General features: G+C 34.0%; 4 protein-coding genes and 1 pseudogene across 14 annotated transcripts; 1 reads left to right on the top strand and 4 right to left on the bottom strand.

The window, feature by feature from the left end:
• Positions 1-12,848: 12,848 nt before the first annotated feature.
• On the top strand, positions 12,849-25,968 carry LOC114291304 (uncharacterized). Its single transcript, XM_028235364.2, has 8 exons — positions 12,849-13,627; positions 18,281-18,430; positions 18,705-18,881; positions 19,435-19,523; positions 24,304-24,368; positions 24,944-25,046; positions 25,404-25,514; positions 25,613-25,968. Exons 1-8 carry the CDS (start codon positions 13,531-13,533, stop codon positions 25,733-25,735), a joined length of 915 nt encoding a protein of 304 aa, XP_028091165.1. The 5' UTR covers positions 12,849-13,530; the 3' UTR covers positions 25,736-25,968.
• Positions 25,969-27,044: 1,076 nt separating this feature from the next.
• On the bottom strand, positions 27,045-35,049 carry LOC114291305 (translocator assembly/maintenance protein). 8 transcript variants are annotated; one of them, XM_082888518.1, is made up of 11 exons: positions 33,459-35,049; positions 32,187-32,302; positions 31,981-32,037; positions 31,777-31,888; positions 31,593-31,661; positions 31,407-31,499; positions 29,439-29,543; positions 29,274-29,351; positions 28,643-28,771; positions 27,736-27,841; positions 27,045-27,494 (listed from the first exon to the last, which is right to left on the bottom strand). In XM_082888518.1, exons 4-11 carry the CDS (start codon positions 31,828-31,830, stop codon positions 27,304-27,306), a joined length of 825 nt encoding a protein of 274 aa, XP_082744644.1. In that variant the 5' UTR covers positions 31,831-31,888; positions 31,981-32,037; positions 32,187-32,302; positions 33,459-35,049; the 3' UTR covers positions 27,045-27,303. The 8 variants fall into 8 exon arrangements, with proteins under 8 accessions (XP_082744644.1, XP_028091168.2, XP_082744642.1 ...); XM_028235367.2 differs by having other exon boundaries at positions 29,274-29,360; positions 31,777-31,839; positions 33,459-34,955; XM_082888516.1 differs by having other exon boundaries at positions 31,777-31,839; positions 33,459-34,955.
• A 3,098-nt stretch (positions 35,050-38,147) lies between these two features.
• LOC114291306 (Haloacid dehalogenase-like hydrolase (HAD) superfamily protein) lies at positions 38,148-42,089 on the bottom strand. 2 transcript variants are annotated; one of them, XM_028235370.2, is made up of 4 exons: positions 41,294-42,089; positions 39,532-39,896; positions 39,073-39,279; positions 38,148-38,606 (listed from the first exon to the last, which is right to left on the bottom strand). In XM_028235370.2, the coding sequence occupies exons 2-4, from the start codon at positions 39,787-39,789 to the stop codon at positions 38,319-38,321; spliced, it is 753 nt and encodes a 250-aa protein (XP_028091171.1). In that variant the 5' UTR covers positions 39,790-39,896; positions 41,294-42,089; the 3' UTR covers positions 38,148-38,318. The 2 variants fall into 2 exon arrangements, with proteins under 2 accessions (XP_028091171.1, XP_028091172.1); XM_028235371.2 differs by having other exon boundaries at positions 39,532-39,891; positions 41,294-41,528.
• A 1,016-nt stretch (positions 42,090-43,105) lies between these two features.
• LOC114291312 (proteasome subunit alpha type-4-like) lies at positions 43,106-47,424 on the bottom strand. 2 transcript variants are annotated; one of them, XM_028235375.2, is made up of 3 exons: positions 47,039-47,424; positions 46,902-46,948; positions 43,106-44,313 (listed from the first exon to the last, which is right to left on the bottom strand). In XM_028235375.2, exon 3 carries the CDS (start codon positions 44,239-44,241, stop codon positions 43,564-43,566), a length of 678 nt encoding a protein of 225 aa, XP_028091176.2. In that variant the 5' UTR covers positions 44,242-44,313; positions 46,902-46,948; positions 47,039-47,424; the 3' UTR covers positions 43,106-43,563. The 2 variants fall into 2 exon arrangements, with proteins under 2 accessions (XP_028091176.2, XP_082744640.1); XM_082888514.1 differs by having other exon boundaries at positions 43,106-44,267; positions 47,039-47,169.
• Positions 47,425-60,009: 12,585 nt separating this feature from the next.
• LOC145789257 (DNA polymerase eta-like) lies at positions 60,010-70,112 on the bottom strand (annotated as a pseudogene). The gene is made up of 13 exons (XR_014340918.1): positions 69,950-70,112; positions 68,730-68,850; positions 68,529-68,640; positions 68,261-68,428; positions 67,020-67,213; positions 66,496-66,615; positions 65,836-65,959; positions 64,391-64,504; positions 64,041-64,256; positions 62,684-62,797; position 62,315; positions 61,887-61,925; positions 60,010-60,421 (listed from the first exon to the last, which is right to left on the bottom strand). The product of XR_014340918.1 is annotated as a DNA polymerase eta-like (transcript).
• Positions 70,113-71,916: the final 1,804 nt, after the last annotated feature.

The raw sequence follows: 71,916 nt of genomic DNA, 5'->3' as shown, positions 1-71,916 counted from the left end.
GTCTCTCCACAAATTTCGTTTTCATTGACCTTCGAGTGAATCACATTGATTTACTCGAGGTTCACCTCCTTGTGGTTGCGGTGCTGGGAGTGGCGGTGTTGCCGGTGCATGAGGCAGTCTTGCTTGCTCTTCGCTTGTCCTGGTCTCGTCTACCGGGTGCCTTAGATGACCTTGTCTTACCAGGTCTTCTAGATATGTCTTTAGGGCTCTACACCCCTGAGTCAGATGCTCATTCTCATTATGGTAGGCGCAGTATTTTCCCAGGCTTCGTCCCATAAACTCACCAGGAGCCTTCGCTAGTGCCCTATAATATGGTTGATTTCTGATTCTTTCTAGGACTTTGTAGATCAGAATCCGGAATACGGTAGTGACTGCTTGTGTGGCCCTCAGTCCTGTCTCTTGCTTGTTATATCCTCTATCACCTCGGACTCACTTCGGCGAGCCGTTTTTCTTCTCTTGTTTTGACGCCTTTGTCCCTGGCGTGTCCTCCTCGGCCCTGGCATATTTTTCTATTCTGGCCATAAGTTCCTCCATACTTTTTGGCAATGTCTTTGCCAATGACTTTCGAAGCAGGCAGTCATCCTTCATGCCGTTCTTAAAAAATACGACCGCTACCTCCTAGTTGCATATTGGTATTCGATTGAATACCTCGTAATATCTTTTGGCATAGGCTCTCAGGCTTTCGTCCTCGCCAATTCTCAGAGCCATCAGGGCGTCCACCCTTAATGGCTGTAGTTTGTTTACCACGAACCTGGCCACAAACATCTCGGCCAGGCCTTCCCAGGTTTTCACAGTTCATTTCGGCAACTTATGAAACCAATCTGATGCAATTTTTCCGAAGGATGAGGGGAACACCTTGCACCTTGCAGAGCAACGGCTCGTTCCCAGTGTACAATGCCATCAAGTTTAGGTACAAGCTGACATGAAAGTTAGGGTCTGACTTACCGTCGTATATTTGTAACTTCGGCATATTGAACCTTTTCGGGGCCTCAAATTTTTCCAACTCCACCGAGAACGGTGTTCTTGGCTTAACCGGAGAGATTACCTCGACATCTTGTTGTTTCCTTTGGATGTAATCCCTCAGATCCTCCTTGGTCCGTCTAGGAGCTCGACTTTCAATGGATTTCAGCCTTTTTGGTGTGCTACTCCTAGTATCATTGTGAGTCTTTTTGGACCTTTCTCCATTAGTTACGTTGAAACACAGCTCCTTCCCCTGAACATGCCGATGTTCTTTGGGATCGGCTTCCTTGGTGTGATGCGTCCTCCGTGAATCTCCCCTTCTTGATTCTTCTCGCCCGACCTCCCTTGAAGGGCGGTGAGAGTGTTTCTTGGTTCTATCCTGCGACCTCCTATCTGGGCAGCTTTTTTGGCCACTGGAATCAACGTATCTTGTAATGGAAATGGTGATAGCATAACGTTGTTCTGCATCATGAAATTGACGACCGATTGTAGGTTCGTCAATTTGTTTGCCAATTCCTTTATCTTGTCGTCCCTCCGTAGGCATTTATCTTTCCATACCTGGAGATTGTCTTCGTTATAATACCCGCCTGGGTCTGATTTCTGTGGTACGTCGCCCTCCTGGGCGACGTCATTTTCTCCGTGATTCTTATCACGAGTCTCTTTGTTGCAATTGTCTTCTTCGACGTCAAGGTCAATAGGTTTCTCACTCCCAGTAAGAGTGTCATCCCCAATCTTCTGTATCTGTCCGTTATTGGCCATCTATTCTTTTTTCTTTCCCACAGATGGTGCCAAATTGTGTGAGTCGATTTCTGACCACACTACCAAACTAGTATTTAGTTGGAGAGCACCGGCAGAATAGATTAAGCCCAAATGACTTGTCACAGAAAGAAGAGATTCCGGTGGTGGTTCGTCCACCTAGGGGCACTCCGATGATCAAGTCAGTTATCTCTCAAAGATAGTAAAAGTGCTTAACTCACTATTCAGAATATAAAAAGCGTACCTTAGACCCATGAGGGTGCCTCTCTTTTATAGCCAACACAAACCTAGTCCCAATAGAAGCCTAGTTCCAATAGACTCTGGATTACTGTTAATCTTGGACTCCCAGCAGGATTGGGATAAACTCTTTAAGAGTCTTATCTTTATCCAAACTAAAATCCTCTCCCAATCTAGGACTCTTGTCCCTTATTCGCTTATCCCGGATTTCGGTATTCTCGCAAATAACCTCGGCCTAGTCGAGATTACCTCGGAGTCGTGACTAGGACACATGGCACCTCAGCTGACACTTCGATGTCACCTTGGCCACGTACAATCATTTAAAAATTATGTCCCCACAGATTAAAAATCAAAAATTAACTTTAACCATTTTCTGAAAAAACCCTTTATCTCTTCCCAAGTTCGTCAATTTCGTTTTCATAATTAACAACAATTTTAATTATTGACACAACCATCAATAATGTTCACACACCTATCAGACAGAGAAGAAGAAAGAAAAATAAATAGAATAAGTGGCTTTGCTAACTGTAATATTAATTGGCTTTAATAAATATTCAAAAAGTATGATCAAATATATAGAAATTAAAGCCAATTATTGACCAGAATTCAAGAGCAGTTATGGATGACGATAAAAAAACCATGACAATTCTGATTCCATTTTATCTTTTGAGACCTCATATATGGTAGATGTAGATATAAAATGTTCATAATAATTCATATTCCATTGTTCCTGATACCATTTTATCTTTTGGGACCTCATATATGGTAGATGTAGATATAAAATGTTCATAAAATAATTCATATTCCATTGTTTATCCTTTTGGGGCTTATTGTTCTCCACCTTTGTGAACTGTGTGTAAGAGAGATAGGTATGCCTTTCTTGTAAAAGAATCTTCTGCTACATTTGGTAGAATTTTAGAATTATGATTTGAGAATAGAATTGTATTTTAAATTTGTGAGTTTTAGAATTATGATTTGAGTGTAGAAAATTTGTTTGGTTGAATTTTAAAAAGAGTTTGAATTGAGTGATGTGATATATAATATCAAAAAGTGTATGTTTTGAAAAGTGTTTTGAAAAGTGAGTGTGGAATTAATTTTCTAAAATTTTAACCAAACAACACACTTAAACTAAAGGGTAGAATTATATTTCAAAAACTCTACCAAACAGAGCTTTGTTTGAAAAGTACAAAGTTGATTGGACTAAAAAAAAAAAAAAAAAGAGAGTACAAAGTTGATTAGAAAGTGAAATTGAAATCCTTTTTCATTACAGCAGATAAAAATGACCAGAGAAATTATGATTGCGTTTGGTAGAGTTTTTTAAATATGATTTAATAATAGAGTTGTATTTTGAGTTTGTAAGTTTTGAAATTATTATTTGAGTATGAAAAATTTGTTTGGTGAATGAGTTTTGAAAAGAGCGGAAAATTTTTGACGTGACATATGATATTTGATATAAAAACTTACAACTCATAATTAAACACACAACTCAAAATTCTATTAAAGTTTTTAAATTTTTTTTAAAATTTAAAAAAATATTTTTTGTTGAATATATAAAAATTAACATGTGTCAATTGCAAAAAAAAAAAAAAATTACACTGTTCCGGTCAACCAGCCAGACGAGCGGTTAGTCCAAATTTTCTCACTTTTGACTGCGCTTTCAAAAGTGAATGTGGAATAAATTTTTAAAAATCGTAAACAAACATCATGTTCAAATCAAGCCCTGAAACTAACGTTACAAAGTTGCACCAAACAGAGCCTATGTGTGTCCCGATACTCTTGCATAGAGTAGCTATAGATTATCAAGTATGACCGTCATTAACTTCAAACTATTTTATATTGAGTAAAATTTACTGTGAGATGGGATTGTATGGATATAAAAATTTTAAACAATTCGAGATTGATTGGGAATTTTTTTTTTTTTAAAATACTCAAATTACTTGTTAGACTAGAAATTGGTTAGAGTTAGCTAAAAGATATCAATTTTAATTGAAATATTCAAACTACTTGTTAGACAAGAAATTGGTTAGAATTACTTCCAATTTGACATTCAGCTTTTGTGGATTCATCTCGGTAATTCAAATCATTGCTTTTGTTAAAAAAATTTAATAAATCATTTATGCAAATTTAATAAGAAAAAAAATTGAGACCCTTTTTTTTTTTTTCTTGACCCCTACCACCCCTATTGTATTGGGATTGGCAATCTTTTTATTTTTTATTTTTTCTTCCTCTTATCACTTATTAACATGTGTCTGTGGTGGTTGCGGGGGTCAAAGAAAAAAGAAGTCTCTATCATTTCTGATATAATAATTATGAAATATTTACATTAATATATTATTATTTTAAATTTCAAAGCACTCAGAGAAATATTTTAAAATTTATATAACTTAGAAATTTTAGACTATTAATTCTTATTAAAAGGAGAAATTTAGCCAAAAACCTCTTTATTGAACATTTGTTTGGTGAAATTTATTTTATTTCATAAACCCCATAAGAAGAAAACACATAATTGAGTAAGGATAAAATAAAACATTTTCTCTTTTTTTTCGTGAATAATATTGTGAGAGTAACATGTTACTGTGAAATAGAGTAATATGTTATTGTCAAATAAATAACATGTTACTGTGAGACAGAGTAACATCTTATTGTCAAATAGAGTAACATCTTATTGTTAAATAGAATAATATGTTACTATTTATATTAATTTTGACAGTAATATATATATATATATATATATATATATATATATATTAAGAATTTTATAGTCAACATGAATTTTATTTGATAGATCTTAATGAAATAATTCTAAAAATACTAATTTTATTAAAAATCAACATGTATATTAAAAATTGCCTCCGTTTGGGAAGTGGGTTGGCTCTTTGGCTTTTTAACTTTTTGGCTATTTTAGCCTAGGGCTAAAAAGCCTGGTTTGGGAAGCGCTTTTTGACTTTTTGACTTTTTGATTTTTTTGTGAGAGAAGAGTGTAATGATTATTGGTTAGATTTGATGTTTTATTTTTTGTGGCTAAAATAGCCTATTTTATTTTTTGTGGCTATTTTAGCCCCTAACCCACCAAAATTAACTTCTCAAACTATGCTATTATATTGTTTTAAAGTTTAATATTTTGATAATAATAGTGTATGTTAGATTTTTTAAAAAAATTTATTTATACTTATTCTTAATGTATAAAAATTTTATGGACCTTGCTACATCCCCTTAATTTTTGGCCCCCTAATCCCCCTAATTTTCAAACCAAGGCAAAAAAAAAAAAAAAAAAAAATGCCCAAAACGACGTCTTTTTGAGCATTAGGGGGATTAGGGGGGACTTTTTTAAGGGGACAAATCATTTTCCAAATTTTATTAGGAGAGAATTTTGACTAAAATTCCCTATTAGAAATTTATTTATCAGGAATGCTATGAATCACCATCCAAAAAAAAGATACACTAAGAATCACAAATTTTTATAGGGAATAACTTCTCTTCGATTCGGATTAGACTAGAGGGTATTATTGGTTCCCGTTTCGATAATTTGAATAGTCTAATGTGTAGAACTTGTCGAGTACTATATGTCAATAAAAAACCAAGTTGGTCAGATATCGATAGCTAGATGATCAAATCAAATTTTTGATAGTGGTTTATTTTTTACCATTCATTTTTCTCATACAAAACTGATTTGATCATACAGCTATCGATATCAGATCAATATGATTTTTTACAGCCATATAGTACTCAACAAATTCTATATTTTGATGATTCAAATTATCAAAACGAGATTCGTGATAAACTTTTACAAACCCAACAATATTCTCACTCTAATTGGATTAGAGAGAGCCAATCCCTTTTTATATCCGTGAAAAGCGTGGTACATGTTCGGGAATTGTCCTTATTTTTTTTTTTGAACAGCCGGGAATTGTCCTTATGTCCCACAGAGTTTGGGGGAACTCTTTTGGACACCACGGGAGAAACTCGTGCCTCCAAACACTAATTTTAGATCATAGACAAAAACAATTTGGGTTATCTTTGAGAGTTTAGTAAAAAAATTAATTGGTTAAATTACATTGACACTCTAGGATTTATATTTATTATAATTTTCTCTTCACTTTTTAAAAGTTATATATTTTTCTTGAGATTTAAAGTTTCATTACAAATTCTCCCATTAACAATTTAATTTTTTATGTATCAATTTTGTCCTTATTGGATAAATTATATTAACATCTCCCACATTTTAGAAATTACAATCTCCTTCCTAAGGTTTAAAGTAACATTACCAATTGCCCCCTCACTTAGTATTAGTTGGAAAAAAAATTTATTGATAAAAAAAATATATTTGAAAAAAAAATTAATTGAAAAAAAATTATTAGTAAATTTTTTAAATTTTTGTTTAAAAACCAACGTAGACTCATTTTTTGAATTTATGTTTTTTTCCTCAAATTTACAAACTGAGACAACCATTTATAAACAAAAAAAAATTATCAAATAAGTTTTTATGACAGTTTTTTTTTAATTTTTGTAAATATAAATTGAAAACTGAAAATGAAATGGTTACCAAATAGGCCTCAGCTAGTAAAAATGTTATAAAATTAACAAATAATTAAATAAGTTACCAACGTAAGTAATGATTTATCAAAAAATTCTTAAGTTATGTATGGTTTGATATTTAGAAATTTTTTTTTTAAAATTAAAAATTAATTTGGTTAAGAAATAAAAAATAAAAAATAATTATCATTTAAGGGTAAAAGATAATTATCATTTTAACTTTTGGGCAGGTTATATACATACGTATGGCTGTTTCAATTTAATTTGTAAAAAATTATTTCTAACCACTCGAAATATAAAAATTATATAAAAATGATAATTATTTTTTATTTTTTAAAAAAAATTCTAAAAATCAAATCATACATAACCTAAGAATCTTTTGATAAATCATTTCTTACGTTGGTAACTTATTTAATTATTTGTTAATTTTACGACATTTTTACCATCTGAAACATGTTTGGTAACTATTTGATTTTCAGTTTTCAATTTATATTTACAAAAGTTTTAAAAATTGTCATAAAAACTTATTTGATAATTTTTTTAGTTTATAAATGGTTGTCTCAATTTGTAAATTTGAGGAAAAAACATAAATTCAAAAAAATGAATTTATGTTAGTTTTTAAAGAGAAATTTAAAAATTTTACTAACAAATTTTTTTTTCAAATATTTTTTTCCAATTAATTTTTTTCAATAAATTTTTTTTCTAACTAATATTAACCGATGGGACAATTGGTAATGCTATTTTAAACCTTAGGGAGGGCATTGTAATTTCTAAAATGTGAGGGGTGTCAATGTAATTTACCTAATGAGGGCAAAATTGATATTTAAAAAAATTAAATTGCTGAGGGGAGAAATCAGTAATGAAACTTTAAACCTCAGGGAGGGAGATGTAATTTTCCAAAAGGTGTAGGAGAAACTATAATAAATATAAACCTCAAGAGGAATCAATGTAATTTATCCAAACTAATTTATTAGCTAAAAAAATTAAAAAAAGTTAATATTATAAAAAGAAAAATTACAAATAAATAAGACAGTTTTAAAATAATAACATTACAAGTGAATTTTTTATAATGCAAGTTTCACACACAGAGCACCCAATCAATTTATGCTCACTTCCACTAATTTTACAGTCTTAAAATTATGGATCATATGAACTTCTAATAATTTCAAATTTTAAAATATTTGACTTTCCTGATATTTGACTTTGAAACTTCTTAAATGATAAGTTCTTTAGTTGCCAAACCCTTTCTTTACATTTTTTTTTCCTCTCCAAATCTCATCTATCTAAAATCTCTTCTTTTTTTTCTTTATTAATTTTTTTATTTTATTTTTAGAGAGCATCTAAACACATCCTTAAAATATAAAATTTTAAAGAAACAAGCTTCTAATACTTTCTTCAATTTTTCATGTTCCCAAATTTTATTTTTCAACAATAATATATAATTCCGATCTAGAAAACACAATAATATATAATTTTTAAATAAAATTCAATTATAATTGTGTCCATCATTATTTTATTTTTTTAATCAATGGTTCTAAAGTTCTTTTATTAAAATTACTAAGCATTAATATTTAATTTAAATAATTCATATTCCCATTCTTGAAATTCCCAATAATTTTTCAATCATATTTTTGAGCATTGCTAATTAGGCTTAAAAAGTGATGTGTTAAGAAAATAATTGATTGATAATTAAATTTTATTTAATTCTCAACTAATCATTTTTCTAACAAATCACTAAATCTATAAAATAGATATAAAAAGTGAACTTATATACCATTTTCTATATTTTTCATTTACGTAATACACTTTTATTTCTCATATTGGCATTTATTGCATGAATAATTCATATTCCATTGTTTATCCTTTTTGTGCTTCTTGTTCTCCACCTTTGTGAACTGTGTGCAAGAGAGAAAGATATGCTTATGCCTTCTAAAGAATCTTCAGCCCTCTTTGGTAAGACTTTTTAACTATAATTTGGGAATATGAATTATATTTTGAATTTGTATATTTTGAAATTATGATTAGTGTAGAAAATTTGTTTAGTTATGATTTTTGAATAGAGTATTGAATTGAGTTTTGAAAGTTTGATTTGACATATGAATTAAGAAAATTTGTTTGGTTATGAGTTTTAAAAAGAATTTTCAAAACTTAATTCAAATTGTTATAACTCATAACAAAACACACTATTTTCACACTATTGAAAATTCTGATCAACACTCATAACCAAATTCTTTTTAAAATTCAATTAAAAAATTTATTATTAACAGAAAATAACATTAATTAATTTTTTAATTAAAAATACTACAAAGGAAATAATTTTTTTTCAAAATAAATATTAAAAAAATTTAAATCATAAATATTTAAATAATGTAAATAATCTAAAAAATTTAATAAGTAAAAAATTAAAATAAATATTCAAAAAATTTAAATCGTAAAAATTTAAATAATTTAAAATTTTAATATTTTAAATTTAAAAACAACTCTACAATCAAATCGTAATCAAACACATAAAACAAAACTCAATTAAGAAATTATTTTTAAAACTCATAACCAAACATATGGCTCGAAACTCCATACTACTTTCATAACTCTACACTCAAATCGTAACCAAATGCACAACAAAAAAATTAAAATATTTAAAAATATTTTTATAAAATAGAGTTTGAATTTATTTTTATAAAATATTTTAAAATTTAAAAAATTAAAATCGTAATATTTAAAAATTAAAATATTTAAAAATATTCAAAAAAATTTAAAAATCTTAACAAAATTAAAATATTGATTTGAATTGAGTTTTGAAAAAAGTTTTGAATTATGTGTTTGGTTATGAGTTTTGAAAAGTAATGATTATGTTTTGAATTGAGTATTGAGAAATAGGTATAGAATTATGATTTGAAAGCTTAAAACAAACACCACATTCAAATTAATAGGTGAAATTATAATTTGAGAGACTTAGGCTCCGTTTGGCAAGAGCTAAACGAGGCTTTTTTTGGCTATTTTAGCCACAAAAGACAAAATATGCTATTTTAGCCACAAAAAACAAAATATCACATCCAACCCATAATCATTACATTATTTTCTCACAAAAAATTCAAAAAAGTCAAAAAGTCCTTTCCAAACCAAACTTTTTAGCCCAAGTTAAAATAGCTAAAAAAATTAAAAAGTTAAAAAGCCAACCCACTTCTCAAACGGAGGCTTAGCAAACGAAGCCTTCATTTTTTTTTTGAAAAGTTCAAAGTTGATTGGACCCAAAAAAAAAAAAAAAAAAAAAAGGTACAAAATTGATTAGACAGTGAAATTGGAATCCTTTTGCATTTGAGGGGATAAAAATGACTTAGCGAAATTATGAGTTGGTTTGGGAGGTGGATTAGTTTTTTAATTTTTTGATTTTTTTGACTATTTTAATTTGGATTAAAAAGGTTTGATTTGGAAAGAATTTTTTGGCTTTTTTAATTTTTTTGTGAGAGAAGAGTGTAATGATTATGGGTTGAATGTGATATTTTATTTTTTGTGGTTAAAATAATATATTTTGGCTTCATTTGGGAAGTGGCTATTTTAGTAGGCTATTTGGATTTTTGGCTATTTTAGTGGCTATTTTAGTTTTTGTGTTTGGGAAGATGAGATGATTTTTTAGTTGAGTTATTGTATTGAAAAGTGTGTTGAAATGATGTTTAAATTTAAAATGACAAATTTATCCCTAACTTTTTATTTTTTAAATTAATATAAAGGGGCAAAATGGTAATTTTGCATTGATGTATAATTTTCCGGCTGTGACAACCTACACTGTCCAGCGCAGTACCTATTATTATTATTTTTTTTTTGAAAACCTGTGAACAGTGCCACTTTTTGGCTTATTTCTCAAATGAGGCTATTTTAGCCTCATTGGCAGCTTCCCAAACAGTGCCTTTGTCTTATGTGGCTAAAATAACAAAAAAAAGCCTAGTTTAGCTCTTTCAAAACGTTGAGTTCCAATACTCTTTAGCAGAGTAGTTATATGTTATTACGTGTGTGGATGAGCATTATTAACTTCAAACTATTGTATATGGAGTAGAATTTATTATGAGATGAGATTGTGTAGATATAAAGGCCTTGTTTGGTTTGTGTTTGTAGAGTAGTTTTTTAGATAAAAAATACAAAAATTTATTTGGTTTGTCTTTTTTCAGAAATGGTTTTGGAAAATTGTTTTGAGAAGAGAGTTTTAAAAAGAGTGATTGATTTGATGTGTATGAGAGAGAGTGATTTTGAAAAGTAGATAACTAAACAAAATTTTGAGATTTTTTTTGAAAACATTTGTTTGATTTGATTACTCTTGAAAATTTATTTGTAGAGAATTTTTCCTAAACTTTTTCTAAAAAATAAACCAAACAAGATCAAAAATCCTAAACAATCAGACGTTGTTTGGGAATTTTTTTTCTAAAATACTCAAATTACTTGTTAGACAAGAAATTGGTTAGAATTCCTTTCAATTTGACATACTAAGTAGAAGATTGATGTTAGCTTTGGTAGACTCATCATGATGATTCAAATCATTATTTTTATAAGATTTTTTTAATAAATCATTTAAGCAAATTTACCCTCGAGAAATATTTTAAAATTTATATCAACTTATAAATTTTAGACTATTAATTCTTATTAAAAAGGAAAATTTAGCCAAAATCTCTCTATTGAATCCTTGTTGGTGAAAATGATAGTCTAATTTATTTTATTTTATAACCTCTTAAGAAAAAAATACATAATTGAATAAAGGTAAAATAAAATATCTTTTTTTTTTCGTAGACAATATTGCGAGAGTAACATGTTACTGTGAACTAAAGTAATATGTTACTGTGAACTAAAGTAACGTACTACTGTCAAACAAATTAATACGTTACCGAGAGACAGAGTTACATCTTACTGTTAAATAGAGTAACTGTTAAATAGAATAATATGTTATTATTTACATTAATTTCGACGAAAATATATATATATTTAAGATTTCATAGTCAACATGAATTTTAGCTGATAGATCTTGATAAAAGAATTCTAAAAATATTAATTTTATTAAAAATTGACATTTATATAAAAAAAATATTATTTTAAAGTTTAATATTTTGATAATAATAATATGTATCAATTTTTTTAAGAAATACTTTTTATACTTATTTTTAAAGAATAAAAATTTATTTATGAAAGAGTTTTGAATAAATCCCCCTATTAAAAATTTATTTGTCAGCAATGCTATGAATCGCCGTCCAAAAAAAAGCAACGCCATGAATCACAAATTTTTATATCCGTGAAAAGCGTGGTACATGTCCAGGAATTGTCCTTATATGCAACAGAGTTGTGGGGGGACTCTTTCGGACACCACAGGAGAAACTCGTGCCTCCAGACACTAAGGGCTTGTTTGGTTTAACTCTTAAAACATGATTTTTAAAATCTTTTTTTAAAATTTTGTTTGATTGAAAATATTTTGAATTTTTTTTTTAAAATTAGTATCTCTCTTCTACACATCAATCAATCACCTTTTTTCTCTTTTCTCTCTTTCTTAATCACTTTTTATCTCACACACATCTACTTAACTACAATAAAATATCAAATCATCAAAAACTCTCAAATTCTAAAACTATTTTCAAAATATACAACTAAACAAACCAAAAAATTTCTAAACTTTGGCAGTGTTTGGGAACTTGGGTTTTGTTTTTGTTTTTGTTTTTTTTTTTTTCACTATAAGACAAATGTTTTTCAAAACCAAAAAAACAAATCCAAACAAAATATCACATCAAATCCCATAATCATTTCACTTTTTCTCTCATAAACATTACATCCAACTACAAAAAACTCCAACTATCTTCCCAAACACAACAATTTTTTTTCTCCAATAATATTCCACAACTAAAAAAATTTACAAAAAAATTCACTTCCCAAACACCCACTTTCTCTCCATTTTTTTAAAAAAATTTATCTCAAAACACAAACCAAACACACCATAATTTTAAAACATAGACAAAAAACAATTTGGGTTATCTTTGAGAGTAAGTAAAAAAACTAATATATTAGCAAAAAAAAAAAATTATAAAAAGTTAATATTATAAAAAGGAAAAATTACAAATAAATAAGAAAATTTTAAAATAAGTACATTGCAAGTGAATTTTTTATAATGCAAATCTCACACACAGAGCACCCAATCAATTTATGCGCATCTCGACTAATTTTACAACCTTAAAATTAAGTATGAGACAAATTTTTAATGACTTCAAAATTTAAAATATTTGACTTTCGTGATATTTCATCTTGACATTTCTTGAATGATAAGTTCTTTAGTTGTCAAACCCCTTCTTTACAATTTTTTTCCCTCCAAATCTCATCCATCTAAAATCTTTTCTTTCTTTTTTTTTTTATTTTTTGTAGAGAGAATAGAAAATTTTATAGAAACACGCTTATAACACTTTCTTCAATTTTTCATGTTCCCAAATTTTATTTTTCAACAATAATATATAATTCCGACCTAGAAAACAAAATAATATATAATTTTCAAATAAAATTCAAGTATATTTGTGTCCATCATTATTTTATTTTTTTTAATCAATGGTTCTAAAGTTCTTTTTATGAAAATTACTTAGCATTAATAGTTCATGTAAATAATTTATATTTCCAATCTTGAAATTCTCAATAATTTTTTAATTATATTTTTGAGCATTGCTAATCAGGCTTAAAAATTAGATTGTAATGATGTGTCAAGAAAATAATTAATTAATAATTAAATTTTATTTAATTCTCAACTAATTATTTTTCTAACAAATCACTAAATCTATAAAATAGATATAAAAAGTGAATTTATATATCATTTTTTATATTTTTCATTTACGTAATCCACTTTTATTCCTCATATTGGCATTTGTTGCATGAATACATCCAAGTGGAGAAATATATAATTCCCAGGTGTCAACACAAAGCACAAAAACATTTTGCCCTATAAATTTACCAAAGATGATGAACTGAGAGCATAGTGAAGTGAAATTTGAGAGAGAGTTATAAAAAACAATTTGGAGAGAAAAAGAGAGAAGAATGGGTTCAGAAGCAGCTAAGGTGAAATCAATCTTCATATACCCGATCAAATCATGCCGTGGAATCTCTGTTTCTGAAGCACCCCTCTCTTCCACTGGTAACACAACAAAACTCTCTTCTTCAATCTCTTCATTTTTTTAGGAAAATTACGAATTAATTTTAGAAATTTATTACGTATTCATGAAAAATTTTATGTTTTTAATTATTAATATTTATAAAGTTTACCCATTATTTACAATTATTTTTCAAAATTACCTGAAGTGAAATTTCTTCTTCTTCTTCTTTTTTTTTTTTTTTTTTTTTGAGTTTTAATTTTTCATGTATATATATATTGTTGGAGTTAACGTTAAGCTCTCTTGCATGATTTTATACTTGTGATTATTTATTCATTTGTTTTTTATGATTTTATTTTTTATTTTTTTTGCGGGTTTGGGGATGAATCAATGGGTTGAATCGAGTGAACACGTGCTTAGATTACAGATAGCACATAATGAAAAATAATAATAATAAATCACGGTGACCTCCTTGAAGTATGACAAAATTACAGATAGCCCCTTAGTTTTTATATAATTGCACTGACTTCCCCATTTTTCAAGAGTAATCAAACCAAACAAATTTTTCCCAAAAAAATTTCAAAATTTTGTTTGGTTATCTACTTTCCAAAATCACTCTCTCTCTCTCACACATCAAATCAATCACTTTTTTTAAAATTCTCTCCCAAAAATAATTTTCTAAAACCATTTCTGAAAAAAGACAAACCAAACAATTTTTCATACTTTTTATCTCAAAAATTACTCTATAAACACCAGTGTTGTCAAAGTCGCGCCTAGGCGCACGCCTAGGCGCAAGGCGAGTCGAGGCGCACCATCTGCGCCTGTACAGGTACCAGGCGAGGCGGCTTGAGCCAGACGAGCGCCTTAGCCGTGCCTTGAGCCAGGCGAGAGAGGCGCAAGGCCCTCGCCTAGGCGCGACTGAGCGTTTAATCTGTAGATCAGATCGAACGACTCAGATTCGACTCAGATGAAGCTTTCGAATGGCATAAAATCACAGAGGATCAGAACTCATGTACCATATCAGCTGGGTTTGAAGCTCCGACCAGTCGAGTTTGCCCTAACCAGTCGAGTTTGAAGCTTCGACAGTCGATTGACAACCTTCGAGCTTCGATCGACCTCCGACGAGCTTCGATCGACCTTCGACGAGCTCCGACGACCTCCATCGACCTTCGCCTTCGCCTTCTCTCTCTCTCACTTTGCCTGTTTCTCTCTTCTCTCTCTCTCTTCGACTCTGTTTCTATATATATGTATAGATATATGTATAGTATAAATTATAATTTATATTATATTATTATAACTTTTTATTTTTTATTTTTTATTTTTATTATATATTTTTATTTATGTTTTTATAAATTATATTTATATATATGATATGTTTTTATTTATATATTATATATATACCTTTATAAATTATATATATGTTTTAAAATAAATTATATATATGTTTCAAAATAAAAATATTTATAAAAAAAATTTTAAAATTTAAGAAATAAATAAAATACTATATATATTAAAAAAATTAATGATTTTTTTTCTTCTTCTCTTCTCTTCTTATTAAAAAAAAATTAATAATATACATATTAAATATTTACTTATGTTAAAAATTGTGCTATATTAATAAAATAAAAAAAAACCCAAAACCATTTTCCAATTTGCACAACAAACCATATTTTATTCATCTCCGGGATTCACCCCGATCCACATTTTACACCACAACCACAAAAAAAAAAAAAACAAAAAAAAAAAAACAAAAAAGACAAAAAAAAACAAAAAAGACAAAAAAAAACCACACAAGATCACCATCACCACCACAACTGATTTGTTTTCTTTTCTGCCGACGGCCACCCACCGACCTACTCTGCCGCCGGTTTCTTCTTTTTGCCTCCGTCCTGGGCGGTCCTTGACGGTGCTGCCTCTGTGCTTCCTAATCCACCAAGCACATTCACTCCCCCTTGCTCCTCCACTGCAGCATATGGCGGACCTCCAAATCGGAACATCACGGTGGCCTTCCGCTTCAGCTCCTTGTTTTCCGCCTTTAGCACACTTATCTCTGCTCGCGCATCCTTATACATGCGCTGGAGCAGAGCCAGTTGAGCGTTTAAATGCTGCACCTCATTTGTCCTACTCTGCAGCCGGTGCGACAAGTTTGTGACCGCAGTCATGGTTTCCACACATGACTTCAATGTATACTGATTGGCTTCAACATCCGTTTGCCCTGCCATATTTTGCTCCACAGACCGCATAGGAAAGTTCAACGGAGTAAAACCTGGGGCGCTTGGTTGAGGTTCACTGGCCACCACACCAGTTATCTCTCTTGTTGACTCGTTGAGGTCGGGAAAGAGAGTGAGCAGACCACGGGACGAGGAGGCCATGTTCTGGGTAGCTGGACGGGAAGAAGAGTCCATGTTATGGGTTGCAGAGTGTTTCAGAGAAAGGGTTGGTTACAGAGTATTTCCGAATGAAAGTGTTCAGCGGTTTCAGCCTGGGCAACAGAGTGTTACAGAGTATTACAAAGTTTATCTCTCAGAGATTTTTTAGCAGGTTTTGTCTCTGCCTCAGTCTCAGCATCCGTCTTGGTTAAATAACCAAGGCAGATACGCGCATCATGCGCCGCTCGGCGCTTGACGACAACATGGGCGCGCCTTTTGATGGCGCGCCTTTTGATGGCACGCCTTTTGAAAGATTGGGCACACCTTTTGAGGGTGCGACTCTTACATAAATAGATTATACTGAAATAAATAAATTAGATACATTACATTCATTATACTGAAATTGTTATAATCATAATAATTAATTATTTTTATTTTTTGAATTAATTGTATAATCATATAATCATAATAATTTTTATTTATGAATTAATTATTTTAGTCTATATTAATTTTTCTATTTTTACGAAGACTGTGCGCCTTATTTCAATAAAGCTCACGCCTCGCCTTGCGCCTAGGCCCCGAGAGACCTTCAGCGCCTTAGTGCGCCTTGAGCCTTTAAAAACACTGATAAACACAAACCAAACACGTTTTTTAAAAAAATTTAGCTTAAATGTAAAATGACGGAAATACCCTTATGACAAATAAGGGTATTTGCTGTCTACTCCTCTCTCTCTCTCTCTCTCCCTCTAACTCACTCTTTGTTTGCAGTGGGTTGAGGAAAGTGGCGGAGCCACAGCTGCTCCAGGGGGTCACGTGACCCCCCTGGTTTTGGAATTTTTTATTTTTTTTTGTTGCAAATATAAAGAAAAAATTTTAAATAAAAAAATTATAAAATATTATTTAGATTGAAATATCAATGACATTTTTAAAATTATGAGAATAATAATGGTTGTTTTTTTATTGAAAATAAAGCTATTACGATAAATTATATTATTATTAATGAAAATTTCAATATAATGGTGATGTCCATCATTATTAACATGCAATTATAATTAAAATCAATGAAAATATGAAATTTATTGAATTGTTAGTTACATCTGACATGTGGGATTCATCCTCTATGTGTTTCTTTATTATTGGTTGGTGATATCACAAGTCAATGATGACGTAGTATGACTATTATATTGAATTTTTACTGAAATTTTGTATAAAAAAATATTTTATCATTATATAATTTATTTTAAAACTTATATCCATGACTTTTTTTTTTTTTATATTGTCCATGATATATTAGTTACAAATAATATATATATATATATATATATATATATATATTTATATATATCTTTCTTGAAATAAATCATAAAAATTTATGTGAAATATTTTTGTAAAATTTTTTAATGTTGTGATTAATAAGTGCCCCATCTGATTTAATTTCTTGGCTCCGCCACTTGTTGAGGAGGGGAGGACAGGTGGGGGATGAGAAGGTTTTTTGATTTTCTATGTTTGTTTGATTTTATTGTTGCAACTTTGGGTTAATTCCTGGATTTTATCGTAATTACTTGAATGAGGGGTTGGCCGAGTGGTAAAGATTTAAGGCTTAAAGTTCGAGTCACCCAATGTCTCAATCGAGACACCCCAGGGGCCACTGTCTAATCGATATATTCAGTTACTTCAAAGGCAAAATAGGTATGCTAATACAAAATTAACAGTTCTGTCTAATTGATTAATGGCTAACTAACAGCAATTGGGGTTAAGTGCAATGCAAATTTAACAATGAGGGAGGTCGGCATAATTATGTCAGAAGTGTAGAGTGCACCTTAATTGCTCCAAAACTTAGGGGAGGTCAATACAATTTGCTCATATTTATTATTATTATTATTGCTTTCAGAAGTATGGTAATGGATTAGAAAGTTGGGTTAGCTTAGCTGCACAACCCTCAAATCCCATACCTTTCTTTAAAAACTTAGAGATACAACGACTAGAATTTTGCTCAAGTTTGAGATGCTTATGTTTATACAGTAGCAAATCAGAATCTTATAACCAATAGAATTTCTCATGGTGGTTCTTCATAAATGAAATTGGTGATTTTACTTCTTTGTTAATATATTGTTATATGATATGTGGTGTTGCCATCATAAATTGAGGAATTGAGACAAAGGTTGCCAACTGAATCAAAGAATATCTGTATTCTGTTTAAGTTATTTTTTTTTCTTTTTTAAGATTCAATTGACACGAAACACTTGGTAACTGTTATGGCCAAAAAATAACTTACAGTGTTTCCATTTGCAAACATAATTCAGTTTCTTCTATGTTTGGAAAATACAGGATTTCGGTGGGATCGACAATGGTTAGTTGTGAATTCCAAAGGTAGGGCAATTACACAACGAGTTGAACCAAAGCTTGCTCTGGTCCAAGTAGAGCTGCCAAGTGAGGCATTCTCTGAGGGTTGGCAACCTACTAAGAGCTCATATTTAGGTAAAATCATTACTCAATCTCTGCTTTCCTGTCAATTAGAGTGTCAACAAGCATAGTCATGTGACCTCCGATGCCCTGCTAGTTTTTTTTTAGGATTCTAGACAACCATATGTTTACTTCATTTTTTGGTCCATAAATGTCTTCCAATATTTGTCTTTTCAGTTTGGAAATTTAAATTTAAATTTTCTTTTTCTTTTTTTAGACATACATCTTGATTCAAAGTAGCTTCGTAGATGTGATTTTATCGTGACTAATAATTCACATTCTTTTACAGTGATAAGGGCTCCTGGTATGGATGAGCTAAAGGTTCCCTTGACTAAACCTCGTGAAATTTCTGATGGTGTCTCGGTCTGGGAGTGGTCTGGCTCTGCATTTGATGAGGGAACTGAAGCATCAAAATGGTTCTCCAATTTTCTTGCAAAGCCCAGTCGGCTAGTGCGTTTTAATGAAGGTATTGCTCAATTTAAAAATGTTCATAGAACATTATGCATTTCAGTATGTATGAAAAATCAATCTAGGTCCTATTTGTTGCTTAGAAATAGCTAGTTACTGGACAGGCTGATTTAAATCTGCAATATAGAAACTATAACGCCTTTTTTTTCTTTCTTTTAACGAAAGTTCCAAAGCATTTTTTTTTTCCCAAAAAGAAAAAATTATTATTGTAAATTCATGTAGTGGAGAAATTTTCATAAAATCTCCAGCATGAACTATTTCTGACTTTTTCCTAACTTGAAGTTTAGCATATTAGAACCTAAATTCTCTTCCTCACCCTGGAAAGTTCTCAGCCTTTATCCAGTAGTTCTACCAATCTTCAAATGTAAAAATGATCATAGCAATATTATATCAGGCTCATATCTCCTTGAGTTGGATTTCCATAGTATTTGAATTGCTATAATGGAACTCTAGTAGCTGACTTCTATCTTTTCTGATAGAATGTTCTAGTAACAAGATGCCCGAAACAGAGAAATAATAAAACTAACTTGGCTGGTTTATTCATTATGCAGTAACGGAGACCAGGCCTGTCAACCGTGAGTATGCTCACGGATACAAAGTTATGTTTTCTGACCAGTTTCCATTCCTCCTGATATCCCAGGTTAGTAAAGTTATATATTGTTAGTTTTTGAGAAGAGAAGAAAAACAGAGAAAATGAAGAATAGAAATTGAATGAAATGAAAGAATAAAAGCAGGAAATGATAAAAGCTGATATGATGCAGCAAAAAGGAATTATCTTCATTCATTCTCGTGCATTACATTTATAGTAAGAATATCTGAACTGAAAAGATAATGAATCCCAAAAATTACGGTAACAACCAAGATTTCTGATAACACTAACAATATCCTAAAGAATAGGACTTATTGACTAGAAAAACAAATTCTAGTTATTGACTGAAACTAATCAAAGAAAACTTCAACGTGGCAGTCCTGAAGCAAATTATTAACACTCCTCCTTGCTTTAGGCACTGCAAATTCCAATCATCTTCCTTAGTAACTCGAACTTGCCAACTGGAAGTGGCTTTGTGAACAAATCTGCCAGCTGATCTTCAAACTTGCAGTAAGCAAGTTTCACTTTTCCAGTTTGTTGCACTTCCCTCAAGAAGTAGAGCTTGATGTTGAAGTGTTTTGTTTTTCCGTGAAATACTGGATTTCGTGAAATTGCAATTGCTGCTTGATTATCAACAAAAATCTCAGTACCTTCATTTTGCACCATGTGTAAATCAGATAGAACTTTCCTTAGCCATAGGGCTTGGTTTGCTGCTGCAGTTGCTGCAATAAACTCTGCTTCTGCAGTGGATTGCGCTACAATCTCTTGTTTCTTTGAACACCATGAAAAAACACCTGAGCCTAGGTTGAAAGAGTATCCTGAGGTACTTTTCATGTCATCAACAGAACCACCCCAATCACTATCTGAAAAACCACTCAACTTGAAGTTCTGACTCTTCTCAAACTTGACACCACAATCAAGACTGCCCTTAATAAACCTTAAGACTCTTTTTGCTGCTCTTAAATGCACTTCACTAGCACAATACATAAAATGAGATAAGAGACTTACAGCAAATAGAATATCAGGTCTTGTTGCTGTAAGATACATCAAGCAACCAATCAAACTTCTGTAATAGCCTTCATCAACTTTACTAGCACCATCTTCTTTGCTCAGCTTCTCTTTTTGACCCATTGGTGTGTTTATTGCTTTGCACTCCTCCATCTGAAATTTCTTCAAAATTTCCTTTGCATACTTCTTCTGACAGATGAAAACTTCATTTTGGCTTTGCTGAACCTCCAAGCCAAGAAACTAAGTCATAAGACCAAGATCTGTCATCTCAAAGACCTGCATCATCTCTTGTTTAAACTCCTCAATCATCTGTGCATTATTTCCTGCTACCAAAAGGTCATCAACATAAAGAGATACAATAAGAACATAACCCTTTTGTTTAACATAAAGAGTAGCTTCAGATAAGCTTTTTGTAAAGCCTAAGCTTGGCAAATGTTCATCAATCCTGTTGTACCAAGCTTTTGGAGCTTGCTTTAGGCCGTAAAGAGCCTTTTTGAGCAAATAGACCATATCCTCTTCACCTTGCACAACAAAACCTTATGGTTGTTCCACATAAATTTCTTCTTGTAAAACACCATTTAGAAAAGCTGATTTGACATCTAGCTGAAACACATTCCAGCCTTTTTGTGCTGATAAGGCTAACAACAACCTGATAGTGTCTAGTCTAGCAACAGGATCAAATGTTTCAGAATAATCAACACCAAAAATTTGAGCATAGCCCTTGACGACGAGCCTTGCTTTGTGTTTGTTGATGGAGTTATCAGCATTTAGCTTCGTTCGGTACACCCACTTTACTCCAATGATCCTTCTGCCTTTTGGTTTGTTGACTAATTCTCAGGTTTTGTTTTTGTGAATCACTGACATCTTCTCCTCCATTGCTTTCTTCCACTTCGGGCCTTTACGAGCTTCTTCATGATCAGCAGGTTCACATAATGCTACATTACATCTTTGATAGATGTCTGAAAGTGATCTCGTTCCTCTAATTGGTGGATCATCTACCAATTTATTTTCCCACTGGTCTGTTGTCTCCTCCTCAAAAGAATTGCTTCTAAATTCTTCTGAAGGTCTGTTAGTTTCTTGTGAATTTTCCCAGTCCCATTGCTCATCCTCATTGAAGTGAACATCTCTAGTTATCACCATTTTTCTTGTTTGAGGATGATATACTTTGTAGGCTTTAGAAATTGTGCTATAGCCAACAAAGATACCTGGAATTGCTTTTTTGTCAAGCTTGTCTCTCTTAACCTGTGGAACATGGACAAAACACAAACAACCAAATACTTTAAGAAAACTTAGTGAAGGTATATACTCATACCAAGCTTCAAATGGAGTTTTGTCTTCAACGGCTACACTTGGAAGCCGATTTTGCAGAAATATTCCTGTATTGGCTGCCTCTGCCCAAAAACTTTTTGGCAACCCCTTCTCATGCAGCATGCATCTAGCCATCTCCATGACATATCTGTTCTTCCTTTCACTCACTCTATTTTGCTGTGGAGTGTAAGGAGCAGTAAGCTGATGTTCTATGCCAGCTTCATCACAAAACAGGTTACATTCTGCAGAAGTGTACTCTTTTCCATTATCAGACCTTAAGATTTGAATTTTGCAACCGCTTAAATTTTCCACCATTTTTTTAAACTTCCAGAATACTCCAGCAACTTCAGACTTGAACTTTAGGAAATAAATCCAACACATTCTTGTAAAATCATTAATGAAAAGAATGTAATACCAGCTACCTTGAAGAGATGGTGTTGTTTGAGGTCCTCCGACATCTGTATGAACTAGTTGCAACTTTTGTGTTGCTCTCCAGGATGATTTAGGAAATGGTTTCCTACTTTGTTTACCAAATTGACAAGCATGACAATTTGGCAAGTGATCAACCAGAACTGGTAATCCTCTTGTCACTTCATCTTTTTTCATCTTGAGCATTTGTTAAAGATGACAATGCCCAAGCCTTTTGTGCCAGACTTCAGTGATGTTGACATTGGTGGAATAAGCTGTGTGCTCCTCCTCCGTAGGATCAAATAAGAAGCTTTTCCCTTTCATTTTGACACGTAAAATCTCCTTTCCAGCAGCATCGTAGATGTGACAATACAAGTCTTCAAAGGACACCTTAAATCCTTTTTCAATTAACTGGCCAACACTCAGTAGATTTTGATCAATATCGGGTATATAAAGAACATCTGAAATAGTTTTTGTACCTGAACTGGTTGTCATTGCAATGGTTCCTTTTCCTTTTGCAGCGATATAACCACCATTCCCTATCCTGACTTTAGTCATTGCAGAAGCCTTTAACTCCTTAAAAAGAGTTTTGTCAAAGGTCATATGGTTTGTACAACCACTGTCAATGAGCCAACTTTATGAGGAGACCTTTGTAGAGAAACACGTTGCCACAAACATCTGATCTTCTTCATCTTGATCAGCTACATGGACTTCTTCCTCTGGTTTCTGAGATTTGCTTTTGCAAATCACAGCTTCATGTCCAAGCTGATTGCACTTGCTACACTTTGCATTAGGCCTCTTCCAACACTTGAATGGAGAATGACCCATTTTGCCACAGAGTTCACAAGGCGGGAAATTTCTCCTTGAGCTTCCACCTTTGTTTCGAGTGCGACTGCTTGAACTACTCCTAGAACTTTCCTGTTGGTGTTTGACTGACAAGGCTCCTTCTACGGTACATTCTTGTCTCATAAGTCTCCTTTGTTCTTGAGCCTGCAAAGCATTCAATAGTTCTGCCAAGGTGACCTTGGACAGATCTTTAGTATTTTCCAAGGTGGTTATTGAGGCTTCACATTTTTCAGGCACCACAACAAGAATTTTGTCAACAATTCTTGAATCATCAAATTTAGTGCCAAGAAGCCTTACCTTGTTGGCAATGCCAAGCAATCTGTCTGAATATTCTTTGAGTGTCTCAGCATCTTTCATCTTTTGCAGCTCAAATCCCCTTATTAGATTGAGCGCTTGCATTCCCCGTATTCTTTCATCTCCTGCATATTCCGTTTTCAGATGCTCCCAGATTTCTTTTGCTGATTTGAGATTCATGATCTTCGTGAGAATTGTTGTTGAAACATCAACAAACAACGCTGTTTTGGCCTTTGATTTTCTGGTCTTCTTCTCTTTGTGGCTTTTCATCTGAGCTACCGTCGGATTGTTTGGCAGTGGAGCAACTTCGTAATCTTCTTCAATGGCTTCCCATAGATCCAAAGCCTCCAGATAAGTTTCCATTCTAACAGCCCAAAGTTGGTAATTTTCTCCATCAAAAATATGTGGAGTAGCTTGAGAAAAATTGGGGAAATCAGTTTTTGCTTCCATGGATACTCACGGGTCCCGTAAAAATGATGCATTGATACCAATTGTTAGTTTTTGAGAAGAGAAGAAAAACAGAGAAAATGAAGAATAGAAATTGAATGAAATGAAAGAATAAAAGCAGAGAATGATAAAAGCTGATATGATGCAGCAAAAAGGAATTATCTTCATTCATTTTGGTGCATTACATTTATAGTAAGAATATCTGAACTGAAAAGATAATGAATCCCAAAAATTACGGTAACAACCAAGATTTCTGATAACACTAACAATATCCTAAAGAATAGGACTTATTGACTGGAAAAACAAATTCTAGTCATTGACTGAAACTAATCAAAGAAAACTTCAACGTGGCAGTCCTGAAGCAAATTATTAACATATATGAACATGTATAATGTTTTTTTTTTTCTTTTTGTGAGGAAAAAAAAAAAAAAACTTGTAAATGTTATCAAATATAACTTAAGTAATTTTGTTGTTGAGTAAAATCTCAAACTTGAATCCTGTTGTTTTATTTTTTTTACAGGGATCGTTGAATGCTCTGAATACGCTTCTCAAGGAACCTATATCAATCAACCGTTTCAGACCCAAGTATATGTTTGGACCATATCTCAATACTTTATTGAAAGCATTTTGTTTCCAACAGCATGCATAACACTTTGCTTGAATGCATTAAGTAGGCTTCTCATGAAATACAGCCAATTTCGTTCAATTGTCAGGAATACTGTACGGAAAAATGTTTCTTGAGAAAAATGGATTGAAGGAAAGGGAAGGAAAAGAAAATAGAAATGATTTATTATCCCATTAATTGTTTCATTTACTGGAAAGTTTATGTAAAAAACAATGTAAAACTTTCCCACGATGCATAATCTTGAACTTTTTAAAGGATTTGGTCAGTTATGGTGGGACTTACATTTTCTTGTAACAATTAAACACATACATAAGGAAATTTATTTTTGTTTTCCTTTCCTTTCCTTTCCTGTCAATTGAATGCATTGTAAAAGGTTGATACAACTTGTTAGCAACAAAAAGGGATACAAGAAAAGGAATTCAGGTGCATTCTGTTTGTTTTCCCTTTTCTCTCTTGGTCGTCTTCATATGCAAATATGGATCATGGACTACTTTTTATGGTCATAATTTTAAAAAATTTCACATGAATGTCACAGTATCTTTGTTGATGGTTGTGAACCATTTGCTGAAGACCTATGGAAGGAGATCATGATAAACAAGTTCACATTTCATAGTGTCAGGTTATGCAGCCGCTGCAAGGTGAAAAAGCTATCCTGATGCCCTCTGCAAGATATAACTGACATATTTTCTTTAGCATATTAGTGTATCACCATATATATATATACACATCATAAATGTTCAGTTGGATTAGTTCATACCTGGATGAATAATTTATCCATTTGTTCCATCTAGATGTGTGTGCAGCCCTTCGTTGTATGGGGACTATTTAAACACAAATTAGACAAGTTGATGATCGAATTGACACATTTTGAAGTGTCAAGGATCAAAATGACTCAATGCATACTTTGAGGACCAATAATGTATTTAATGCTAAGATTTATAAGCTTCATTGTGGTTGTATAATAAATGAGAATTTGCTGATAATTTTTTTTTTAGGTGCCCACAATTAATCAAGAAACTGCGATCGGAAGCTCTGAGCCAACTGAAACTCTTGTGAAATTCCGGTCGGATAAAGTTCTGCGTCCAACTAAGAAACAGCATGGCAAGGTGAGACTCAAATATAAAAACTTCCATATGTTTTTATTTCATTCACTTGAAAGATTTATTAAAATTTAGATTCTAAATGATTTTATTTTTTTTGGCAGGTCTACTTTGGACAAAATTTGGTGTGCATGGACTCCACTGAAGGAAAAGGAAAGATCATCAAAGTGGGAGACCCTGTCTATGTCCACAAGGTGGTTCCTTCCTGTGCTGATGCAGCTGCTTAAACTTCTTTCCTTTTCTTTTTTCCCTTTTTCTTTTTGGTCGGAGGACCGAGATACAATAACAAGTAGCAGGTGGTACAAATATGAACCTTTGAAACTTTTTACACCCAACCTCTCATATGAGAGTGTTTGGGTGATGTCATCTGAACTACAAGTCAATGGCTTGTATGCTGTGTTAACAAGAAAACATGCATCTATGTTGCAGTAAATAAAAGAACTAGTGGGTTGATTGCTAATTTGTGTTGTCATATATACTTGCATTGCTTGAAAACCAAGAGTCCTGAGGAGGCTTCTAAGACATCCAGATGCATATGGTACAAGTTTATGTTCAAGAAACTCAAGCTTCTTGCTATTTAGTAGCCTAGTGGGTGAGAGCCCTTGCAGGGTTGGTGAGCAAAAGTGGTTCCATGGAGGTGATGCGGTTTTCATTCTCCTCTGATATTTTCTTCTGCTTGCTAGGACCTGGGTCTTTGCTATTGGCTTCTGCCTGCTAGGACTGGGGTCTGGCTATGGCGCTAGCTCATCTGAAAGAGCATTTGTAGTTTCTCCATGTGCAGTACCCTAAATTTGTTGGGCCCGTTGTCTAGCTCCCCAATTGGTAGCAATTTCTTTGGTCACGCATTGCTATAGTTGGTTAGCCTGATCCCAATCCCACCATCAAAGGTCCCAATGAGCAAAAACCGAAAGCGGTTTCCATTCTTGTCTGCTATCGGCTTCTGTCTGCTAGGACTTGGGTCAGGCTATGGCACTAGCTCATCTTGAAAGAGCACCCGCAGTTCCCTCTGTGCAATACCCGAGATTTGTTGGGCTCCCCATTTAGTAGTTAATTCTTTGGTCATGCATTGCTATTGTTGGTTGCTCCAGCCTGAGTCCAATCCCACCATCAAAGGTCCCAATGAGCAAAAACTGAGAGCCAAGATGGATGAGAACCGCATCACCCCTAACTCAAACCCAAAGCCACTTGCTCATCAAACCAAGTGGGAGTGAACTCCCATCCGCTAGGCTCAAGTAAGGCTTATGCCTTTGGTAGGGAAAGTTTCCCTCTCCTTTGAAAGTTTGTACATCTGTATACATTTTTGTTCATAATAGATTCCCTTACTGAAGAATAAAAAATAGAACATTTTCTTGAAGGTTTTCTTAACATAAATATCTGTGTTTCTTCTTTCAAACCTCAATATCACTGTTGGCAATAATATCTTCTCCCTTTATAGAGAACAATGTAATAGGAAAACCATGGAGGTATCTTCAGGGATGCACTGATTATTAATCCAACATTACATCCAATTGCTCAATGAATTGAAATGACACATACTAAGAGGAAAAGGAAAAAGGTAAAAATTAAAATTAATTTATGCTCGGAATCTTAAAATCTACAAAAGAAAGAAATAAATAAAACGCAAAAGAAAAAAGAGATATACATTCCTACATCAAAGTCACAAAACTTCTTCTACAGCCTCGAGAGATCAATGTTTCATCCCCTCCTAGATTTTCTTTCATGAAACACTCGCTTTGCAAAGGAAACCCGCTCTAGTTCTACGAAAGAAGTACGTAAAAGTTAAATACTAGAAAGATCATATCCAGGATTTCCAAGCCTTGTGCATTTTATTTGAAAGATATCTAACTCCACGAACAGCACCAGCCGTCAGTAGACCAGAGACGGCTTGCCTGGCACTTGAAACCATTACCCTGTGCCTCACGATCTTCCGCATGCATTCTGCAGCTTCCTTTCTCGAACTGATTACAACTTCACGTGTAACTTGACCTGCAACACAACAATGAAATAACTGCAATCATCTCATTGCTTGAATTGGAAACAGAAACAAAGTCATTGCATCAATACTATTTTGGACTTCCACTCATGAGTTTCAAGGTATAATATTAGTAGTACAAAGACTACCAATGCATAGGATTGTGTTTTCTATTAATTCGCTCCTTATGACTTGAATACTATTCTATTCAATGCATATTTGCTGGATCAATCTTATATAGGTCAAGGATCATACCAGATTCACTCCGTTTTTTCTTTTCTCCCAACTTCAACGCCATCTCGCCTCTGACAGTCGGAGGAAGACAAGAAACAAGGGAGGAAGCTGCAGATAAACCACAATCCTGGTGTTGAGAGGTTGAAACATATCAGATATTTTGGACCCATTTTTTATAATGAACTTGATATGTCAGATACCATTTGAATGCTATAGTATGTAATTTTTCATTTAGGATAAGTCATGCCCAAGTACTAAAAAAATAATAATAAAACCATCCTAGAGGTTAAAAAAAAAGTCATCCTAGACGTAATAAAATATATTTAATTGCCAACATAATCTAGGCTTAATTAGTGTGGTCCTACCACATTAACTTGTATAATCTAGGCTTCTTTCTCATGTCCAAGACTGGTCAAAGTGGGGTAACCCAAGAGGCAAAACTGGGGCAACTTTGATGATCCCTCAACTTTAGCCACCAATCCACAAATCCCTGGTGATCCCGCACAGGGTCATGAGTTGCTGGGGCATCCATGATTGAGGCACCAACCCCAGGGGTACCTAGGCCCTGCTCCCAACCTAGGCAGTCTACGTAGCATTAGGGTGCTAGTCTTAAGTTGAATGGCGAGGGTATGATTTGTGGGGCCCAACCCCTTAGTGGATGCTGGCATGGCAAGTCATGTGGGACACATGTACCTACATCTTTATATAATAAACTAAGTGCTAGCTAAAAACATCTCCAATATAAATCATATAATACTGATGTTCATGCTAGCATTGCTTCATTATTAGTGGCAGATTGGACCGAAGGAATCAAAGGTTCTTACTTTCGTATACTTGCATTATAATTTATGGCCAATTTAATATGTCCATTAACAAGGAAATGAGAAAAGTAGCTTTGGTTTGAGAACTTGTAGGTATCCGAACAAACCTGAGAAAAATTTACTTGGTTACCAGCAGAAGAAGAGAATGTCAACAAATCCTTGGCTGCATATTCTTCTAGAAATGGCTTATACATTGTCTGGAACAATTCGAATTGTCCTTGTACAATCTTCTCCACCTGTAGTAAGTAATGTAGATGACAAACAGAAACTATAAGAACTGTAGAACTAATTATGGCCATTGGATCTCCTAAGGAGAGGTGATCATATCAGATGTTACGTCAAAATAATGCCTCTAAAACAAAGAAAGATACGAATTGAGACAAAAAATAGATGTGAAATCTAGACCTTACAACCATTTTATTGCAATTGTTAAAATTATCCAAGTTAACTTAAGAAAGGCACGTGTTTGCAATACAAACATATAATTGGTCGGCTGCCAGGCTGGAGAGTTTTCTTTATAAGCAATCTACAAGTTCAGGCCGTTCAGCCTTTTGATTTCTAGAAACGAAAGGAACCTGTCTTCCATGATATTCACCACATATATTCTAGTATCGGAAAGCATGAAACCTTACTATCTAAAGCCACAATTTATCTCCGTTCCTTAAATGTATGTATGCTGTGATAATGCTACAATTTACTTCCCCCTCCTAAGATCTATGCAAGTTGAAATAGACTCACCTTATTTTTGTCCTCTGCAAAAAGCATACGCAAGTCCCCCATGTACGAGAGACTACATATCTTGGCATATAGATTTTCCTGCATAAACTAACAAACATTATCTAAAAGTAATATATGTATATATATTGTAATTCTAAAATCATTGAGAAAGGCAAAGAAGCAAACCTCGGAGAATTTGGACGGAGAAAGCAGCAGAGCAGCAGAGGTTGCAGCCCTCAAATTAACAGAGTTTAAATTTCCCATTGCCAAGTTATCCACAAGTATATGAACCTCGAGGAAGGGAAAAGAGAAGGAAAAAAGAAGATTTGAGATGTTTATGGAGCTAGACATGAAAGCAATGAATGAAACTGCTACCACATTTGTGGATACAGGACACTATTATTAACTGGCTCAGAAACGAAGTGTTAAAGAGTATAGGTTAGGGTTTTTGTTTGGCAACAGCTAAAAACATCACATTTTTTTAGGATTTTTTTTTTGGGTCTTTAGTGATTTTTTATTCTTTTTTTAAAAAAAATTTGGGTCAAAATTTATTTTTCAAGTCCGCCTAAGAATCTAAAAAGTTTTTTTTTTTTTTAAATCCAAAAAAGTTCACTACAGACAAACTTTGTTGGTCTTCTTTTTTTTTTTTTTTTTTTTTTTTTTCCCCCTCTTGGTGGACTTTCTGCACAAAAAAATATATGCATATACTAGGTAGGTAGGCCTGTGCAAGGCATGGGCAAATCAGCCATTTATTTATTTATTTTTATTAAAAAAAATTATTTTATTTTATTTTAAGGTAGTGTTTGTTTGATGGAAGAAAAATATAGCGGAACAATCATTTGGTAGAGGTTAAAGAAGAATGATTTTATTTTAATTCAATGATAGAGGTTAAAAAATAATGATTATTTGGTGTGTACTATGGCATTATCCATATGTATACATTTATCTCCCTCCGTCTCAATTTGTTGGTCCCTTTTGGAGATTCCAACTTTGTAAGGGGGGCATGCAATCATTACACTTAAATCTAAATTTCAAAATATTTTTCCTCTAATGTCCTTATCTTTTCAAATTTTTAATATATTTATAATTACTCAAAAGGGGTAGTTTTGGAAAATCAAATGTTTTTTACTTTGAGATTTTTTTCTTAATATTTTTTTTCTCCCCCTGTGAGAGTTTGTATGATGTCACGTGTAAATAAAATTTCCCATATTTTTTCCTTTTTTTCTCTAATTGTTGGATAAAAAGGCCTCTTATTTTTCAAAAATAGCATGAAATTCTTTTAAACAATTCAAAACATATCCGATTAATTTGAATTTTTTGTTTATAAATGATATGCTCAACAAACCCTACAATATGAACGTTTGATTTGTTTAATCTTCTACTCTATTCAATTCCGAGAAGAAAAATCTTATTTTGGGATAACAATATCAAATAATACTTAATTAATTGAAATAAATGGCAAATATCATAAAATTTAGTGAAATAGAACGAAATTATTAATTTTTAAAAGTTTATATCCGAACACCATTTGTTATGTGTACTGAGAGTTTGTACAGTGTATAAATATAATTACCCAAAAATGATACCTTTGTGAAAGTTGATTTTCCAAAATAACCCTCAAAACTCCACCCAATAAAAAAAAATTTAAAAAAAAGAAAGAAAGAAAGAAACGAAAAAAAAAAAATGGCAAAATGGAGAATTAAAAAAAAAAGCCAAGGACAAAATAGGAAATTCAAAACCCTTACATAATTGACCTAAAACCCTTCATTCAAGGTCATTCCCCCAACTAATAAAGGACAAAATAGAAGATAGAAATACAAGTTAAGGGCAAAATAAGAAAAAAAAAGTACATGCCACCAAAATGAAAGAGATTCTTAAATATATTATATATAGATATACTTTTGAGGTCTATCTAATCTAGTAGAACCTAAAGTGGAAAAAAGGAAAAAAAAAGCCAACAAAAAAACTGCTATAAAAGCAATTCTCAAACCCAATAAGGAGAATTGAGCATGTTGGTGTCTGGAGACCCTTTTATGATTGATGCAAAGTTTTGTTTTGTTATCTTTAAAGATTTAGGACTAGAATAGATAAATATAAACTATAAAAAGATAATAAACGTAAAGATGAGAAAAAGCACTCATAGGGAAGACTTACAGGTTTTTGTAAACGACCACTCAAATAGAACCTCTCCCAATTCAGTACATCCCGAACCAAGTCATCCATTCGAACAACTCCGTACTTGAACATCTGTCAAACAATGCTTAAAGGTGAAAGATTTCCAAGAGATACTCCGCATTCATACATGAGCACCATGAATAGAAATGGTTAAATGCTCAGCACCTTGTCCTTCCAAGTAACAAATGGGTTGAAGTGCACTCCAACACCAATTTCATCCGCAACTTCAGTAATCTGACATAACCAACCAAATAAAAAAATATTAGCAAAACCATTTTCTTTTACAAGGGGAAAAAAATGAAAGAAAGTGAAACATCAGAGCGGGGGATGAGGAGAGAAAGAAAGGCACCAGCTTTGCCCCACCGAGGTGTACCATCCATGAGGCATAGTGATCACGGTTCATTTTCAGATTCTTGGTTGCAAAAGAAAGGAAATTAAAATCTATGAGAATCTTCTCTTCTCTGCAGAAGAGGTAAAACGTAAAACACTGAAAAAAAAATAAAACAGAAAAGTAAAGGAAAGGAAACGGAAGGGGTTGCAATTCAACACTTACCTCAGTATGCCATTGCAGAGGATTAGACACACCAAGAATGTAATCTACCATTGATGACTACAGTTTTTTTTTTTTTTTTTGAGAAAAACAAAAGAAGAAAAAAGACAACAAAATGCAAGCAGTAGAAAGATAAACAAATCAATCTAAAACCCAAAGACAAACAAATCTCAATAACAACTTTAAAAAGGGTGAAGAAAAATATCAACCTTGTCGCTATTATTTGGATGGAGGGCTGAGCCATAAACACAGCAGAACTCTACAGGGGGAAGAACTTTGAGCAGACGTACAAGCTCAGCTTTCTTTTCTGTTTCCATTGCTACACCTGCATCCAAACAGGTTATAATTACACACAGCAAAATTAGTTGGTGGAGTGAAAGTTCTGTAGCTGAAATATTTGCACACAATTAATCAACACTAGAAGCACATTTTGGACGACACCAGCACAGACAAGCAAATGTGGAACTCTAGCAACACCTTAAGATCAGAATAAATAATAACATCAAAAAATGCATAAAGTAAACAACATGTTACTTTGAAACTGAAAGTAGCAATATAGAACCTATACATCTCACCAAGAAGCATGGACGTGGAAACAGGTAGGGACACGGGAAACTGCAATTCTGAAAAATTGAAGACACAAATACAGTGGGGTGGGGATACGAAAAAAAAATATTTTTATATATTTTTAAATTTAGGGCAAAGAGATGCAAGAGGTATCAAAGTATATGTGGGTGTATTTTTTTTTTAATCCCCTTTTCCTACCTCTTTGTTTTCAAATATTTTACTTTACCCTAAATCAGCTTTCTAAAATTATAAAAAAGGAAAACTCACAAAAGTGTCCAAGATAGGTGTGTCGGTGAAGTCCCCAAAGTGTCATGCAAAGTAATGACTAAGAAAATTGACACGCGTGTCCCCTCGTGTTGGTGTCTCCGTCTCGTACATGTCCAACACGAACACGGACACGACACCCATTTTGAAGTGTTGGTGCTTCCTAGCATCTGACTATACTGAATAATATCAAAATGATTTTTTGTGTATTGAAAAAATTGTAATTAACCAAATATATCAAAGCCAGATAATCAAAAGGTTCATAGCACCACAACATTCCAGAGCTCTAAACCCAAATGGGCTTATGGGACAAACTACCATTCAAATCTTTGGTAGAAATGAACAAGCTCATCAATGATAATAAATCAAACAATATTCCAACATTAGTGTCTTCTACTTTCTCTCTTCTACAACCTTTTCCATCACTAAAATCCTTTATTCTAAGAAATTTGATAAGCCTAATCTGTAATGGGCAAAAGCAAATATGTTCCTGAATTCTATTCAAAAAAAATATATATATATATATATTAAAAAATAAAGTCTTTGATACATTTCATCAAACAACTAGTGGGCATCAAATTAATTGAAAGTTTGAAACATAAAAGAGAGTTCCAAGCAATGTGAATACTGTAAAAGCTGCTTCAAAGTACCTGAGTTATGTCTACCGTAGCCTTCAGCTTCGTTAGATAGATAGATAGATAGAGAGAGAGAGAGAGAGAGAGAGACGAGAAGGTTTTTTGTCGAGAGGATAGGCCACCGTATTAACAAAGGGTTAATTACACAATACTCCTCAATTATTCTCTCATTTATGAATTATACATATTGATGCGCATGGTAAATCGATACCAAACTACTACTTTCGCTTTTATGAAATTTAAAATCAAACTGAGTTATAAAAATTTTGGAATTAAAATGAAAATGTATTTTGGTTGGGTTTGAAATTAAAGTTTTTATAAATATTGTTATCATTCATAATATAATCACAATATACTTAAACGTCAAATAATATGTCATCATTTTATAAACAATGATGTATATTATTTAGAGAATGGTTAAAATAAGAAGTTATTGATTGATTCAGGAATAGCATCACATGACACTTTACATACATTGTGATTGGTGGAGGGAATGAGACTCACGATTTGTATTGGGTGATTGTTGATACCATATTTTGTATCGATTTTGGCCTGTTAATAAGCCAAAACTAATCTAATTAGTTATGGCCTGCCAATTATGGCGAAATCCAATTTTATTGATGGTGGCTTATTAATCATGGCCAAATCTAATCTTATTAATTGTGGCCTGTTGATTTTGGTCTGTTGATTTAGATTATAAATTATTTTTAACATAAAATTATGACCACAAATATTTATATTGTATATTATTATTTTTTGTGTGTAGGTTAATCTTATTCAAACCATCAGGTGGGTCATGGCATCACAAAAGGAGAAATAGTAATGTACATAAAAAATTGTGGCTAACATGGATTAATCGAAGTGCGTTCGGATCCTCGGCTACCTTATCCTGTGGCGGTCCTTGCGACGGTCCAAAACGACGTCGTTTTGGGGCAAAATTTAAAATAAAAAAAAAACCCGCAGAATCAGAGAAGAGAAAGAGGGGAAGAAGAAAGAACAGAGGAAGAAAAAGAGGAGAAGAAGAACCTCTTCGGGATCCATGATGTTCTTTCTTATTATTTGTCCCAACAAAAATACACACACACACATATATATAGGTAGGTTGGCAGGAATTTATACTGTATCCTTTTCACTCTCTTATTGCTTTGAAGATGGGCTATGTATTACAACAACAAAACTTTTGCATAATATATAAAGAGAGAAAGTTGTAGAGAGAGAGACAGAGAAAGTAAAAAAAAATGAAGGATTGAGATCCAATATGGAAATCAGAGGTGAATAGGGAAGGCCAATATAAAAGTGGGGGATTATTTCAGATCTGGGAATGGATTTGTGAAACACCGTAGGGGTCGCCGTCGTCGCCACTCTTGGTCGCCGGTTTCCATCTATTGCCGTCTTCTACTCTCTGTCATCATCTCTCAGATCTGGGTTTCAGATTTGGGAATAGACGGGCAAAAGAGAAATGCGAAAAGGATAAAAAAAAGAAAAAGAAAAAAACAAACAAACAAACAAAGTGCCAAAACAACTCTAGTTCTGTGTTTTTATTTCGCCGACAAAAGAGAAAGAATAGGGGCTCTGTTTGAAGAGGTGCTTTTCTTCTCCTCTCTCTCTTCCTCAGTGCTTTCTTCTTCCCTTTTTTCTCTTCTCTGATTCTGTGTTTTTTTTTTTTTGGTTGAAATTTTGCACCAAAACGACGTCGTTTTGGAGGGCAACAAGAACTGCTGCAGGATAAGGCGGCTGAGGATTTGGACTTTGATGGAAGTTACACAAGAAAGTGGTGTAGAAGTTAATGGAGGTTACACTTGATCTCCTCTCTCATGTGCCATATCACATGCATAGAAGAAGAAAATTGCCCAGGGCAGTTGTTAAACGTAAACAGTGGGTTTGGCCTATAAAAAGGTCAAGGAAATACAAGCAGAAGGGACCCAAACATCAAACTCATCAGAGTTCTTAATTTAGGAGTAGTCTACCTTAATTTAGGAGTAGATTATTTTACTTTAGGAGTAGATTAGCAGTTAGTTCTTGTAACCCTTTTGTCGATTGTGTAACAAAGATTGTGCTTGTTGTTTGATTAATACAATTGAGTGACAAATTTCAATTTTATTATCAATTTCAGTGTCTATGCTTTGTTTCTTTACATTATAACCTCCAAAAAAGTCCTTAAATTTGTCAAGGCATAAGACACCAACCACAATTACTTGATCTATTGTTGTGTGTGAAATTTTAGTTATTCTGTTGAATCTCCTTTGTTGATTTGACCCAAACCAAATTTTTGCTAATAGTGATTGAAGAACCTAAGGAGATATAATGATTTGTGATTGGTGAAGTGCAGCGCCACGTGGCACTCTAAGACGAACCAATAAATTTCCGGTTAAAATAGTTAAAAAATACTACAACTTGTCACAATATTCTCTTTATTTTTTTAAATTTCTTTTCATGAAAAGCTAAAAAAATAACTAAAATAATCAATTCCCAAACAAATAATTTCAAACTTCTTAGTTTTACTAAAAAGAAGTTAATTCTGTGAAAGTGTGTAAAACCAATTATATTTTTCCAAATCCCCAAAAAAATAAGTTTAATTTGTCGTAATATTTGTTTAGTATTTTCCAAAAGAATAAACTGTTTTTCAATAATTTCATGCTAAAAGAATTTGGGCCCTTAAGTTTATTACGAGTCAGTTAAATTTTTAGGATTTCATATGCAGATCATCATGAAAAAATTTAAATTGTTTTAATAAATGTAACCACATAATTTTATCATATTTATCTTCACCTATTTTTTTAAAGACAAATATAATTGAGTCATTAATTTGATTTTTAATAGATATTCTACAGATAAAAATTTAAATAATTAACTAATCAAATTATTGAAGTATAGCCCATTATGAACGGGAAGATCCTACTGTCGTGAGGACTTGATTGAAAACATTAACATGAATAACAAAAATAATTATCACAGAAACTTGTACGGAGGTGTAGAAAAAACATTCCATCAATCTATTAATCAACATATTAAAATATAATTTTAAAAAAAAAAAATCTATTGGCTTGAATTCAACGAATAAAAGAGCATGAAAAACCTACATAATCTATTACCACTCTCTGTTCCTCAATCAAAAAAACCTAAATATTTGTAATTGTAAAAGATTGGTATCAACGGTTGCAATGACAATTAACTTCCCTTGGGACATTCAATCTTCTCAGACCCTTTGGGACTATTTTCATTCATCGCTCCCCTTCTATTCAGTACATGTTTTTTCTCTAGTAATTTTTTAAATAACACGTCCACCGTTAAATTTGTAGCATTCTTTTCTTTACCTACTTTTTCATGCTCACCTTCGTCTACATCAAAATCAGAGATAAGAGCATAAAGCTCCATCCCTATACATTGAGCCGGTGTCATTGAGAAACCTAGATCACGAATGAAATCTTCACTTGGTACCCACTTAGAAGCCATGAAAATTAAGTTCAATATTTTGTTAGAAACAGTTTTGTAACTCTCTATATGAAATATATTTAATATATAGTAGAAATCAATTTACCTACTAACACTTCCATAGGATTTGGAGATCTAATCCAAGTTGAACAGGAATTAGATTTAATCAAATTTTTTATTTTTAATTTAACCACACAAAAAAAAAAAAAAAAGGAAAAAAAAAAAAGAGTAGGACATTAGGAATTGTATTTTGTTTGGAATAGTATTGGAGAAAGATTTAATAAAAACATTTTTTGTTTGGGGTTGAATTGAGGACTCCCACTTCAAAACAAAAAGTCCTTCAACATGGTTCTTAATTACAAAAAATAAAATAAATCATCATATTATTATAAGAAAATAAATTCCATATATTTTGTAAGATTACAATGTTCCTTTAATTCGCTAGTTTAGAATTTTTTTGTCATATTTTTAATTTTTAAAAATTGAGTAATAAATTTCTATTAAAATAAATATTGTAAGATTTTGACTTGCACCCACTCAAAGTTAGGATATTTAATTTTTGATCATTTGTTTGTTTGGTATTTATCTCATCATGAATATTGTCTTTGTAAAAAATATTTCAACCAGTGTTGGATTTATTTTTAGCATCATCCAGACTTAATTTTGTTATTTTAGAGTGCGTTAAGTTTTTTATTTTTTATTTTTTAGGTGATTTTCTTGTTTGATTTTGTCTTACTTAAAAGGAATTTGTAATAAAATCTCACTTTGATCATTTTATTTTTAATTTTCATCAGTCTCATTAATAATAGATAAATGAAATAATGACATTATAAAAACTTGAAGTATAGTGCCTTAATAACAGTAGATAAACGAAAAGATGACATTATAACTTGAATTAAAATGTTAAGATTTCACTAGCCTTGTTAACATCATATAGACACTAGAATGACATTGCAATTCGACTTACGCTGTAACTGAATCATGTATTTGGATAGAATTTGAAAAAGAAAAGAAAAAGAAAAATATAAATGAAATGTAATTATATTATATTCATATTTTATCTACCTTTTCTATTTTCTTTTTCAAATCCTTACCCGAATCAATAATCCAAACACAACCTTGAAGTTGACTCTTTCAAGTGAAAATAAAAAGGCCAAAACTACATTTTAGTTGAAGTACAAAGATACTAAGTGTAATTAACCCATATGTAATTGACTTAAGCATCATATCATATGCAATTAATTTCTCATTTGCTCTAACAGACAATTGATCTTTTTAGTAACTTTCTTATTTGACTGCAAGAATGAGGAACACAAATTACAGACAGAACATCTAATGTTATGTCTTAGAATATCACAGAATGAATATCTTTCTTTTCTTTCCAACATCATCATATCAGTAAGTATTGAGCAGCATTACAGAAAATACAAGGTTATTAGCAAATCAAATTTCAGAAGCCAGCCATGCCTGTGCAGCCACAAGGTCAGGGAGAACAGGCGCGCCAGACTTCCTCCAATTATCGGCATCAGGAGTCTTAAATCTGTCCAACAACAGGGCGTGCATCCCCGAGCTCTTTGCAGGCAAATAGTCCTTGCGCATGCTGTCTCCGATGTGTAATGCCTCTTCTGGTGCAATATTTCCAGCCCTCTCCAATGCAATCTCGTAAAACCTTGGGTCCGGCTTTTCTACACCTTCAAGGCCAGAGAACAAGCCAAAATCCCACTCCAATCCCTGAATACATAAACCATGAATTTATGAATTTATGGTCACTAATGAAGCATCGACACCTTTCTAGAGGTCACGTACTGGTGTTTGACATAGGGCCGACTGTGAGTTTTTCAGAGCCTAAAGCAAACTCCCAATATGGGAATTTTCATACATACTATAAAATAAAAAAACTGTGATCAAAATAATATGCATCCATTTTATATATTTATTTATTTATTGTATTTGACAATGCCCACAAAAAGGTCTAGTTCCATATATATCTATTAAAATTTACTTAAATATGTAACAAAGTTTACTTAAATATGTAACAAAGTTTACAATAAGAAAAATGACCAAAATAATCCAAATTCTGAAGTACCAAATAAAAAGTAAACAAATTGTAAGAAAATATCACTTAAGTATCACCCTTCTCATATATCTAGCTGCAAAATTACTAATCAAATTTTCCATTATATACTTGAATATTTACCTCATTCAAACCCAACGCTGGTAGAATCACATCCTTGTACCGATACTCGGCGTTGCTAACTAACCCCACTTTGAGACCGTTCTCATGAACCCATCTTAGGAATGGTTGAGAATCTGGAAAGACTGTGTAAGGTGCAGCTGAACCGAAGGATGAGTATATGCGCCTGAATATCTTCTCAAATGTCTCCTCATCATAATCATACCCTGCCTGTCAATAAATAAGATCAATAATAATAAGAAATTTTAAGGGATTCATGAACCCCACTAACAAACCTTGTAAAATTTTATCTATTCATATGTATCCAGTGTTCAGTTCTATGATCAGTTTGTATGTTTATAGCAGAACTGAAATCGGTTTGAATGCTTCCTATAATGTGACATAATATCCAAATAATTGGGGAAAAGGTGAGAATGCAAGAAGCCACTGCCAAATAATGCATGATGAAGTAATGTATCTCACCCTGACAAAGGAGTCTCTCACACAAGTCTTCCACCACACAATGTTGGGCATTTTGGCTGCATGACCAAAACATGGATACTTCTTTGCCATGTTTGAGTATGCAAGTTTAAAGCCGTCATGAACACGTTTGTAATCAGGACAAGGCAATCCAACAGATTTGGCTGCCATGCAATAGTAGTCTCCAAGCTCCCCTTTGTAAGCAATGAGTGTACCAGTAACATCCAATGTGATACAACGTAACTTTGATAATAGAGCCATCTCTGAAGATGATTTCACTGCAGTTTCTAGGCGTACAAGTACACAAATACCACTTCGATATCACTTAATTTAGGTTCTTGAGGAGGATCACAAGCGCACTAACTGATCTGCATTTAAATATTTCAATCATCCTAGTCATAAAAATACATTGCATTTTCTGGGATAAAAGTAGAAGCCTATAATGGCACAACTGCATTTGTATTCATCTTAAAACAATTACATAAGCAACACAAACCCAAAAAAATATGCTGCACAAATCTATTGCATAGTGGTGTGAGCAGTCAAATTGACTCAACATTTTACAGTTTCAAAAAAAATCAACCTATTTCATCCAATAAGGGAAAAAGAAAAAAGGAAAAAGAGAAGGCGTAGTTTGATGGATTGAAGGTTACAAAAATATTAGGATTGAACCCTTAACTAATATCAAGTTCTGAACCCAGTCTTATTTCCAAAACCAATTAGTTCTCCCATTTCAAATTCTTAGCACTCCTTGTAATTTTGCAAAGGGCAACTTTCACTTTACCCCATTGTGGTATAGGCCGTGTGCACATCACCCCCCTCTCATTGGAAATAGTAATCCCATGTAGTTCACAAACCTAGGTCAAGTGGTAGGGCATAGGTATGCTAAAGCATTCAGTGTGCATTGCAAGACTCAGATCCTGTGGCTCAGAATGGAGGCTTTGTCGCGGAACTATGCCCCGTGTGGGTCAAAGATGCCTTAAGCCAGTTCTAAGGAGAGAGAGAGAAAGAGACCTTGCAATTGAACCCACCAAAATCAAGACATAATCCAAACAGCCTTACTACGTTATTCCAAACCCTGAAAAATTCCCTAACATTTCAAAACCAAGGGTAGTTTGATGAATGATTTACATTTCAATTGAGATGAGCCATGTAAAAATTGAGTTTCATGACAAATCTAATTATTATTTGCGTGAAAGTAACTGAGATGAGAGAGTAACACAAATTCTAGAGCTAATCCACAGAAATGTCAAACTTCAGGTATTAGAAGCTCTCATTCCCACCAAATTTGCCATTTACAAGCTGCTGACAACTAAATAAAGCATGCCCAACAGCCAAAATTGCTCATAAAACATTAAATCTAATTTAAAGAAAAAATTCATGACCTTTTTTTTGGCAAAGGTAAATCAGAAGTCAATATCAAATAGACCAATCAATCAGAAGCCAATAACATGAAATTAATTAATCTCAATACATGTGAGATCACAATGCAGAAAGTCACAAAAACAAGAAAATGGAATTTATAGAAATCTGTTCATTTCACAACAAAACTTGCAGAAGATTTAAGTAGTGAAAGAAACGGCAAAATATCAGATTGAAAGCATTTGAAAACAGACAGAGAAAGAGTGAAAAACAAAATGAGGGCTGTCTGATCAGATTCTTGCTTGAATGAAGTTGAATTCTAACAATTCCAAACAGGAGAAAAGATCAACAAAAAAAGAAAAGAAAAAAAACCCATTAAAGAAAAGAGGGATTAAGAACATACCCAGAAGCTCAAAGTGATGGGAATCTGGTTTGCATCGGCAAAATCGACATTGGAGTAGATGATGTTAGCTTGAGCTGCACATTTTATGGGGACCCAAACTCGTGTAAATCCTTCAACTTGCAGTCCCTTTCCCATTAATATTACTTGCGGATTATTGTTTGCACTGAGGTCCTTATACTTGTAATGATTCGAGTTTTTCTACCCCATTTTTCAACTTTATATTCTTTTCTGTTTTGTTTAAAAAAAAAAACTTATCTAAAACCCAATTTAAATATAAATTTGTTTATTTTAAACTAAAAACAAATAAATTAAAATTTAGTTTTAAGTATAATATAAATTATATTTTATACATTATATAGGATATAGAAGTTGGGTTTGATTTGCCTTGAGCCCTTTGCCAAAGTTTAGCCTAAATTTTAATTTGACCAAATTATTTTAGATCTATTTAATATAATATATCCCACAAATTTTAAGTGAAATACTTTTTTGCATTGAAAAAAAGTTAAACACAAGACTTGTAAAAATGATCCATAATGGAGCTACCAGCTAGCTTGTTAAAATAATGAACAAGAAATGCTAGAACTCAACAAATTTGTGTGACAAATCAAATAAACATTTTCTATAAAGAACATGACTGACAATAACACGGAAGGAACGGGGAAGAGAGAAATTCAAAGTTTATACAAGGACATAGTAGCAATAAACCAGAAGCTAAAGGGTAAAAAAGAAAAAAGAAAAATGGAAGAAAACCGTGGACCCTTTGCCTGTGGTTTCAAGAGTAGATGGGTTTGTATTGTATTACATCCTTCACTTTTTTGAAGCCCACAAAGGAGAGAGCAGTGTGGATTGCGTGGGCCCACAAATCTCGGCCCGTTTACACCTCTTCTTTCTTTCCGGTTCTGTTTTTAACGTTGTTGTCATGTGATGATGTAGCATCAACAACACACACCAAACGTCGAAGCATTCAAATTTCAAAGTCAAATCAAATCATTCCCATAAATAAATAAAATAAACATCTCGATTTTTTATGTAATTCAAAAAAAATGTTCTCAAAATATTTACCTTTTTTTTCATCTAACAAAAAAAAAAAAAATCAAAAAATTACTGAAAAAGGTTAATTCTTAAATGAGGTCCTAGGCTCTTTGGAATTCTGATATGTAGAGTCACCATTGGGATTTGGAGTTGAGTAAAAGAAAAGTGTATTGTTGAGATTTTTGTAAAATCTTGTATATATTTTTTTGGTAAGATATTTTTGAGATTGAGCATAAGAATCTGTCAACCGAATATGAAACTTCATTTTTTAAGAATCTTCTTTCCTTTCCCTGGTATACCCCTTGTGGGAGGAATTGTTTTAGTCCCAGCTCCCAGATGAGAAGAAGGAAACCCAAAGAACTTCCTATTTTTTTAATTTCTTCAGTAGGCTTGGAAAAGTCGTGGAGTGCATAAGATCCTGACAAGAGGGGCGGCTGAACTGAAGACTTTTCCCACGGCGGAGTCACCATTGACTCTATTTATTATTATTGTAAATCAATGTATCAAGATGTCGATCTTATTTTGGTTTTGTTTTAAAAGAAAACTTGTCTGGATGAAAATGTAATTGGCTTATGTATCTGTTAGACGACAATTTTTTAAGTAATTGATTTGTCCAATTTAATCTAGATTGAAAATTTAGGCTAAAGAATATTTAAAATATTGTTTTCTTTTTAGCACATTAAAAATTCAATATAAATTAAAAAATGACTCGAATAATGCCTGGGAAAATGAAGCAAAACTTGATTTTAAAGCAAAAATTCTCAAAATCATTTAAAGATAAAGCATGTTAACAGAAGAATTGGACCAAACAGATAATCCAAGAAAGCTGCAAATAAACCATAAAGGGTTTCAATACATGAATAAGAAAAGTTCACTGCTTCTAACATAAGGGCAAATTACATATACCTCCCTTGAGATTTGGCTAAATTACAGATACCCCCCTAAGGTTTCAGAAATTACATCCCGCCCCCTGAGGTTTGTATTTTCATAACAATTTGCCCCCTGAGGTTTAAATTTCATAACAAATTACCCCCTAATTTGTTATGCAAATATAGCATTCAGGGGGGAATTTGTAATTTCTCAAACCTCAGGGGGGTATTTGTAATTTAGCCAAACCTCGAGGGGGGTATATGTAATTTGCCCTAAAAATAACAATTGTATCAGATCAACACATCATATGTCTTTGTAAGATCTCAAACTAGTCGAGAAACATAGGTCTGAATCAAGAAAACAGTAATTCATGATGCCTCCGCGGCAGGTTGGGTCAACCCAAAGCTCACCAACAACTTACTAAGAGATTCCGGAGAGCTAACCTGGTACTTCACTTTCACCGAAGAGAGGGAAACCTCAGCCAGTTCAAGCTTATCCGAAGTAAGACTCGTGCTGTCCATAGTCTTACTGAGCACCTTCAGCACAAGCTGTACCGCCTCTTCTCTTGTGATATCATCCTTGTAATCCTGTTTAAGTATCGACTGCGCAGCCTGGTTGTTAGCACCGATCGCTGCAGCCTTCCAACCACCATAGTTCCCACTCGGGTCGCTCATGTAAAGCTGAAACCTGTAGTTCTTATCCCATCCTGCAAACAAAAATGATACATCAAATGGTCGAAGCCCGCCAAATTGTGTGTATCCTTGTTTGGTGTCACATAGAGATTGAACCAGCTGTTCAACTGGCATTGGTTCTTGGTAAGCATACGTGTAGCGCTGAGCTTGGACCCAGGCTGTGTTGATGACGATGTTGGCATCGGACATGATTCCAGCCACGGCACATGCAACATGGTCGTCGATCTTGTACATTTTCTCGGTGGATGTTGAGGTCTGTAGGAGTTTGGAAGTGACTATCTTTTCTCCAACCAGTACAACCCCATCTTTTGATAGTATCCCTATGGCAGTCCCAGCATTTCCAATTGCTTCCATTGCATATTCAACCTGGTACAGACGACCTTATAGAGAGAAGATTATTGTACGGCTGTCATACCTTCGAGACATCTAACATATGATAGAAGAGTGGAATCTCAATAGATTAGTCAGACAGAAAAAAAAAAAATAGTGTGTCATTGAAGATTTATTTTATAGATACAGGATAATATGGATTCCATGTACTGAATTCCATAGCAACCAAGCAGAAATGAAGGGTGGAAGAACTATTATTTAAAATGTTTTGAGAGTGTATCTAATATATTCTTTTCTTTATGATGAGAGTGCCCTCTTCTAGAGAAAATATTAGATTATCCTCTTTCAATGGAAACTTAAACTGCTTAATAAGACTATTGTATTGACCATTGAAGTAACTAAGTTTAAATTAAAGGAGGGCCTGTTTGATCAAGCTGAAATTTTTTAGCATTGAATTTCTAGTTCTGGAAAAAAATTTGAATTGAAAATTTTAAGATAAATGTCAGTTTGGAAGTGTAAAATTTTGCAGAACATGAGTACAAACATTATACGACTAATCAGAATTCATGGAAGTTATGCCACTATATTGTTTGTCATCTCATCAAAAAGAATACTCAAGCTGCCACTGTGGACATCTTTTTATGTCATCCTGCTCTCTGCAGAGTCCATCTTTTTAAGTCTACCAACAGTAGGGGAGGATGAAAGTTGGAAAGTGAGTTTATAACCAAAAACAGAGAAGTACACAAGCAAGAAAGGCGTACTTTCCATTACAAGAGAAGGAAAAACTCTACAATCATTCAAAATAAATCTAAGAGTTAATACTCAAAAACATATAAGGGAATTGTCCAAATTCTACAAATCGAAATATTAGAAGCACAAGGCTTGACTCCATGAAGCAGAGAAGATTTAATCCTAACATCATACTCCCTCTGTCCCAAAATAATGGTCCCTTTTGGGGAATTCAACTTTTTTTAGTAGTACAATTGTTGCACTTTAAAAAAATTGATTTTTCAAAATTACCCTTTTGATAGTATATTTTTTAGAAATATCAATGTCATAATTGTACTTTTTATTTTGTTTATTAATTTTAAAAAAGGGCAAAATAGAAAATTTATATTATTTTTGTACTTGATTTTTGAAGAGGGACTAATATTTTAGGACAATGGAAAATGAAATAAGGGACTAATATTTTGAGAGAGAGGGAGTATTTGATTTGTTGCAAAACTTAGGCCGGGGAGGATGAAAGTTGAAAAAAGTTAGTTGGCAAGGGCATATGTTTTAACAGATGGAAAATTAAAGGAAATAAAAGCGACTATTGAAGGATAAAAATAGAATTGGAAAACACAATTTTGTTCCATTCTTTATCATCTCCATTTTGAGATCATATACAAAGAATCCAATTGAAAATACAAAAACCAGATTTCTAGTTATTCCTTAAAGTGGCAATGATATGAATGATTTTACTAAGGAAAAAAAATGACCTTAGCAGGATGAAAAAGAGGAAGAAAAAAAGCAGAAGAAAGAAAGAAACAAAGGGGTTAAGCAACTTCTATACTGACTGAAAACACCAGGAGAAAAAAAAAATGAAAAATCTGACAAAATTATAATGATTAAACTCATAAAGCAAACTTTTAGACCTCAATTGAAGCTAATGGCTAATAAAACTTAATACCATAAGCCAATTTAGGACTGTTCGACAGGACAACTGAATACTATAAGATATGTTCCGATATGAATAAAAATCCTAATCTAGTGTTTGAAAGTTTGGTTCTTTTAAGCACATTTCTTTATCTATTTATTTATTTTGTGGACACAAACAGAAACTAGTGACAATTTTTTTAGAAATAATAATTTCGTATCATGTAATCTTAACAAATTTATTTATTTATTATAAAAAGAAGAAAATTACAACACTATCCTCTAGCAATGATCTTTACCCAACACTACCCAAAAAAAAAAAAAAACTCTCGACTACGTGGTCATGCCAATCATCGTCAATTTTCAACAAATTTAAGAGAAGATCTCAAAAGGGTTTTAAACCAAAAAAAAAAAAAAACCTATAGGGCAAATTTCACTTTAGTTACTCCCTTGTGGTTTGGCCTATGTGCACATAACTGTTGTCATTTGAAAATAAGCACATAATCCTGTGTGATTTGTAAACTGAGGTCCATTGTTAAGTCCGGTAATGGCTTAAGCAAAATAACTAAAATACCCTTGTAGATAAGTAGCTTCATTATATAAACCAGAGACATTTTTGTTATTTTTTAAGAGGCAAAATTCACTTTGCTTCATGTGTGGGGTTTATCCCAGACATTTGGAAATGAACACATAATTCATTTTAAGTCCTGGCATGTGCTTTACATGTGCTGTTAACTAGGACAAATGCCTATTGGTGTGCTCTTTGGTGCATAAACTCCAAAGTATAATATGCTTATGGAGTAACTGCACATGGAGTAAAGCACAATGGGTAAAGAAAAAAAAATCAACAAAATTCCCATAAAAAAATTTGTTTCATTTTTTTCGGGAACAAATAAAAAATTTAAATTAAAAAAATAACACCCTAGTTTCCATAATCATGTGGAATTCCAGTTAACAAACATTGAAAAGAAATACTCACATCACGCATAAATATATATAATTTCTCATCGATCTGGAGATATTATCGAAAATCATAAATGAATTACCTTTTGGATTGAAGCGAAAGAGAGATCTGGAAATAGAAGCAGAGAATCTGAGAAAACAACAAGTAGAAAATCACAAGACGTTGGATACAAAATTGAAGATACAATCGCAAATTAGAGAGAGAGAAGGATATACATACCTGGGGGAGATATGGAGAATTATCGCCAAGCAAATTTTAGAGGTGGAGTGTTTCTTGTGTGGGGGGAAAGTTACGGATTAGGATCCTCTCTAGCCATCCTTGGTCCAGCACTGTCCTGCAGTTTGAATAGGATGAAGACACGTTGGGCAGACCAGATCCAGCGATGTAGAAGAGTCCACGTCGGTGGAGGAGGCAAGGAATGTGCAGAGTGATGTCGCTTTGACCAATAATCCAAAAACTAAATGATGCAACGTCCTTTTTGGGGTAACGGAGGCCACAATTGTCAAACGACTGTTCACTCCAAGCCCTAGACTAGATCCCCAAATTTCCAATCCTCCATAGCGTCTGAAGGGCAAAATAGAGCTGCAGCGGTAGAGGGAGACCCTGCGCAGGCCAACTTACACTGAATAGCACCATGGAGACACAACTTAGGTGGAAGTTTTAGTAAGTACTTTGAATCATCATTCAATTCAACAAAAAACAAATTCAACTAACCAGCCAAGGTCTGGAATGAGGAGTTAGGGTTGCTTAGGTTGGGATGTTTTGGGAGATGACCGTCGATGGAAGAAAGAGTGCATCCCTAATCCGAACTAGGTATATGACGCTGCCAATGTGAGGGAACTACACTATAGGCGTCGGGGTTGCAGTAGTATCTTTGGCGTGGGCTGCTGGGTTTCAGGCAAAAGACCATGGCATGGGTTGGGATGAAGGAAAGGGTTTAGGGGCAGTTGGATGATTTTTTACTCCGTTATATTCATTCACCGTTAAACTTCACAAAACAAAGTTTAATCCTTTAATTTTGGTCTCTCGCCAACAACGACGACGTTCTAATAAGTTCATTTCTTATTTCCACAACGTGGCGTATCCTTTACCCTCAGATTGCTTCTTTGCCGCGCCTCACAATCTTGTTGAAAGTGCTGGACACTGCTGGAGAGAACATTGCTGGAGAGGATCCAAATCCGAAAGTTACCGACTTAATAGAATTTTTGTGTGTGTTTATCCGTCCGGAGCGGCTCAATCCGGTCTAATATGTTCTTTTTTTTTTTCTTAGGTTACATGGTTGGAGATCCAATCCAATTTACGTGCATCTCAATTAATTCTTTTTTTGTATTCATGTGGGGATTAAAAAATTTATAAAAAATTATTTTCACATAGTTTGGTCCTAGGAGTTAAATTCCAAGTAATTATGTAGACAGTATACCTACCAATTTGGTTAAGTCCCTGCTATCTAATTTTTATTAAAGCGAAAATATCTGGAAAAAATATATATATTAAAACTTTTTTGAAAACCTTAGATATAAGTTACAAAGTAATTACAAGTTATCAAATAATTTTTTTGCTTTTATGCACATTTTTCTTAAAAATTTAAAAAACATTACTAGAAAACTCAATTCCCAAACATCTCCAATGTAATAGTAACACCACATAACTTCAAATCAAGATTGCTTGAGTTGTGGGATGGCAGCCCCCCCTAAACTTCTTAAAATTAGTTAATTAATCCTGCATTATGAATTATTTTATATTACACATAGAATGACTTCCTAAATTTTTAAAAATTTATCTATTAATAATTCCTATACTGCATAAGTATTCTTGCAATGCATATAAGATGGCTCTAAACTGTTTGTTATGATTACTTTACAACAAAAATGAAAGTGTAAATTAAATTGTTCAAATTGAAACTACAAAAATTAAAATAAAGAAAGACATGTAATTTGCCCATTATTTTTTATTATTAAATTATCATAGTTCTACACCTATTTAATCATTATTTCTCTATTAAATTAAAGTGCTCCCATTATTGTTGTAGTGATAACATTACATGATTTTTTTGTTTTACATTAATATCAGTAGCAATGACAATATGTGAGTAATAGTATGGGTCGAGGACCCTACTCCCACCTCACCTCCCTGATCTATTTAGCTTTACAAGTTGACATTTTTAGCATTAAATTCTAATAATTTGGATTTATATGTAGCCCAATTGAGTAGAGAGAGAACGAAAATGAAAAATAGAATATATATAAAAAATAAATAAATAAAAGAGATTACATCCTAAACTGCAAGTTCTAACAAATATATGAGAGACAGAGAGATCTGAAAATGTTTACTGGCATTGAAATGCATTGCACAAGGGAAAGAAAAAAAGAGGGGATTTACACACAGGTATAAAGATTACATACAAGAAAGGATTTACCAACTAAAAACACTACCGTGCAAACACCAAGACCTAAGATGTAAATCTTGATGGATCGAAAGTGTTAGGTCCCTTGATTGTCAAATCCGAGTACAAAACTTTGTGTTGAACAAGTTGTAATTTTCCTGTGTTTTTGTTCTTCCCGCTCGAGCGGGACCATTGGCGCTTGAGCGGATATTGTAGTCTCTCAGTATTTTGTCAAGTCTGTAAAAATATTGGAAGGTATGATTTCGCGCTCGAGCGGATCATCAAGCGCTCGAGCGGAAATCTGTTTTGTCGCACGCAGATTTTGCTGAAGCCGCTCGAGCAGGATGTTGGGCGCTCGAGCGGAGATCGCGGACTCAGGATTCCTATTTATACCTGTCTAGGTTGTTTTTAGGACTACTTTTTCTGAGATCGTATTCAAGAGTCCTAGGGTTTTGTTTGAAGTTTTGTTCTGAGAGTTTTCCTTGATGTTTTGAGAAGAGTTTTTCAATCATGATCTAAGATACATACATCAAGGAGTTGGTTACTTTAAATTCAAGAGAGAGATCTCTTCGGTGGATTCCAAAGATTCAAGCGTAGAGTATCAAAAGGAGTTTGATTCTGTACGTAGTCGTTCATTCGACAAGTGAAGTTGTGGATTCAACTTCAGGATTGATCAGTTCCGAGACGAAGGCGTGGTGAAAGAGTTACAGAAGATTCGAAGACAAATTGACTGAGTGGGGTAATTTGTGTGTTATCTTTGTAATCTTTCTTACTTCAGTAGTGGATTGATTAATGGCGTTTCGCCCGTGGTTTTTTATTACAATTGAAGGTTCTTCAATTGTGATTTTTTCCACGTAAAAATCGTTTGTGTCGATTTATTGTTTATTCTGAAAAACAAACAATCTAAATCACTTTCGTAAGTGCTTGTTGGTTTAGATTGTGTGTTTTGGATACTTGGGATTTGGAATATTTTAATCTTGATCTAATCACGAATCACTTAAGATTTTCAATTGGTATCAGAGCAGGTCACTCTTTTTTTAAAAATATAGGAGTGTGATTTTGTGTGACTAGTGATATGGATTCTATTCGTGAAGGTAACTCGACCTATAGACCTCCTTTACTCGATGGTACAAACTATTCTTATTGGAAAGCTCGTATGAGAGCGTTTTTAAAATCCATCGATGAGAAAGTTTGGCACAGCGTAATCTATGGGTGGAGTGAACCTACTGTCATCATTGATGGTGTTGATATTTTTAAACCCCTTGATAAATGGGACACAATTGATTACCAAAACTCGAGTTGGAATAGTAAGGCTCTCAATTCCCTGTTTTGCTCCGTCACACCTGAAGAGTTTCGTCGTATCTGCACGTGTGAGGTAGCAAAAGAGGTTTGGGACATTTTGGAAACGATTCACGAAGGTACTACTTCTGTCAAAAGGTCAAAACTTCAACGTCTCACCTCCGCTTTTGAAACTCTTTTTATGCGCGATGATGAGACGTTTGATGAATTCTATGCAAAACTTAGTGATATCGTGAATTCCTGTTTCACACTCGAGGAAAAAATCCCGGAACCTAAGGTTGTTGGAAAAATTTTGAGGTCCTTACCCGAGAGGTTCCAATCAAAAGTGACAGCCATTGAGGAGGCTCAGAATGTTGATACCCTCAAGCTTGATCAATTGGTTGGAAACTTGCAGACTTATGAAGCCCACCAGATTTCAAAGAAAAAACAAAAAGAAAGTGTGGCTTTCACTAGTGCTCATGAGTCTGCAAAAACTCCGGAGACTGAATTTGATTTAGAGTCTGAGATGACGGCTATGTTTACTAAATAATTTAAAAAAATTTTGAAGAAAAAGAAGCCTAATTTCAGAGACCCTATTTCAAAAGACAAGAGTAATGATAAACCCAAAACTTTTCCACCAAAACTTGCTCCAAAAACTGAAAAGAAGATTGTAAAGGGGCAAGGGGTCAAGTGCTATGAATGTCAAGGGTTTGGTCACATTGCCCTTGAATGCCCTTCGAAAAAGAATCGAAAGAAAGTCTACACTGTGACTTGGGATGATGAAGGTGGGTCGGAGCAAGAACCCGAAGAACCTGAATCTGGAGAAGACGGGGATAGTGCTTTCATGGCATTTTGGTCCACTTTCACTCAACCTCTTCTAAAGCCAGCGGAGTTAGCTCGTGGTCAGAACCTGCATCATGCTCCTACCTTTGATGGGAGTAACTACCTGTTTTGGAAAATCAAAATGAGAGCTTTTCTGAGAGCTTTTGATCCAGAAGGCTGGCAGGCTATTGAAGAAGATACAGACAGGGCTGACAATCCGAGCAGTCAGAGAGTCCTGATCACTATTCGTGGAGCAATTTCTACTGAAGAACAGCAACGGGTTGTTCATTGCACAAAGGCTAAAGAGGCATGGGAAATTTTGAGCCAATTCCATGAAAGAGGAAATTCACCTTCACTACCATCCAGCAATCTTTCTGTCTTAGTTGCCAAACTGGATGAGGTCAAGGAGAATGAAGAGCAAAAAGAGGATGATGAAACATCTGAAGATAATGATGAGATCAATAGCGATGAACTACAACAAGCCTATGAAAAGCTGTACGAGGAATCTCTGAATTTGTCCAAAATCAACGACAAACTCTCTCTCAAGCTCAAAACATGTGAGAGTGAGAATGTCAGGCTGAAAGAAGAACTTGTAACAGTAAAGCAGAATATCGTCAAGATCTCGAGTGATAGGCAAGACTTATGTGGAAAACTTCTATCATGTGAAACTGAAAGGAATGAACTCCTAAAGGTGTATTCCACATATGAAGACAAGCTTGAAAGCCTTGAGATGTCACAAGCTACATTGGAAGAGAGAGTCTGTCAAAAAGATGAAGAACTCCGTGTTACTAGAGCCACTATTGCCATGTGGAACAAAGGTTCCAAATCTTTAGAAGACATCCTCGGGTCTCAACAAATGGGTTGTGACAAAAGCGGCTAGGCTATGGTGCAACAACTCACAAGGGACAGGCCTCCACTTCATATGACATGAAGACTCAAGCAAAGGGAAAGTTGAAGGTAGACCAGGCTGATCTCTCTCTTCATCTACCTAAAGTTGGTAAGATCAACAAAAGGGAGGTAAAACCTGTTTTTATTTGTCATCACTGTCGTAAGTATGGCCACATTCGTCCTTATTGTTTTGAATTGTTTGGTAAGGTGTCTCAAAAGGGTAGAAATTCGAAAACTTTTTGGGTTAGGAGACAACCTTATATGTCTAGGTGGAATACCAAGACTAAAAAGATTTGGGTGAGAAAAGATGATTTGACTTGTTTAGTTGTTTACACTGCTCTAAAAGCACGTGATTCACACATGTGGTATCTTGACAGTGGGTGCTCTCGTCATATGTCCGGTAACAAATCTTACTTCACCTCCCTTGAAAAATATGAAGGAGGAATTGTTACTTTTGGAGATGGCGGCACTTCTAGAGTCATTGGTAAGGGCTCTATAAGTGTTGCTGGTCTTCCTAAGCTCAAAAATGCTCTTCTTGTTGATGGTCTTAAAGCAAATCTTTTGAGCATTAGTCAAATGTGTGATTCCCATCATGAAGTATTGTTTTCAAAAAATAAATGTGAAATTTTGGATAAAAAGGGAAACACTGTCTTACATGGGGTTCGCACATCTGATAACTGCTATGGGATTGTTACTACTAATGATCTCACTTGTCACTCTGCCATCATTAGTAACATTGACCTGTGGCATCAAAGATTAGGTCACATGAATTTCAAAGACCTAACTAAGATAGCTAACAAAGAGCTTGTGAGAGGAGTACCTAAATTGGGTAAGAATTTGAGCCATGTGTGCGGACCATGTCAACTTGGAAAGCAAACCCGTGCCCCTCATAAAAAGGTGAACAGCTTTACAACCAAACATCCTCTTGAATTGGTTCACATGGATTTAATGGGTCCTACTCGCACTGAAAGCATCGGAGGTAAAATATACATTTTTTTAACTGTTGATGATTTTACTCGATTTTCATGGGTAAATTTTTTAAAGAAAAAATCTGATACGTTTGATGCTTTCCAGGCCTTAGTCTTTAAAATCCAAAATGAACAAGGTGTTTCCATTGGTCGTATCATAAGAATCCGAACCGATCATGGTCGTGAGTTTGAAAATAGTTCGTTTTCGGATTTTTGTGATACACATGGAATTAAGCATGAATTTTCTGCACCTATTACTCCACAACAAAATGGAGTTGTTGAGAGGAAGAATGGGGTTGTTCGAGAAATGGCTAGGGTCATGCTCCTTAGTAAGAAACTTCCTCCAAAGTTTTGGGCCGAAGCCCTAAATACTGCTGTTTATGTCATAAATCGCGTGTATTTAAGGCCTGGCACTTTACAAACTCCATATGAATTGTGGAAGGGATTGAAACCTAATGTAAAATACTTCAAAACTTTTGGGAGTAAGTGCTACATTTTCAAAGATAGAGAGCCTTTGAGCAAATTTGACTCCTGAAGTGATGAATGTATTTTTCTAGGGTATTCAACCACTAGTAGGGCTTTTCGAGTCTATAACCTGCGAACTTCATCTTTAATGGAATCTATCAATGTGGTTATAGATGACACAGGTGCACCTACTCCAGCAACATATGAGGATGACAATGATGAGTCTCCAATCTTGGATACTGAACCACAAAATCAAGGAGAAGCTGCGGACCAATCACAAGAAATTGTTACAGCTCCATCCTCACAGGTAAGTTCAAATCCAAAGAGTGCTCCAAGGGACATCACTCCTGTTGCTCCTGTCACCGCAAGTCTTGAGCTTAAACCATCAGCTAGGGTGAAACTGAATCATCCAGCTCAACAGGTGATTGGAAATGTCTCGGATCGAATGAAAACCCGAAGACAGATTTGGGATGAGGTATCACACATGTGTTATGTTTCATTAATTGAACCTAAGAATTTTAAAGAGGCCTTGCTAGATGATAGTTGGGTCAATGCTATGCATGAAGAATTAGGTCAATTTGAATGTAACAAAGTTTGGACTCTAGTTCCCAAACCTAGAGACATGAATGTGATAGGTACCAAGTGGATCTTTAAAAATAAATCTGATGAGAATGGTACAGTTGTTAGGAATAAAGCTAGGTTGGTTGCTCAAGGCTACACACAAGTAGAGGGTGTTGACTATGATGAGACGTTTGCCCCAGTTGCACGTCTCGAATCTATTCGTATTTTGCTTGGTGTTGCATGTTTTCTTGGCTTTAAATTGTTTCAAATGGATGTGAAAAGTGCCTTTCTGAATGGGTACTTGAGAGAAGAGGCATATGTTGAGCAACCAAAAGGGTTTGAGGACCCTAAATGTCCTAATCATGTCTACAAGTTAGACAAGGCTTTGTATGGATTGAAACAAGCCCCTCGAGCTTGGTATGATAGACTTACTACATTTCTTCTTGATAATGATTTTCAAAGGGGTAGTGTGGATAAGACTTTATTTGTGAAACATACTAAGTCTCATTCTTGTTGCTCAGATTTATGTTGATGATATTGTGTTTGGATCCACTGCTGAACATCTTGTGAAATATTTTTCGGATTGCATGACACATGAGTTTGAGATGAGCATGATGGGAGAGTTGTCTTATTTTTTGGGTCTTCAAATTAAACAGTCTCCTTCAGGTATATTTGTGTCTCAATCTAAGTATGCGAAAAATCTTGTGTCTAAGTTTGGTCTTGAGTCTGCCAAACATGCACGTACTCCCATGAGCACCAGTTTTCACCTCCCTAAAGATTTCTCTGGTATTGATGTTGATCCTATCCTTTATAGGAGTATGATAGGGAGTCTTTTGTACCTCACAGCCAGTCGTCCTGATATTACTTTCAGTGTAGGTGTTTGTGCCCGTTACCAAGCTAGTCCTAAAGAGTCTCATCTTCTTACTGTCAAACGCATCATTAAATATGTTAATAGGACATTGGGGTATGGGGTTTGGTTTTCTACTGATACTACAGCTGAGATTACTGGTTTTTCTGATGCCGACTGGACAGGGTGTGCTGATGATAGGAAAAGTACATCCAGGGGGTGTTTTTACCTTGGGAATAATCTGGTTTCCTGGCATAGTAAAAAGCAAAATGCCATCTCTCTCTCGACTGCTGAGGCTGAGTACATTGCTGCAGGGAGTTGTTGTGCACAAATGCTGTGGATGAAGCAAATGCTTCATGATTATGAGATAGAACAGAATACTCTCACTCTTTTCTGTGATAACACAAGTGCCATAAACATTTCAAAAAGTCCTGTCCAACACTCTCGCACCAAACACATTGACATACGTCATCATTTTATTCGAGAGTTAGTGGAAGAGGGCCTTGTTGTTCTTGAGCATATTCCCACTGAGCATCAAAAAGCTGATATTTTTACAAAACCCCTTGATCTTCTTCGGTTTGAGTTCCTTAGAAAGACCTTGGGTGTCATGCTCGATCACTAGAGTGTTACTTGTTTCTTGAGTAGGTGTAAGTGTTTTGCCTTATGTATGCTTGGATGTCATAATCTCATTGTCATTGATATCTGTTTTACTTGCATCTAACTTTTTATGTACACTACTCATGCTGCTTACAAGATCTCATTGTTCATTGGTCATAGCTCATTTTGAATGCCCATGCTCATTAACCTCATGATCTCATTCTGTACACATCCTTGAGATTAATTGCTGCAGGGGTTTCCACACAAGTGATCAAAGTTTTCTATGGACCACTAACAGTGTTTCTTGTACTTTTACAGTGGAATTGACCGATACTAGCATATCATGGGTGATGTTGAGTCTTTTAACCATCTACCATCTGTTTTCACTTCCACGGTTTCTCCCTCAGTTCTTTGAAGTCCGGGCATTAGGAAAAGGCTACCTCAGAGGCACCAACCAGGCCATCCTTTATGATTTCATTCTTCTCTGGTTTGGTTTCCATACTCTTGAGAGTGAATGCCACCAGTGAGTGCCCACAAGAAAGAAAATGTCAAAAAAAAAAAGAAAAAAAAAAGGGAGACTCATTAATTGAGGGGGAGCCTCCGCATTTACTCAACAAATACCCCGTGATTCTTAGTGGTTTGACTTTTCTCTGTATTGTTGAGTTACTCTTGATGGAGGTCCAGCCATCCGATCACTACTAGGATTAACTCTAGCTCAGTGACCTCTCATGGATTGCACACACACATTTTTTTTTGTGAGCTCTCATGTTGGATTTTGAGTTATCCATTCTCCTGTAGCTTATGATCATTGATTCTATTTTATCTGCTTTGCTCATGATTTCCAGTGTCATTTTTTTTTCTAACATTGCAAGTTTACGGAATTCATGAATTGCAGATTATTACATCTTCGTCGTCAATGTTAGCTAAATGTGATCATCTACTTTTGTCCCAGGTCTCTCTTCTAGACATTGAGTTTCTTGTTTTATTTAAAAAAAAAAATGTGTGGTTTTTTTACCCCGCTCGAGCGGATATTTCCACGCTCAAGCGTGTTTTTGCGCCTTGCAGTAATTTGCTCTTTGCTTTACAGTTCTGAGAGAGGTATTTTTGCGCTCGAGCGTCCTTATTCGAGCTCGAGCGGGTGTCAGTTTGCCTTGACTCACGCTCGAGCGTTACTACATACGCTCGAGCGGACCTATTTTGTATAAAACTCCCTCCCTCGACTCTTCAGGTCATTTTTTTCCCTCTTCTTCAGTTTCTCAGACCTAGGGTTTGGCTCGTGGGCTCTGTGTGCTCGATTTCACCTACCTTCTTCCTCTCCCTTGCTGATTTCCACATTGGTAAGTGTTTCCCTCTCTTCTTGTCTGTTTTTTTTTAAATTTTGGCACATTTGGGGGTTGTATTCCTGGTTTTTTGGGTTTTTTTGTGTTTCATTTTTTTTTTCCCTTTCTCTCACACACTTTCACTGAGTCGTTTTGTCTTCCTCATGTTGCATTTCATGTTTGTGCGTATGGCGTCTGTGTTATCCATTCAACCTAGGGTTGTGTGTTCCACTTGCTTGAGGTATTTGTGTTTGTGCTACAAGTGTGAGAAATAGTTTTGACCACCAGATGGAGTAGTGTTGTCAGAGGAGTTCTCTTGGTTTTTATACCAGTGATTAGCATCACTAGGTCATTGATACTCTGCCATTGCCATTATGCACATTTTTTTTTTCTTCTGCATATCATTGCTATTTTTCCTCCATGCTTATGCATTATGTGTTTAATGTTACTAATGTTCTCTGTATTGTGCCTGTTTTGCTCTTCGGGTTTGGTTTCTTTTTGGCTTTGATGGGTTTTCGGGTTTTAGTTATCTCTCATCTCATCATGTCCGCCCCTAAACGCCGAAAGGCGACAGTGTCTCGTCCTACCTTTAATTTTGAGAGGTTTCAGACTGCTAAGCAAGACAAGTTGTTCCATCAATCTTTTGAGGCTCGCACTGTTCACCTAGAACGGAATGTCCAGTCTAACATTTTTGAGTCTATCCCTATCCGTCCATTGTTTGATCCTCTAGGTGGTGATTTGGTGTTGTCTTTTTCTGGGCGTCAAAATCTCGACTGGATCCGAGAATTTTACTGCAATTTTGAGCAAATTAGTGACTTTGAGCCTTTATTCACTACTTGGGTTCGGTCCAAGTCCATCTCTGTAACACCTGCTCTCATTCGCCATCTTCTTAAGATTGATCAAGTGTACCCTCAACACTATCCTTTTCCTGTTCCAGGCCGTCCTACTTGTGATTTTAATAATGTGACTGAGGTGTTATGTGGTACTTCCCGTCCTTGGCCTACGGGTGCTTTGATTAAACAGTTTGAACTTCTTCCGAAGTTTAGACTGCTTAATCTGATTGTTTGTGCAAACATCCTTGTGACCACTCACTCCCCTGAAATTAATCAAGACCAAGGTTTTGTTTAGTTTTGTATCGCCCGTCACATGTCCATTGATCTAGCTACCCTGATTATTAAGAAAATGATAGGTGTTTCTGGGAATAAACAGTTAGGACTTCCTTATGGTTGTCTGATCAACCGTCTTTTGTCTGAACTTGGGGTTCCAGTGTTCGAGGATGATGAGTTTGCCTTTCCCTCCCGACCATTCACAAAGAAAACTGTTTCTCAGAGTCGGGCTCATGTTAAGGGGGAGTCTTCTCGGGCTGATACTTCTGCAGGTACCACTACTGGCCTAGCTGAGGAGGCTGAGTTTGACGCTGCAGCAGCCGGGGGTGAGGAGGATGCTATTCCCCCGGTTCCACTTCGAGCTTTTCATGATCAGCTTCAGCATTTTGAGGAGGCTATGACCCGGCGATTGGACCTTCTGGATGCCCGCTTTGATGCGTTTGATGGTCGCCTTGGTCAGTTGGAGCAGACTGCCATCCACACTACTTCTCAGTTGGCCCACATCATTTCCTTACTTCAGCTTTAGCAGCCACCACCTCCCCCTGGTGCATGATTCATTGATTCCTTGATTCCCGGTCAAAAAAGGGGAGATCGGTGATACAGTGGTGATCTTGGTGGATCTTGGTGGTATACATTTTTTTTTGTGATGATCTTTATGTCTTTGTAGTATACATTTTTTTTGATATTTTGTTTCTATGGATATTTTGTTCATGTTTGGATATGTTGGATACCTTGTTGATATTCGAATAGGTTTGTTATTGTAGTTGGTGGATACTGTATCATGGTTCTCTTTTTATGTATGTTTTGGTATATTCTTATACAGTTCCACAAGTTTTGTTTTTCTGGTATGTTGCTAGCTATTTCACAGGTGAATGTTGAATGAAGTTGGATTGATGGATTGATTGATCACAGGGCAAGATTGTTTGAGAATAGAGTTGTTTAGAGTCTTTTTTTCTTGTTTATTAATCTTGTCTAGTGCGTGTGTTTAAGGAAATTTGTTTAGAAAGGTTTTGTCCGGGAATTGACAAAGGGGGAGATTGTTAGGTCCCTTGATTGTCAAATTCAGGTACAAAACTTTCTGTTGAACAAGTTGTAATTTTCCTGTGTTTTTGTTCTTCCCGCTCGAGCGGGACCATTGGCGCTCGAGCGGATATTGTAGTCTCTCAGTATTTTGTCAGGTCTGTAAAAATACTGGAAGGTATGATTTCGCGCTCGAGCGGGTCATCAAGCGCTCGAGCGGAAATTTGTTTTGTCGCACGCAAATTTTGCTGAAGCCGCTCGAGCGGGATGTTGGGCGCTCGAGCAGAGATCGCGGACTCAGGATTCCTATTTATACCTGTCTAGGTTGTTTTTAGGACTACTTTTTCTGAGATCTTATTCAAGAGTCCTAGGGTTTTGTTTGAAGTTTTGTTCTGAGGTTTTTGTGAGTTTTCTTTGATGTTTTGAGAAGAGTTCTTCAATCATGATCTAAGATACATACATCAAGGAGTTGGTTACTTTAAATTCAAGAGAGAGATCTCTTCGGTAGATTCCGAAGATTCAAGCGTAGAGTATCAAAAAGGAGTTTGATTCTGTACGTAGTCGTTCATTCGACAAGTGAAGTTGTGGATTCAACTTCAGGATTGATCAGTTCCGAGACGAATGCGTGGTGAAAGAGTTACAGAAGATTCGAAAACAAATTGACTGAGTGGGGTAATTTGTGCGTTATCTTTGTAATCTTTCTTACTTCAATAGTGGATTGATTAGTGGCGTTTCGCCCGTAGTTTTTGATTACAATTGAAGGTTCTTCAATTGTGATTTTTTCCACGTAAAAATCGTTTGTGTCGATTTATTGTTTATTCCAAAAAACAAACAATCTAAATCACTTACGTAAGTGCTTGTTGGTTTAGATTGTGTGTTTTAGATACTTGGGATTTGGAATATTTTAATCTTGATCTAATAACGAATCACTTAGGATTTTCAGAAAGGATTTTGGATTTTCGAGACTCCGCTTTCTTGTGAATTATAGGGAAGTGGCTCATAAAAAAATAATACATAAAACAGAGAAAATGATGGTTCTGATTACTTTCGACTTGCTTATGTATTTTTCGTGGGCAAGAAATAATGAGCAATACTAGACCCACGTTTGCAATATTAGCTGCCCGCTTCTGAGGTCGGAGCCACACTTGCAACTCTTCCTGGATTTCAGGTGGTAACTCATCAACCACAATAGGGTCAATCTCATCAATCTTGTAATCCTACGCATCCCTTCTCATATCATCTCGATCTAAAATTGACATGCCATTATGTGTTCCCGCCTGTGTAAGCAGGTTCTCTTTGCGTAGCTCAACTTCAATCAGTTCAGAACTGCCAATTATTGACTGAAAGCCTGCACCAAAATCAAACATGAGAGAGAGAGAGAAAGAGAGAGAGGGAGAGAGAGACTTGGCATGAATTTGGATTTAAAGGTAGATCTCAGAATTACTCGAGGATGAAGATGCTTTAGTTTCATCAATAGTTCCAACATGCTCTTGCCTTGGGGTAGAGGAAGAGTTGTTGCAACTCTGAAAAAATCTCAAGATTGTAGATGATCCCTTCCACAAGGGGCAGTTTAGAAAATGAATCATAGGTAACAAGATAAGTCACAAATTGTTGCTGAGGCATTTTTCTTTTTTCTTTTTTTCATTTGTGAACAGATAAATACAGATCTTAATAGAAGAAAACAACAATAAAACTGTGAAACAAAAAGGGAAGATTTTATTCAAACCTTGTCTTTCACCATCTTTCTTTTGTGATCATGTGGTTTCATACCATGCATTAAATTCTTGATCCCAATTTCCTCCTTACGAAATTCCCTGTGTGGCTCAACTGGATTCAGTGCCAAACAGCTTTCTGTCCCTGTGAAACATGCCACACAGCTGCATTTATTTTTTCAGTTTAAACAGAACTGACAGGAATCTTTTAATCCAACATATTTAATTCAAATTAGTCTAGGTTATTTAAACAATTTGAAGAGATAGGATTTATGAGGAAGCCCAAACCCAGGAAAAAACCACAGATGCAAAAATCTACTAGTAATCAATATCGAGTACGAGTTTCACCAAAATCAGACACATAGATCCTACTTACTAAACACCAAGGGTAGTTTCATAGTCCAATCTGCTTCCACATATACCTTCAAATCTCCACTAGTCACGTCAATCTAAACGAAGGCAATCAGCTACATACGTCGATCAATGTATGCGCCCTAAATCCATATAAATGCAGAGCTACCCAAGGAACCAATTCCAACACGCACTCGCAAGTTTTAGATTCAACACAAAGATCTCCAAGACCTTTGCACACTCAAAAATCACTAAAAAACTTGAAGGAATATGGACTATATGAAAAGCTCTCTCAAGTTCTCCCAATGATCAATGAATACTCAACTCTTTGTTACCCTAACAAACAAGTCAAGGCATGTATATATAGAAAGAAAAAAAAAATGAAAAACTAAGGGAACAAGTACTTAGAAGTTACCAAAACTCTGTTCCGCATATGGAAGGAAACGCATACAATATTGCCATACAAGTGGCATATATGTCCAAACAAAAGGCACTGCATTTAAATGAACCACCTTGTATTCGAACAGTGATCACTTTAGTATCCAGTTACATAGCATCAACTCGTTTTCGTTCAAACAGAAGACCTTTGTGTTCAAATGCACAAAGCTCTGCTGTGATGTGCACATAACGTGACTATCCAGAAGCACAGTCCAATAAGTCTATGGATTTTAAAAGTCAAACCATATAACTAATCTAGCCAATAGTCCAAAACTAAACTAACTATGATCATAATCTCAATAAGAAACAGACCCAAAAGACTAACACAGATAAAACTGACTATATGATATGCTAATGCAAATCCACGAGCTAATAATGCAAAAGGAAGATATAACGAAAACAAAAGAAAGTAACAACAAAGAAGGTAGAAAGAAAAGAATGACCGGATCCAAAGCCAAGGAGCAAGATCACTTCCTGAGGATGACAATGCTGAAGTTTCTTGGATGAAAGCATCATGTGCCTGCTTGGACAAAGAACAAGGTATCACCTGGTCATCAGCGGATTGCATGGTTTCACGTGTATCCTACAAAGACAAAATTATTTGCAAATAATACAATCAGATATCATGCATCAGAGCTACTGTTGAAGGTCACGTAGCTATAATGTCATGTGATCAAGCTAAACCAATTATTACTTCCACAGCTTACTGAAGGGGTGTGATGATATAAATAACAAGTTACACTGCTTTCTAACAGGTTAAGCTTCTAGAGCGGTTGGTTGTTAAAACCTTAGACTGACAGATGTAAAAGCATCGTAACTGCCTTAGCTTTCTTGTAACAATATATTGGTACCTATTAAAACAATTAATCAATAAACTAAATTCAAGCCAACATAAATGCAAACCTCTCTCGTAGATACTTCTCCCTTGTTTTCCTGTTGATCCAGACTTGGCATGGCATACCTAATCACGGAATTCTATGGGCAGTTCAGTTGTATGCAACTCTGAATATCTTTCAGTTCCTGAAAGAATGCCATACTTTACCAAAATTGCAAAACTAATGCTAAAACTAAAATAAAAAGAAACAAAAAGCAACATACAGTATGAGAACAGTACCGGAGGGTGACAATGGTGCAGCCTCTGCGACAAATCTGTCATTCGCTTGCTTGGACGAACAGTTGGACTGATCTTGGCCATGAAAGTATTTCATGATTGAACATGTCCCCTGTCAAAAGTATGCAAGAACCAGTATTGAATATAATAATAAAAGAAGAAGAAATTATGTTTCCATATTTAAATGAGTGGGAAACAAGATAATTTGAAGGCACTGCATGTACTGCAATATGCTCATCTCATGAAAGTTTTCGTTAGAAGAATGGTCTTAGATCGCGGTATCAGTATCAGCCAACACAACGGTTTTGAGAGTATCGACTAAATATGATTGGAGGAATATATTAAAGGACAATTTTGGAATCAATTGGATGAACTAATGCAAGAAATGTCTGTTGAAGAGAAGATAATTATAGTTGGAGATTTCAACAGTAATGCAAAAAAAGATAACTAAGGATATGAGAGAATACATGGTGGATATAGTTTTTGGAGACCGAAATGAGGCTGGAGAAGAACACTAAATAACTTTTAAAAGTAGGTAAATAAGAGTCAAATAGATGATTTTCTTGTAAGAAGAGCATGTTGCTTAATATGTAAAGATTGCAAGGTTATTTCAGAGAGTTTAATGCCTCAACATAGGCTATCATTATTAGAAATATACAATAAAGGGCAATATCAAACCAGGAAAGATATTAAAAACCCAAGAACTAAATGATGAAATCTAAAAGGTGAGAAAGCATTAGTATATAAGGACAAAATATTTACCCCATCCATCAATCAAAACCAAACTGATCATCCCCAATTTTTAAATTATTGAGCCGACTGAACTAAGTCCCATGAGGAATTAAACCAAACTAACCAATTTAAGTCTGCTTGGTCCAATTCTTAAGTTAAAACTGTTCAAAGTTGCATAGCCTATGTCATACCAAACTTAGCTCCACTTGTCACCAACCCAACTTCAATTCCTGTCAGTAAAAGCTCACTTAAGCAATGCTCATTGGACATCCACAAAAGTACAGAGCAAATGTGAAGCAACAGTAAGGTGTCAATAGTTTTATCAAGGTCTCTGAAGCTTCTTCATTTTTTATTTATTTTTTGGATAAGTAAGGTCTCTGAAGCTTCTTTAACCCAGGTTAATTTTTTGGATAAATAAGGTCTCTGAAGCTTCTTTAACCCAGGTTAATTAGTATGATCCTTGCAGAGTTGTTAGGTTTGGGCTTAATGACATCATACCATGTTAATGGCAAGGCAAACTCCTACTACTAAAAATTGCATATCCAAACAAGTATAAATATGTTGTTCAAAAATGGACATTGCATGATAATAAAATATGAGACAACAAAAAAATTTGAACTTACAGATGGAATAGCAACTATTTTGCTGGCCGTAACAGAAAGAGAAGTTATTCCCCATCCATTGTAGTGACTTCCCTGAGCCTTGATTCTGTGTGAGCCAAGGAATTCACATAACCCCGCTTGAAATAGGTTCACGGCATCTTCTTTGATCTTGGTAGAGCCAAACCTCAATGGACATGACTTGGAAGGAAAATTTTTCTGCGACTCAGAGTCACTGGACTGCAGGATGACATAATCAACACAAGTAGGTGTTGGAGTTGAGGTATTCAAAATATTTGCAAACATTTGGACTGCCCAGAGACGGAAAGCTTATCTAAGATGTGAAAGAGAGAATCAGAAGAAAAAGTAACTACCTTGAAAGCTCTAGCATGCAAAGTGAGTGTATGTGCAATTCGCTTATTCTGCTCCAGGTCAGAATGAAGATATTCACTCAGTTCTTCACAAAGTTCATTAAGCCAGTGTTCAACCTGAAACAGAGTAACAGACAGAGAATGACCAAACCATCATCATAAGATTTCTCCAAAGAATTTTTTATGAATGAAGACATGGCATTACTGGCACTTCGATATAAACAAATCAAATCCCAAATCCCAATAAAAGGTGATCGCCAAGGCATAATTTTGGACATGGACATGCATATGCCACAGTTATTTTGAATAATAAAACTATGAAAAATAAACATTTTTTATGAATAAAGATGATAAAGATAATTATATAAAAAAAGGCATCAAGGGGGTGCAGCCCGTATAAAAAACTATGAAAAATAAACATGATACATTTTAATAGGCTAATGTAGAGTTCTGATACAGTACTTTACTTACCAAATAAAAACTAGCTCTTTGAATGTTTGATGGCACTTGCAACCTAAGAAAAGAACAACCTAAAATTGATTACTTAGTGGCCTCATATCATGAATAGCTAGTAGGTTAGGGATCTAAAAGGCATAGTAAATGTGCTAAGAGCGATGGATGGAGAAGGGCTAGTAAGTGGCCAGACTTTGAAGTTGATACGGATGTAGGATACCTTAAGAAAACTTGTAATAATGATCCTACAATTAATGTTGTGGAGGGTTTAGGGCAAGAACTTACAAGGTTGAGGTTTTAGAGAGTAGAAGACAACGTCTGGGTTTTCTAGCTAGAAATGGGTGATAATCATAATTGGTTTGCTTTTCAATGGTGCAGGTCACAGGATTTTCAGCAAATAGGTGTTGAAAGTCTCTAGAGAGCAATAATTTTATGGGTTTTTGGAGTTAAATCAAAGGTTAAAGGGTAGGGGAAAAGGTTTGGTACAACTTGGGCTTCATTGAGTAGAGTTAGGTGGCTGAAATTGTGACTGTTATAGGACCATGAAAAGAGAAGTTATCACAAACAAACAAAAATCAGAGATCTGCAAAGATATCTATGTCCCTAGTGGATCTCACCTTGAAACTAAGCCCCATTTTTTTCCTTCCAAATTTTTCTCTGTTTAAATTTCCTTTTTCTTGGTCCTCTCCTTGTTTGCATCATTTTAACTTTGATAAACTAGATAAAATGGTTAAAAAGCCACATCTAGCATCAATCCCAAGTCTAAACTGACCACATCAAGTCAACATAAGAGAACCACAATATCATCAAGAAACTGCAGTGCTATCTAAATTAATGCAGAGAAAGGAAAAGGAATTAATGAAGAAACTTCAACTACACAATTGATTATGTAGATTCACTAATACATTTAGATAAATATAATAAATATTAAAATGAATAAGAAGAACAGAAGCAGCATGATTCTGTAGAAAGACTAATAGGTAACAAATACATACTGAAGCAATCTTTTTCAAAGCCCGAGGGCCAGGAACTGTCTTCCTAGAACCATGACTGTTGGGAAGAAGGCGACCCTCTACCTCTTCCCCGCTAATTCCCCTGGCAATGTTCCATAACCAAGTTCTGAATTGCAAGAAAAAGATGGAATCAGAAGTAACATCCAAATAAGCATCTAGCTCAAAACCATCATCCTTTAGAGTTCAAATAAACCTTATATGCTAAACAATAATCCTATAAGAGTTTTGAACACGTCAAAGAAAGGTCGCATAAAATTGTGTGGTCAAATCCTGCCATGATCGGTGGGCCAAAAATTAAAAGGAAAAATGTATAGCTACCGATATCATTTTGAAATCTAGAAATAATCGCACATAGAAAAATGAAACTCAGGAAAAATGGATAAATCCAATGAAAATTTTGGGAAGAGAGGTGACATGAACTGGCCAAAATTTGGCCAAGATTTGAAAGAAGTTAAAAAGGAGAATCAAACCAAGAAAGAAATCATGTCAGTTAAAGTGGAGTTGGACTAATTTAAAATTATTTAAAGGGCAAGATAATAGTGATTTTTTTTGAAAAATCCAGTTAGATTTGTTCAAATGAATTTTGCTAACAATCTGGGAACTGCAAACATTCTAACACTGTGCTTAGAGATAGATAAGGACCCAGTATTTACGCCATAACGTTCTTGTAGCTTCTCTTCTGAGAACTGCAATAGCTCCCCAACAGTATTCACACCAAGGTCAATTTGTAAGGAACTCCCAAGCTTTCCCCCAAGCTGTTTCCTGCAAGTAAATTTTGTGTCAAAGCATATTCAGTGCTGCATTGCTTTCTAGGAGACCATACTAGCTCGTCACTTCATTCACTGTAAAAAGAAATGCTAAAAATACTACTAAAACAACGAGAAAATGTAATTATTTCTTTAACAAATTAAAAGAAATAAGTAATATGACAACAATACATAGCATTTCAACAGAAAATTGAAGTTTAAGAATTGAAATAACAAGTAATATGACTATCTGAAGCAAAATTTACATTTTCTTAATAGGTAAATGTTCAAGCAATCCTTTAACAGATGTGAAGGGCACAACAGTTTGTTGTGCAGGTTTATGCATACCACTTACTAGTTTGGCCAGCATATGCAAATGAAGATAGTTTCCCTTCCATAAGATGATGCAATATAAAAGACAAACAACGAAATTGCACACTGGATCCCACCTTGTTATGAGTAATTCCGGCAGAACATGTGAACTCAGTTTCCTTCAAAACTTGCATCCTAAGTTCTGCAACAATAAGGGCCCCACAAGCTAACAACTTATCATGGTGATCGGCATCACTCCTGTGGAGCCACTCCTTCACATTGCCTTTGTGATCACTTCCATCCTAGATCCAACACCAATATTAGAATAGCAGCTGTTGGAAATGCAAAATGAACAGGCATGGAATTACGTCATTCAAGAAAAGAACTTCTTCAATTATTCCCTCACCAATTAGTTTCTTGGTAGAGAGATTTACATTAATTATCTGAAAATATTCTGATACAATAGAATCTAATCCAACGTGATTGCACGCTATAAATTAATTATCTGAAAATACTGATTATCTGTTATCTCAATTTTTCAGATAAAAGGTTCAATGTGTCATCGACCATTTGGTATACATTCCTCAACAAAGAACAATTCTAACGTATGTATAGCAATAGCCAATACTGAAATCTAATAACATTGCATATACTTTATAAACCAATGCAATGTTTCTTTGATTATCTAATTAATATTACAAAAAATATATATAAAATAAAATTCTCGGATTTGTAACATACTAAATGGCATGAAAATCACCAACCTAGAACGCCAAAAGAACTTCAACTGCCAGATAAAGCCTATCATATGCTTAAAACTTAAAAGATTCAACCTTCTTGAACTTCCAACCCACAAATATAGTACTCATTCGACATCAATTGACAATTCCATGTCATACTCCAACTTAAATGTCCCAGAGAAAGCCTACCAAAAAAATTTTGGTGTATGTGTGCTCCTTGACTATAAAAAATAAAAAATTAAAAAATGAAGAAGTGAAAAACCAAAATTTGTCAAATTATTTAAATTTCACTTTTGTGTTTTCTAAGTTATTTCTGAACTATTCAGTTTTATGCATAAAAACATACAAAAACCTCAAAAATAGTAGAATATTCAAATGATATTAATATCTTTGCGATTTGGTGGGCCAAGGGAGCAAATTGCAAACAATTTAGAAGAATTTCTTTATCAAACATCCTATCTTGCATTTCTATTGACTTGCCCTGAAATACATTACTTAAACATGATATAATGATTAATATCTTTAACATCAACAGTTTCAAAATCTTCTCAAACTCTGAACATTCATTTTCTGAGCAGTGCTGTTTGTCAAAGAAGCCCCATTAATTACCTCATTAAGACTCAAGATATGAGATTTTAGAGCTTCTTCATCAATTTTTTCCAAGCTCTCTAGAGGAGTTTCTGCTAACATTGCTTCGGCAGCATCAGTGAGATCAAGATACACTTCATCAATTGAAGCACGCTCACATCTACCCTTCCTTGCAAGAATAGAAACCACCTGCAAGTTGAAGCTTACTCAACCATGAGTTCCTTTTCAAAGTGAATTTCTACATATAACAATCCTAAAACTGTCAAGATCGCCTATGAATTCTTTAAACCTCTGAACCCGCATTTCGGTATATGCTCAAGTCAGCTTTACCACGAGCAACAAGGACTTGGACAAGTTGGATTTGTGGGCAAACTTGCTTCGCTTCATCACCTCGCATTGAACTTAAAAAACCCACATAATAGATTTCACCAGTCAAAGAAGATCTAGTCATACATGAAGTACTCAGAAAATATAAGTAACGAATACTTACCGCTTCACCCCATATTTACAGGCCTCATAGCTGACAACAATCAAACCCCCACCTTTCCAGGAGTTGTACTGTACCACAGTAGTGGGCTGACCCCTTAAATGGGGCTGTTCACGTTGCTCCACTACATAGACAAAACAAATACCAATTAGCCTGACCAAATCAAGGATCCCATATCACAAGGTAAGAAAGTTCACAACAAAAATTATGTTATTCTCTCTTTTGGTGAGCCTTTGCCCATCATTATTTAAAGAAAACTGAAAACAATGAAATGGGAGCTCTGCCAGAATGGTGTTCTTACACTCAACTGCAGTGTGACATGCAAACAAAAATAGGGAAAACATATGATAATTGGCAAGGGTTTGCAAAATCATATTTGTTTTCAGTTAATGATAAAAAGATTGTCTCTTCATCTAAACTAAACTATATTCCATATATGATGTAATGAAACCGAAGTCAATTTCTGTTTGATATGCATTTTTAACCCACGTGTATTATTTACAATTAAAATCATGATGCAAAATTGGGTTTTATGGTTTCAAATGTTACATGCTTGTGAAATTGCTTAATTGGAATATAATGCAAGAGTTTGATAATGAATAACAGCGATCAGTTAAATAATAATTTGAAGAAATGAACAAAAAATAGCATCATGAACTGCACAGCCTGCTCCGAAGCATACATGTTTTAGTTCCACAAGACTCCAAGGTAATGTCGGCTCACTGGAATGGAATGATCATTCCATCAAAATATCCATTTCCATGCATGTTTGGTTGACTAAAAAAAAAAATTAAAAATTACACTACAAATAGAATCATCATTTACCAATGTAACGGAATGATCATTATATTATATTCCAATTTCCATCTCACTTTCCAGTGAACCAATAGAGCATAATAGTGTCAGGAATTAAAGACAATGGTCATGTATAACATCTTTATAAAATTGCAGAATTGGGTTCTTATGGTTTTGCATGTTACATGTTTGTAAAATTGCTTAATTGGGTTATAATATCAGGTACTTAATAATTTCGATAAATAAACAGAAAACAAAATTGAAGCAGTATGTTTGTAACTCAATAAATGTAGAAAATCAAAGGGAAAATGTTGGGTTTCGCCATTGAATTTGTTGAAACAGAACACTTCATTCTCCAGAATAAAAGTACCCTAAAAACCCCGACAATTAATCAAAACACAAGAGAGAGAGAGAGAGAGAGAGGAAACCTTGAACGTAGAAACAGTCCACGTCGAGGTGAGCGATGACCCCTGCACCAGATGATTCGGGTCGTGCCACTGGCATCTTCTCTCTCTCTCTCTCTCTCTCTCTCTCTCTTTTTCCCTCCAATTTCAGGTGATACAATAACAAGAAGGAAAGGCATGACATCTTCCCTGGTTTTTTTTTTTTTTTTTGAATTTTCAGAATTTATTTTGATTTTTTAAATTTAAATTGGTAAAAATAAATAAATAGTCATCATTTTTATATAATTTTTTTTAATAAAAAATGATTTTAAAAATATTTAAAATATGATTTTTAGTGTTTCTTTATAAAAAAAAAAAATAAGTTCTTAAAAACTTAATGGGAATTAGTATTAGCAATCATAGAAAAAAAAATTAATAAATTATAAATACACACTTTGAGATTTATTTAAATTATAAACTATCCCTTGTGATTTTAAAAATTACATTATGCCCCCAGGGTTTCTAATTTCATAATAAATAGGTCTTTCTATTAATAAATTATCAAGTTAATTAACAATTTTTAACAATGTTAAAATTTTATTTCAATTAATAATTCAAATAATTTTATTATTGTATAGGTAAATAGTTAGAAATTTCACTTTTTCAATTAATTTTGTTAAATAAAAGATTCTGACAATGAGGTATTTGTAATTTTTCAAATCACATGAGCAATTCGTATTTTAAGTAAATCTTAGGGGTATATTTGTAATTTACTCTTTAAAAGAGAGAGAGAGAGAGAGAATATATATAGATTTAAAAGTAAAAAATGTTCCCTTTTTTACTACTTGCACACACATTTTTTCTCTTATGAGTACACTTACCATTTTAAAACCAAATATATATACCTATTCTATTATTAAAAATGAACACTAATTTTGGTGTCATGAAGTCTGGTTTAAAATTTTGTTTTATTTTATTTTATTTTTTAAAATGACCATAACTTCTTAAATAATTTATTATTTTAAAACTTATATCAATTTGTAATTAAGGGTCAAATTGTAAATTACTAACTTACTAAATAACTTCCACTTTTCCACTTTTCTACTTCCCACATTTCACAAATTGCTGTGCAGTTCTACGTTTCACCATCTTTTCTCTCTTTTTTTTTTTCTTTATATATATATATTTTTTAAATTTATATCAAACTACTGTGTAAGTTCCACATTTCACCATCTTCACTCTATTCAAAAACTTTTTTTTTTTTTTTGAGAAAGACTATTCAAGTATTCAAGAACTTTTTTCTTTCTTTCTTTCTGTTTTTATTTTTAATTTTTTTGTGTGTGTGTGTAGAGGAAGACTATTCAAGAACATTGCAATCTTATAGTTTTGTTGCAAGTTGATAGAGTGGTTGTTCAAAATATATATTTACTGCTCATCTTGCACGGTAAGTGTAATATTGTTAATTATAATTTTTATTTTCTTCATTAAAAAGTTTATTATATAATCAGGTTTTTTGGGAGAAAAAAATACAACATTAAAAATTTGTTTGTTTGTTTTCTTAATTTTGTATGTGTGTGTGTGCACGTGTTGTTTAAAAAAATCAATGTTATTAAAATTTCTATTATGTTATTTTGTAGTTTTTTTTTTTTTTGGGTTTTCTTTAATTTTAAATTTGTGTGTGTGTGTGTTTAAAAAAAACAACAGTGTCCTTAAACTTTCCATTATGTTATCAAGTTCTTTGGGGAAAAAAAAAATACAAAATAAGAAATAAAATTTATTTATTTATTTATTTATTTATTTTTTGTGTTTTTTGTAAAGAAAGAATTCATTGTTCTTAATTTTTTTTTTTAAAAAATTTGTTTAAAAAAATATATATTTTATTATTGTAAAACGAAAATCCATATGGTACCAAATGCAGCACAACGACAGCCGAAGGGTGTGAGAGGAGCGATGACTCACAATGTCGTCTAAGATTTTGTCCACTTTCTTTAAAACAGAGCATATTTTTCCAT

Source organism: Camellia sinensis, chromosome 9 (assembly GCF_055761805.1).
Source record: "Camellia sinensis isolate YWXY chromosome 9, ASM5576180v1, whole genome shotgun sequence".
Classification (NCBI taxonomy): domain Eukaryota; kingdom Viridiplantae; phylum Streptophyta; class Magnoliopsida; order Ericales; family Theaceae; genus Camellia; species Camellia sinensis.
Note: the sequence above shows the minus strand (reverse complement) of the source record. Positions and strands in the feature narration are given on the sequence as shown.

Coding starts and splice junctions, on each gene's coding strand:
- LOC114291304 (XM_028235364.2), top strand. CDS start 13,531: ATGGGTTCAGAAGCAGCTAAGGTGAAATCAATCTTCATATACCCGATC. Junction 13,628..18,280: donor AGCACCCCTCTCTTCCACTG/GTAACACAACAA, acceptor TGGAAAATACAG/GATTTCGGTGGGATCGACAA. Junction 25,047..25,403: donor GGTTATGCAGCCGCTGCAAG/GTGAAAAAGCTA, acceptor TTTTTTTTTTAG/GTGCCCACAATTAATCAAGA.
- LOC114291312 (XM_028235375.2), bottom strand. CDS start 44,241: ATGGAAGCAATTGGAAATGCTGGGACTGCCATAGGGATACTATCAAAA.
- LOC114291305 (XM_028235365.2), bottom strand. CDS start 32,857: ATGACACTTTGGGGACTTCACCGACACACCTATCTTGGACACTTTT. Junction 32,038..32,186: donor ATCCAAATAATAGCGACAAG/GTTGATATTTTT, acceptor AAAAAACTGTAG/TCATCAATGGTAGATTACAT. Junction 31,840..31,980: donor CTCTGCAATGGCATACTGAG/GTAAGTGTTGAA, acceptor TTTGCAACCAAG/AATCTGAAAATGAACCGTGA.
- LOC114291306 (XM_028235370.2), bottom strand. CDS start 39,789: ATGGCTCTATTATCAAAGTTACGTTGTATCACATTGGATGTTACTGGT. Junction 39,280..39,531: donor TGAGAGACTCCTTTGTCAGG/GTGAGATACATT, acceptor ATTTATTGACAG/GCAGGGTATGATTATGATGA. Junction 38,607..39,072: donor CAGCGTTGGGTTTGAATGAG/GTAAATATTCAA, acceptor TTATGTATTCAG/GGATTGGAGTGGGATTTTGG.